A 72,089-nucleotide genomic window follows, 5' to 3' on the forward strand; every position below is an offset into this window, starting at 1 on the left:
TTTGCACGCCAACAATAGCATAATGTACAAGCGTGTTTGAGCTTGTACATCTTCTATTTCTGCCATGTGACACAAAGGGGTGATCAGGTGTGATCAATATTGGCTAATTTGGCCCCTGTCCAGAGCCTGGACAGCTATTGTGCTGGTTCTGGACAACGGGCTATCCGACAGACTCGACACAGGGCATTGCACTCCCTGTGGGGGTGTGGAACGCGTGTGTCGAATTTCAAGTGGGGCGAACGGTTCTCGAGTTACGTGGATTACAGACGTACGTACGTACATACAGTACGTACAGAGACTTGGTGCATTTATAGATGCACACAGTTATTATATTTTTTATTTATTGTCACAATTAAAGTCCTTCCTTTCTCAATTGTTTACAACATTCGTAGAGTTTTTTAATGGATTATTCTTTTTAATATATTTTGTATGGCTCATTGGCTCCCTCAATTAAAGGTTTAATGTCATAGCTAGGCTGCATGGTAAAGGCCACGGGCAATAAACCAATGTTACAGATGCAGAGGGGTGTGTGTGTGTGTGTGTGTGTGTGTGTGTGTGTGTGTGTGTGTGTGTGTGTGTGTGTGTGTGTGTGTGTGTGTGTGTGTGTGTGTGTGTGTGTGTGTGTGTGTGTGTGTGTGTGTGTGGGGAGAGACAATTTGCATACAGCTGAACGCACACTAAGCGTGCATGAGAGAGAGGGAGAAAGGCACGCGTCTCAACAATAGCAGACGATTGGGTGGGCTGTGGGCAGTGAGCAGCACACGCCACCACCACTTTCAAAGACACCCCACCCCCCCCCCCCCCCCCCCCCAAAAAAAAGGAAAAAAGCTGTGTGTAAGACACTGAACACAGGAGCCACTGTCCTTCATTTCAAGGACCCGTAAGCCATTACACATGTTTATCTTTGGGATCCCGATTTACACTGTATTTGTTAGGGTTTTTTTTGTTTTGTTTAGTGAAATGGCATTGTGTCATTGTTTGCGTGCATAATTAATTACACCTGTACGCAGGTGTAATTTATGTCTCTGCTCGACAGTACACCATCATACATGTGCAATAAAAGTGTAAAAGTTAAATGGTGCATTAACTGCATTTATACAACTTTTATCCAAAGCGCTTTACATAGATTGTGCATTACATTCACCCATTCACACACCAATGGCGGAGGAATCCAGCCTGCACATCGGGAGCAATAAGGGGTTCAGACTTCAGAGTCTTGCTCAAGGACACTTCGACACTAACTCAAGTCAATTGTACACAAATAAAACTTACAAGAGATGGTTTCAAGCCAAAAACAAAGAATGACAGTAGCAGCTTCTGTGTGTGTTTGCACCTAGGCTGCTGGAGAACAACTGACTTCTGCTGTCCTGCACACCTGAAGAATTACACATCAAAGCTAGACTTAAAGTACACACATTAATTGGCTCCTAATCACACATCAAAGCTAGGTTAAATGCACACACATCAGGGGGGTTTCAAACCTATCTAATAAACCGAATGACTGGGACAGCACAATGACTGATCAAGTTTGACATTCATTTGGGCAAAAATAAAACACAAGAAGGCACAAGACCTTTTGACTAGGCTACACCTAGAAAAACTGGATTGTAATCCAAAAAAATACTCCCTGCCAGCAAACAGGTGTTACTAACTTCCTTTAATTAATACTGCAGCATTGTGTTATTGGTCAGACACAAATTGGAAGGTCAAATTAATTGAACTATCAATGGCATCACACACTTCAAAGAACTGTGAGGTCAAATTAATTGAACCAGCAATGACATGACACACTTCAAAGAACTGCGAGGTCAAATTAATTGAACTTGCCATCACATATTCAAAGCACAGCAAATCTACAATAACTGAAGCCTTGCCTCCTACAAAAAACATGATTTTATTTAAATACATCAAAACTTCAGTGGTGGAAAAAGTATACTTTGTGCTAATTTTTTGTCAAGTGTCAATTCTGCAATGTAGAAATACTAGCTGTTACAAGTAAATGCACCGCTCAGAAATACCTCAAAATTGTACTTAAGTACTTGAGTAAATTATGTAGGCCTACTTAGTTACTGTACACCACTGTCTGTGTCTGTGCTTTTCTGTGACACACTGACACCACCACACCATGGAATAGCCGAGCGCAGGGAGGATAATTAAGCGTGCAATTGAGTGGAACCGTGAGGACAGAAAGGGGGGTGGGGTCATGGATTAAATGGATAGTAACTAATTGAATTCCTTCTTTTTTTGAATTCTGAAATGTAAGCTCAGTTTTATGCTCTTTTCTCCCCCAGCCTAAGGGGAGAATATGTTATGCACTCCGTCCGTCCGTCCGGTCGATGCCAAACTTTGCACACACACTCCCTGGATGAACCTCTGCCCCAAATTTTCCAGAACGGCCTGTTATAGCGCCAACATGAGGCAGCTTTTCATACTTTCATGCACACTCCCTATGCCAAGGAAAAACCTTTGACCTGCATTTTTCGTTTACCAGGAGGCAGACTTTTGTAAAACACATTACTCATCTAGATTCTCTCCAAAAGTTCGGTTTGTTGGTCACCCCATGCATGACCATTATTGTCATGCATTAGGATGAACATATGGAATGATCCATATATGGAGATCTAAGGGTTTGAGGTCAGATGTAGAGTTGCTGGCCGGCCGCTCGACATGCAGATCTAGGTGACGATCCAGTCTTCTCCATGTATCATGGTTATCCAGGGTTAGTGTCATGATCTTCATATATGGAGATGGCCATATATGGTGGCGTGACGTGACACGAGGTGTGATGTCAGAAGGTGTGACCCTATATGGTGGCGTGATGTCACAAGGCGTGACCAAATATGGAGGTGTGATGTCACGAGGTGTGACCATATATGGAGGCGTGGGGTGACTAACTGACGGACGGGAGATGCAGGTTTTCATAGTAAATGCAACCTACAGACGCAATTATGATTATTAGGCTATTATTTTTTCATCATTTTTATTTGATCCATTTGGGAACCAAATTAGTTAGGTAGTTCCATTCTTAGTAAAAATGGAACCACTTAAGGGTGCATTTGGTTCATTTGGTACACTCAGAGCTATAGCGGCTACAGTATTAATAATAACCATAATTATACCACTGAGAATTTAGATATCGGGTTCGATATAGTTCAACCGTTTTCATTTCAATGATCCCCCTATAGCACTTAGCAGTTTAACAAACCATTTAACAAATAGCCTATATTTATTTATCAACTTTGAGAGTGTAATAGCGAAATGGAACCAAAGAAAGGTTCCCATCATTTATACAGCATTTAGTATCTTACACCGTTCGGCGTTCGCACTCGACTCGACCCGTTAAACGTCCAAAATTTGATCCCCTGGGCGGTCCCCGCGCCTCACATTGAGAACCACGTTGGAATAATGTGAAAGGGGGGCGGGGTCACAGTCGACGTGAGTCTATATATGGAGGTGGAGACGCACCATAGTTTTCATTGAAGAGTGGAATTGAGGAGGAGAGAGAGGGAGACGGGTTGATCCATAACGCTAGACTTTACGCACCGATCCGAGCATCAAAACAAGCCCTCCTCTCTTACTAAAAAAACCCAAGCGACGATCTACCAGTACCATTTTGTGGAGTATACGATCCCCATGCACAGGGCACACGCCTGAGGACGCAGAAGGACAAGACTTGGATAATTTTGCTGTCACCCGTTTTGGATAACTTGGGAAGACCTTTTTTGGGAAACGCGCTGCTTGCGTTTTGTGGGGGTGTTTGGAGGGGCTCACGCACGCACACCACACACACACCTCAACGCAAGAGGAAATATTTGTGGTGGATTAAAAAAAAACGAACTCCTTGGGAGTGAAGAAGGATTTATATACGTTTTATTTATTTATTTTATTTTTAGGCGTCTGTTTTTTTTTGTTTTGGTGCGATTACTTTTGGAATAGAAAGGAGATTTTTTATTTTATTTTATTGTAAGTCTGTGTTGGCGCAGTGGCGACAGCGGTCGCGCTGCTGGAGCTAGGAGGATGGCAGCTCTGTTGACATTCACCGTGTTCAGCACCACATTGATAGCACAGGTATATGACAGCCCAGCGGCCCAGCCTTATCTGTCAGACTGTCACTTAAGGTGGGGTAGGGGGGCACAGTGGCAGGGACCCCCCTGGCACTGGGTGGGGGTCCCTGCCACTGTGCATCCCCCCTCCCCAACAATTAAGTGACAGAACCCCGAAAGAAGACTCCTATTTTATCGATTTTGACATTTTTATATCAAAATCGATAAAATAGGCCTACTGCATCTATAGTGTTAGCTTAATCTAAAGCCTCCTAAATTCCTTGTGTAATGTTAATAATAATAATAATAATAATAAAACAAACCATTATTATTTGAAGGTATTCGGATCGGGCATTTTTGAGCTGGACCTGCACGAGTTCAAGAACCACCGGGGTCTGCTGGCCAACGGGAACGCGTGCCGCCCGGGGCCGAGCTGCAGGACGTTTTTCCGGGTGTGCCTGAAGAACTACCAGGCGGTGGTGTCGCCCGGCGACTGCATCTTTGGGAGTACAATGACACCGGTGCTGGGCGCAAACTCTTTCAGCCCTGCGACCGGTGGAACCAGTGGCACGTTCAAGAGACCCATTCGGTTACCGTTCAACTTCGGCTGGCCGGTAAGATTCTTATTTTATCATTTTTTGCAATAAAATAACAAAATCCACAACTTCAGCTCGAGTGTTGGCGGTAGAGAGAGAGAGGACGCCCAATGTGCGTTTTTTGGGAGCGCACCGTTGCTTGCTCCCCATATGCCATGATGATAATCCATCATCATTAGATAACGCTTCTATTCTGTCAACAAACGCATTGGATAGCGAGGCAGTTCCAACCCGCACGCAGCACGACGTGCAACAAAACCACTCATTCTCGCAAACCTTCTTGTTCTTTGCATTTCAAAGGACCTATAGTGGAATATATCTTATAGGCTAATTAATATCATGCATGAGAGATCACGGATTTGATGCACATATGATATTTATCACTGGGAGTAGCTATAGGCCTACAGGCAGGGACCCCCAGTCTGCACTTAAACCTTCTATGACTTAAACCCTTTAGGATAAAACTTCGAGAGCGTCCAAAGAGTCAATTTAGTTGTATTTGTACGCTGCCCCCCCCCCCCCCCCCCCGTGAGGACCAGTGCAGTAAACATATTGTGCAATTTTGTGCACTGCAATAATTCACTATCTATTATGAATTGTCTATGACTAGCCTCTCCTATAGGCTACAGTGGACCAAAATAAATACCACGGCACACAACAATCAGAAAACACCTGAAACAAAATAATAATAATAATAAACCAGTAAAAATATCCATACTAATTCATAATGCAATGTGTTCTTTCTTCCTCAGGGCTCATTTTCTCTGATAATTGAAGCGTGGCATTCACCATATGAAAGTCTACCTGTGGGTAAGTGGGGGAAAACATTACGCCACAAGAGGGCGCCGTTTCTGTACATTTCACCTCTTGGGACTTGGGATTAATTTACTCTTGCACAATTTCAGCAAAAAAAGCAAACATTTGGGCTATCTAATGATACTTAATCACTCAACGTGGATACTTTATGGCTGCCAGGTGCTTCTTGTTCATAAATGCACACTTTTTCACGCCTTTCTGAGACCCTTTGTTGTGAGCCTCTCAGTACTTTTTTTCCCCTTTTTTTTTCTTTTTTCATTCTTATTCTCCAACACAATTGAACTTCCTTTGGTGTATTTTTGGCGTGGGAAAGACTCGCTGGACTTTGGTGAGAATGCTCGGAGCCTGCCAAAAGCCCTGACTACATTTTCCTGTATTTTACACCTTGCTCTGTTCCGCCCTTTGGAAGAGAAGGACCAGGGGCCTGGGAATGTTTTTGCTGACGGAAAAGAAAAGAGGAAATTTCAACCTTTAGTTTATCTTTCATCTGAGCTGTATGGGCTTTGATAAGGGATGCAGCTTTTCCTAGTTGGCAGATTTCTTTATATAAGTAATGACGGATGGCTTTTTAAATCACGCATCCGACTCTGGGTGAAGTCAAGACATGATATCGTTGCTGACTGTCGGTTACGTTATTCTGTTTTTCCCTCCTAAATTAACGTCCTATTTCGTCATACTACATACAGCGTCACACAAAACCGTCAAGCGATGCGTTTCAAGCTTGTGGATCTTCTACTTTTGCTACTTTTGAATTAAAATCCTGAAAAGTAACACTTTTGGACATTTTGAATGTGTTCACACATTTATAACAGTGAAGAGCTTGAGCTTGTAGATCTGCCATTTTTGCTGTTTTCTTATTTGAATCCTAAAAGAAACTGCTTTTGGTCACACAGTATGTCGTTTCCACCAGACTACAACGATATTGCGTATACCGGTATAGTCAAGCCTAGAATTGAAAGATATTAATCTTTATTTACATTTATTATTTACATAAACATTTCCCCCTTTCCATCTATCTCTCTCTCTCTCTCTCTCTCTCTCTCTCTCTGTCTCTCTCTCTCTCTCTCTTCAGACACCAACAACAACCCGGAGTTCCTGATCAGCTTCTTCGCCATCCAGAGGCAGCTGAGCGTGGGCACGGAGTGGTCGCAGGACACGCAGGCGGGCGCGCAGACGGAGCTGCGCTACGCATACCGATTCGTCTGCAACGACAACTACTACGGCGAGAGCTGCTCCAAGAAGTGCACGCCGCGGGACGACCGCTTCGGCCACTACACCTGCACCCGCGAGGGCCAACTGTCCTGTCTGCCCGGCTGGAAGGGCAAATACTGTGAAGAACGTAAGCAGCCAGCCACACACGACCCTTCTCCTCCCCCATTCCCAAGCCCCGATTTGTAGGCTACTTCCATCGGATGTAGGGTTTCCTGTACAGGGGAAGAAGAGAAAAAAAACATTAGTGCGCTGCTGGAGGGGATGCACGTCCCTGCTGCACTCATTTAGTTATATATCATATAACTGGCATGTAACTTATTATGACAAATATCTCAATTGTGATGCAATATCGTTGCTGTCGGGCAGAAACTTCCTATCTCCATATTCTAACTGTTTGTGTTCTAACGCCCTACTTGATCAAACTACAGCGACACAGAATCCACAAGCTCGAAACACTGCTTTTGAATTTGAATCATGAAAATGAACAGTTTGGGCCTTATAAATGAGGTTTCCACCTGACAGAGACGATATGTTTTAAGTGTAGCAACAGTGACAACTAAACATCCCCCCCCCCAAAAAAATAACCCCAGCATCAAGTATGCTCTTATATTTTTTAACGTTTAGAGTTTAGAGTGTCATCTTAGTCTCACTGTGGATCAGCTATTTTCGGCTTGCAACACAATCGTATGACTTAGGCGTCACGCGTTGCTTGGCCTGCATGGCTGACTGTGTGCCAGTGCCATTTTCTGTGGTTTCTGCATCTCTGCTGTATCGTCATGTTTGTTGTGTTCGGAGGCTGCTGTGACCTCGTGCTGGCCTTTGACACAAGGCTGGGCATCCGTGTTACAATAGGACACTTGATATCGTTGGATATGGTAGGCTATAATAAGTGTTGTCTTGCTCTAGTTTTAAAAGGCTGCTTTGCAGTAAAGTGACTGCTTTTCTATCATTTGCCTTTTCCCACTAATAGGCATTGATGATTATTTCTGAGAGCTGCTCTCACTGCAGTCTTTATTTTATTTTGTGCCGACCTCTGACTTTTGTGAGTGGCATCTAGAGGATGCACTGTCTCCTTTCCCGGTGTTTCAACCCAGGTGGACGTGGTTTTGAGGTTATAGGTTTAGGCATAGTTTCCATGAGGTTAGGGTTAGCTTAGGCATAGTTTCTGTGAAAAAGGTTAGGGTTCGGCATAGTGTTTATGAAGTTAGGGAAGAGGATGAGGAAGATGATGATGATGATGATGATGGTCCCATTGGTCCGCTCACTCAGCGCATTTGGATGTTTTGTTTCTGCAGAGAAGGGACATTGGAACCACACGGACCTCTAGCGTCCCTGTATCCTGGGGCATTTCATAACAATAGGCGAACATTTGGCAAAAGCAGCCGATCTACAAGCTCAGAACACGACATATTGTAAGCTTTTTTTAGATCGGAATAGAATTTGTGGCATACAGATTTGGCAGTGCATCCCTTTATACTATGGGATGACTTCTAGGTATTTCCTGATTAGAAGTCCCTCCGTCGAGAGAGAGAGAGAGAGAGAGAGAGCCTCGCAGCCTCAGGATGTTTAGTGCCGTGGCCAGACATGACAGCGCTATCTGGCAGGGCTGCCGTGTAATTGTGGCGTCACAGGGGTGTCATTTTCGGAGACCGTTGCATTTGGTAGAAATGATTGTATAATTGGAGGAGCATAATTTGGAGGAGCGAGCGGTCATTGAGTTTCCGGAGGTCGAGGGGGAAGACTGGGTTTAGCATGACAACGCAGACACAAACACAACCGGGCCAAATCCCCCCCCCCCCCCCCCCACACACACACACACACACACACACACACACACCATGTTCTGGATATGCTTTGAATGGGGCTCCTAAGCAGCGGTGGGAAGTAATTAAACTCTAGTACTGTACTTAAGTTGAATTTTGATGTGCTTTTACGTTACTTGATTATGTCCGTTTTTTATTTTCTATATAGCATATAATTCAACATATTGTACTTTGTGCGCTTGTAGATTTGCTATTTTCACTATTTGAAATAGCACTTAGCGACCTATACACTTTCTCTTCCTAGAACTTTAATGGAGTCAAAAGTAGCCTACAACTACTTTTGAAATAGTAGTGGCGTGGAAGTCAGAAGTATCCAAACATACACATTGTCTCTGTCGGGTGGAAACCTCATATGTCCAAAACTGTTACTTTTCAGGATTCAAATAAAAAAATAGGAAAAGTAACAGATCTAGGAGCTTGAATGCTACCTTTGATGCTTTTGCGTGACGCTGTGGTGTAATCAAGTAGGGCGCTGACTTATGAAAAAACACAACAAAGTTAGAATATGGAGATAAGAGGCTTCTGCCTCCGACAACGACGAAATACCCAAGTACAGATACTGGAGCAAATGCACTTGGTTACTGTCCACCGCTGCCCCTAAGTAACGGGGCGCGTTGCCATTTGGCTTCGACGAAACACCACGACGGGTCCCCAAATTCTCACCGGAAAAAAAATAAGATGAATGAAAGCCATAGATTGGAAGGAAGGGGACACCGTGAGTGTAATAGTTACCATGTGGCGAACGTGGACCGCACGAGACTATGGCGGATCTGTCATCAGTGTCAGGGCCGCGGGTGAATGACAAATTGGCACGTGCTATTTTGACCGTGGCGCCAAATTCTAACCAGATGGGCTCACGTGGTGCCGGGCAATTACAGGCGCATCAATCGTCGCCGACTACAGAAAAATATACACGATGCAAGATAAATGAGCATTCTCTCAGACACTGTAATTTCCTCTGAGTCTCACTCTGGCTGTGCCTTACTCTGGACTGTGTACCCCCCCCCCCCCCTCTCTCTGTCTCTCTCTCACACACACTCTCTCCTCCTCCCTGTCTACTACACATCAGGGTACAACCCAGTTAATTGAAACAATGTATTTTCTTTATACAAATGATTTGCTTAAAAAAGTAATTGATAGTCCAATCGCTTAGAAAATAATCAATTGTTGCCCCTCTTTCTATCTCTCTATCTACTACACATCAGGGTACAACAGTTAATCGACACAGTGTATTTTCTTTTTACAAATTATACCCTTAAAAAAGTAATTGATAGTCTAATCGTTTAGAAAATAATGGATATAGTTGCCCCTCTTTCTATCTATCTCTATCTTTCTCTCTCTCTCCCCACACACACACACACACACACACACACACACACACACACAAGCACAGCACACACAGAGCACACAAACACAAACAGCGCGTGCCTGGGTAATTTGATCCGGCTGGTGTGTGAGCGTGCATTCATAGGCGGGGCTCGTGCCAAGGTTAATCGCGGCATTATTACCGCGCCACGCGCCACCCATGTTTGTTATTAGAGTCCCCGCTCCATTGTCGCGGCGCTGCGGCATTAATAGCGGCAGCTGCGAACATGGTTTCTCCTCGCGGGCCCACCGAACAACAATGGCGACAGCTGTCTGCTATTGAGAGCGAGCATCTGTTGAGGGCTCAACCGGCCGCTTACCGTCAGTCGCCTCTCTGGTTTCCCCCGAATACAGTGTCACTGTCACAACAGCACCGCTCGCAGCTGCCATTAAGTGCTGCCCGTGTGTGTCCCCGGACGGGCGCGGGACAGTGGGCGACACACCTGAAGCTCAGGTGATCCAACGCAGTGGTTCTCAATGTAGGGTCTGTGGGGACTCGCCCTACTGGGGATTGCATGGGGTCCCCTTAGAAAAATGAGGAATAGTTTGAACACTTATTAGCCTTATTATTATTCATTTATTTATTCTCAATTTTGAAAATAGCAGATAAAGAAGCTCGTAAATCTGCTGTTTTCAACAATTTACAATTTACAATTTAGGCATTTAGCAGACGCTCTTAATCCAGAGCGACTTACATTTAAGCAAGAACAAAGCATGGGAATACATCACATAAAAAGCATTTATCATGAAACATGCGTAAGCTAAGAAAGTAACAGTGGAATATTTATATAGTGAAACTATACATACACTATACATATAAACTATACATCTTTACTACTATGCTATATATGTGTACTATGGCGTGCTATGACTACATACAATACAATTACAGTGCTGTCTACATAACATGCTATAAGTCTGTATCAAATGCTATATAATCCAACAGAAATGCTATCTAAGGGTTTAGGGTAAGTGCTAAGGGCCATGATGGAGTCTGAAAAGGTGGGTTTTCAGGCTACGGCGGAAGATTGGGAGTGATGCTGCAGTTCTGACTGCAATGGGAAGTGCATTCCACAGTTTTGGAGCCAGAAGGGAGAAGAGTTTGGGACGTGTGGAGCGTTGTCCCGGCGTTTTTAGTGAGGGTACTTCCAGCTTCCCTGCGTTGGCTGATCTGAGTGCGCGGGAGGGTTTGTAGGGTTCAATCATACTTGTAAGATATGGGGGAGCCATACCTTTGGTTGCTTTGAATGCCAGCATCAGAGTTTTGTATTCTGTGCGGGCAGCGACCGGGAGCCAGTGGAGGGAGCGGAGCAGGGGGGAGACATGTGAGAATTTTGGCTGGTTGAAGACCAAGCGAGCTGCTGCATTTTGGATCAGCTGGAGAGGCTTAAGTGCACATGCTGGTAGGCCAGTAAGGAGGGAGTTACAGTAGTCGAGTTTTGATAAGACTGTTGTCTGGATTAGGAGCTGGGCTGATTCCTGGGTGAGGAACGGTCTAATTCGTCGTATGTTATAGAGTGTGAACCTACAGGATCGAGTGACAGCTGTGATGTGAGGTTTGAACGAGAGCTGACTGTCCAGGACAACACCAAGATTCCTGGCTGTTGGGACAGACGTTACCAGGGCGTTGTCTACGGAAATAGTTAGCTCCCGCATAGGGCAGGACTTAGCTGGGAAGAAGAGAAGCTCAGTCTTGTCTGGGTTCAGCTTGAGATGGTTGGAGGACATCCACTGTGAGATGTCAGCCAGGCATGCAGTGATGCGCTCTTCCACCTGAGTGGTAGAGGGGGGGAAGGATAGGAACAGTTGTGTGTCATCGGCGTAGCAGTGATAGGATATATTGTGGGCAGAGATGATAGTGCCAAGGGATTTAGTGTACAGTGAGAAAAGGAGGGGACCAAGTACAGATCCCTGTGGGACCCCAGTTTGGAGGGTTCGGGGGGATGATAACAGACCTTTCCAGGAAACCTGGTAGGTCCGGTCGGTGAGGTAGGAGGAGAACCACTTTAGTGCCGTTCCACCGATGCCTAGCTCCGCTAGGGTGTCTAGGAGCAGCAACGTTCTTCTTATTGGTGTCCCTAGTGGCATGACATATTTTCAGAGGGGGTCCGTGATTAAATACACATCAGTTTGGGGGGTCTGCAACATGACCATGTGTGGGACTGGGAACCACTGACTGAATGCACGGTACTCTGTTGTGAATGTCCTGCATTCAACAATCCACCCGTGTAGGGAAAAAAGGTGCAGAAATATAGCCATCAAAATATACTTTCACAAGTATCATACGTAAAAGCAGCAACTCAATTGCATTGAGGATGTACAAATATTAGGCTCACAAGGAAGTGATGCGGAGGTGTGCTTTCAATGTGTTGCATTGTAGAAAAAAGTCCTTTTGCACGCCTACAGGGACAGGTGTGTCACTAACTATGAGACCCTGCAGATCATGTCTGTGTGTGTGTGTCTGTTTATGTGTCTGTCCCGCTGTGACACCACCCGCCCGCCACCAGAGGGCGCAGCTGTAGCACACACACACACACACACACACACAACCACACACACACACACACACACACACAGTAGAAAACTTTAAAAAATTACTAACTAAAAAGAAAGAAAAACGTACGTAATTTATTCTAATTGTTGTTATTGCAATTTACGAGCTGCGTTCGCTTCCCACGTTTGCGCGTCTTACTTGTATAGCAGTAGTTTATTAAGCTACTGAGTTATAATGTTTCGGTCTCATGACCTTCATGAGGTATCCCGGGATACTTGCTGAAGGTGATTTGATTGGCTGAGCACGGAATGTGATGATCTATCATCACGAATCACAAGTGTGATTTTTATTTTGTCATTCAAGATTGTGACCCAAAGCAGAACAAATCCCCATGAATTCAGTTCTCCTCTAATCCCAAGTGTGGCCATCATCAGTAGACCCTCTGCTAAAAGCGAACAATCACCTTTTCCCACATGGCAGCTGCTGTGGTGTGTTGGGTGGGTGTGACGGGTGGGCTGGGGCAGGTGTAGATCAAAGTATCCGTTTAGTGCTTCTGAGGAAAAGTTGAGACCCCGGACTGAAGGGCTTTCTGTGAATTTGACCTCATCCGGGGCCCACAGCAGCAGCAGCGGTGGTGCTTGGCTCTTAGAACAGGTGTAGGCTATTAATGGCAGAATGGATGTATTCTGTACGCTGCTTGTTTGGGCACTGACCGCCAACAGAAGCCTTACAGCGCAATTTCAATACAATGAAATATGAACCGTGTGTGTGTTTGTGTGTGTGTGCACGCATGCACGCATCCAACAGTTATGTTTATGAGACAGACTACGGGTGGAAAATGGAAGCAAATAGTCCCGAATCCAGTTATAAGTGAGAGTGTGCAAAATGGTTCAATTTGTACACTCTCTCAGGACTGTAGAGTGAAGGTTAACTGCATGATTACCGCCTTACAGTTGTGTGTCAGGGAAATAAGGAACTTTATGCAACAGAGATGTTGAGTTGAGTGTACCAACGGCATCTGGTGGCTGAGTGTTCTCTATTGCACCTTTAACTCTGAGAGTGACGCTTTTACTGCATTCAACTGCACTGTGTCTCTATTTGCTGCTATTATACACTGGCTGCTATTGTGTGTCTTTACAGTATATATACAGTGGAAACCTCATATGTCCAAAACTGTAACTTTTCAGGATTCAAAATTAAAAAAACTGCATAAGTAGCAGAAGTGCAAGAAAGTGTGGATGCAGGTTTCTGAACCCACCCACGAGATACAGCGAGTAGACAGGACTTGGGGCCTTATAATGCGCTTTAGTGAACGTACGAACGGGAGGTTCCCGGTTCGATCCCGGCTCCCTCTGAGTTTAACGTTGAAGTGTCCATGAGCAAGACAGTGAACCCCGGCCCTGACTGCTCCCGATGAGCAGGTTCACCCAGTACCATGTGAATGTAATGCACATTGTAAATCACTATCGATATAAATGACCACTTGCCAATTATATGAAGATACGATGGGAAATGTAGGAAGTTCTCCTTTAAATAACACTGTGTAGCGTATATAGAGGCCTGTGAAAAGTTACTTGACGTCTTGCATCACAGGTGCTTTATTTGCATCGTTTGTTTTTGTCTGTCACGCTCAGCCACGCGTGGTCCAAATGCACGGCATGGCCGTGAGAGCGCGAGGGTCCTGGAGAATGTTTAGAATGACCTCAGTGTTTCTGTGTGTTACAGCTATCTGTCTGGAAGGCTGCAGTGAGCGCAACGGGAACTGCTCCAAACCTGGCGAGTGTGTGTAAGTATATACATATATATAAAAAAAACTTACAAAAACAAACAGCCGCATGAAGCGATGAAATGGGTGTTGGTCGTGTGTCTGGGAACTGGCGGATGCAGAGAGACTGTGTGCGTGAGCGTGCGTGCGTTTGTGCGGGCACGCAGTGTAGATGTCCAGTGTAGTAAAATACAAGTAATGTGTGCTTGCCAGCCTGCCTGCATGCATGCATAGCATATACGTGTGAGTGAGACACATTTTGGAGCAGATCTCCAGTGTCCATGTCCGTTTTCATTGGGTTGTCAAGCGTGCTGCGCAGCGGGCGGATTGATTGAACACCAGCCATTCTCATGACCGGAGAGTGTGTGTTGTTCATCAAGGAGGGGTCAAAGGTCACCCCGGCCTCTCTCTCTCTCTCTCTGTATCACTCACTTCTCCACGTCTCGGGTTTCCTGCTGGCAGTACTGGAAAGTAACTAAGTACATTTGTTCAAGTACTGTTCTTAAGTACAATTAATTTTGAGGTACCTTTATTTGTTTAATTTAATTTTAACTTGTCCATTTTTCAATACTTTCAAATTCTACTCTGCTACAGGTCAGAGGCATTATTGTACTGTTTACTCCACTACAATAATTCTCACACTTTAGTTACGTTAGATTTAGATCATTAATACAACATATCCATTAACTATAATTAAGCCCTATTTTCTGCTTTGTCAGGTTTCCTGTTTATTGTTTTCCTGTCTCACTCTCAAAGTGGACAAATATTACTTCAACTACAATTGAAAGTTGCTGTCAAATTTGCATTTAACTTCAACCTAAGTATTCAAAACCGTAATTTATATGATGTATGTAGAAGATTTCAGACAAATTCTAAAATAGCGACGATATTGGATTTACATGCTCACAACGTGCTGCACCATGACACGTTGTGAGCTGTTTATTATTTTTGTGCACGTTTGTGTCCTCCCTTCCTAGAAATCTTTAAAATATGTTGGAGTGAAAGTCATAAGCAACCATTAATAGTTAATACACAAGTAAATTACAGATACTTAAGTAAAAATGTACTTAACTCAAGTAAATGTACTTGCTGCTCTCTCTCGCGCTCCCTCGCTCCCTCCCTCCCTCCCTCCAGCTAACTAGGAACGCTCGCTCCCTTCATCTCCGTGAGAAATCCCTCTCTCTTTTTTTTTTCACGAAAAAAGCGCAAATCCATCATTATCGCCGCCCTTAAATCCACCCCGAAAATGAGGTTAAGGCCTTTTTAGTGTTCCCCGACGCCCCAGAGCTGTCCCACACGTCGCTGCTCGTCTCCTGACACAAGACATGGGGACAACATCCTCCTCCTCCTCCCTGCCCATGGGTGACACCGCTAACCACCCCGCTGAGAGTTGGGTTTCATTGGGGGGGGGAAACGTGAGAACCCAGAACCATTTTGACAGATTCCTTTTACTGCACCGGTTCTCAAACTTTTTTATTTTTCGTGTCAACGATCGACCCCCATATCAAAGGATTTTGTGCCAGGGAGTCAGGGACCCCCTTTGCACCTTTCTAAACTAAATTAGTTGTATATTTGTGGAACATAGCCTACTGAAGTTGTTCACAAAAGTCCACCTAACTTTGTTACTACAAGGAAAACATGCACACACGTACATATGATACTCTTGTTTTACTCTCTGTTCGCTCTTTTTTTGCTCACTATATTCTATCCCTTTGTTTGCTGTATTTGCTGTTTACTGTGTTATATTTTATATATGCTGCTGCATTGTCTGAAGGAAGCCAAACAAAAATAAGTGTACCTGTCCTGTACACAAGATGTAACAGTAAAGTACAACCTTGAACCAGAAGCAAAGATTTGAGTTAAAATGATTGTGTGTTAACTAGATGCAAAATTTTTCAAGATGTCAAGATATACAAGCTCATAGTGTGTCACTTCGTACCACGCTATGAGCTTGTAGATTTGCTATTTTTGAATAGCTAAAGTATAAAATAATGCTAATTTAGCTGGGGACCCCTTGGAAACCCCCCGCCATGGACCCCTGTGGTTCCCCGGACCCCACTTTGAGAACCACTGCTTTACTGCCAAGAAAGCCTTAAAGAGAGATTCCAAACGGCACCTCACAGTGAGATGTTTTCGTTAGGATAAGTGTTAAATAGCTCTATTTTCCATAGTAATCTTCTTTGCTGTGGAGTGTTTGTTCAGTAACAGGAGTCTCCATGCATGTCTCCCCAGCACTGACACAGAAAATATGTCTTCAGGTTGGGATGGTTTAAAAAAAAGAAATGAGAACAAAATTTGAACTGGAACAGGAACACTATGATCTTTGTGGGGTTCTCTCTAAAATTGGTATCCCAACCTGAGATTTTATTTTCTGTTTACTAAACAGCTGGTGAGATGGAGGGACACCCTGTTAGGCTGTTACCGAACAAACGCTCTATAGCAATGATTGCTATCAGAATAACAAGCTTAACCTTTTAACAAAAAAGTTCATTCTTAAACAAAATCGAATCACTTACACCTCACTTCGTTTGGAATATATTTTCCATTTATACATTCTCTGAGTGAAAATAACACTTGCTTTATCCCCCCTCTGTATCATTTTTGCCCTCAAACCATTAAGCCATACATTGAACGGCTTGCGCAAACAGCACTAAACGCCGACACTGCAAATATCTTCTGTTCCCATGCCGTGGCCGCATTACTCTCAACAAGTCATTTTTAGCCAACAGAGGCTTTTGGGGGAGAAGAAACCCCCACCGGAACCCAAGATGACAGTTAAAGTGTGTGCTGCTTAAATGAAATATGGCCTCAAAGCCTGGCGGCTGGGCACACGGTCTGTAATAATTACCGGGGACTGGATGCGTGCGGGCACTGGGCATTCACTGCTCTGTTCCCGCGGCTGTACCAAGAGGCTACCAAAGCCGTGGTTAATTGATTGGCGACTGACGTGACATTCGAGGGGACTGTGGTCTTTGTGAGATCATAACGACGCCGTAAAAAAAAAAAGCTACAGACAACACGTCTGCCCCTTCCTCGCCGACCAATCGCACGGCGCGCTGACTTCACTCGTGCGGTTCGGTTTGCGGTGGTCTGGCGACATAGAAACGCCACGATGACGCTTTCAGTATAAACGCGACAAAGACTTCACTGTGTGACCGGTGATGATAAATAGCGGTTGTGTTTTTGTCGCCCCTTCAGGTGCAGGGAAGGCTGGCAGGGGACGTTCTGCGATGAGTGCAAGAAGTACCCGGCCTGTAAGCACGGCACATGCCAGCAGCCGTGGCAGTGCAACTGTCAGGAGGGCTGGGGAGGCCTCTTCTGTGACCAAGGTATACATCAGCAACAACAACTCCTCTAGGGCTGAGCCTGTCACCATTACAACATGTAACATGACCATTAGTTAGTCACACCAATCATTGTGATTGATGATTTAATTGTGTTGCTTGGCATTGGAACATAGAGTATAATTTATATTTCAGTTTGGTTTTTAGGCTTCGTAATCGCAAAATGAACAGGGCAGATATGGCAAATAACTTAAATATACAAATTAATCACTGACACGTTTAATAATTCTACACTGTAAAAATGTAAAGGCTTTAACAACCATAAGGTCGGACTGTAAAGTTTACTTAAGTACTTACTTACTACATACTACTTAATGTACTTCCCACCTCTGACTGACAGCAGCCTAGAGGTTATTGATTATCATTAGCTCACTATCAATAGTACAAGTAGCCATTATACCGTAATTGTACTAGCATAGTGCAATAGTGCTTGTGCAATGTTCCCTTGGGATGAAAAAAAGAAAAGTTCAATGTATCCAATGTCATTCATTTGAAACCACCAGTTTACAGGCATGGAGGAACTCTGCCTGATTGAAATGAAATGTTTAGACGCGGCCTCTCCGTCTGTGGTTTGGGATGTCGGCAGAAAGTTTGTATGTAAACAAACATAAACAAGCCATCTGGGTTCCAAATGGACCCTTATGGAACCAAATGGACCACTAAGGGTCCATTTGTTTCCAGTTATGTTATGTAGCGCTATATTGGATCAATCCAATATGATATATGCCAATGGAATGATCCAGTCGCTCACATAACTGTCGTTACCTACATCTTACATAACCATCGTTATTATGGGGGTCCTTGAAATTGAAAACGCGCCCTGTCCTCAGAATCAACGTTATTGTCACGTCGCAGGTTTATACTCTAAATTTGTTGTAAAGAAGTGGGCTGCAATTATCATTTTTCTCCCCTCCTCTTGTGCAGACCTCAACTTCTGCACGCACCATCGTCCGTGCGTGAACGGAGCCACGTGCATGAACACGGGCCAGGGCAGCTACACGTGCACGTGTCTGCCCGGCTTCACCGGCGTCAACTGTGAGCTGGAGATGCAGGAGTGCGACAGCAACCCCTGCAGGAACGGAGGACTGTGTACGGTGAGTACATAGCCGCATTTAGGGCTGATGGGTACATACATACTGTAGACACTAGTTACATTTAGGGGTGCATACATAGACACTAGTTACATTTAGGGGTACATACATAGACCATAGTTACATTCACGGCTGATGGGTACATAGACACATTTAGGGCTGATGGGTACATACCGTACTTTAGACACATTTAGGACTGATGGGTACACTACATACTACATAGACACTAGTCAAATATAGGGCTGATGGGACATTATTATGTTGATTAATTTTTCTTTTAAATGTTGGGGTAAAATGATTGTAAAAATTAAAATTGTATTTTTATTCAAATTGATTTATATTTTTTATAATCAATTAAATTGACCAATCAATTCACTGTCGCATCGCTAGACACATGCAGTGCTTGTCAACATGCTGATCTCCTCTCCATCCTCTCCTCTCCACAGAACCTGGACAGTGGCTACATGTGCTCGTGTGTGGACGGCTTCGAGGGCGCTCACTGCGAGCACAGCCTGCTGACGTGCGCCGACTCGCCATGCTTCCACGGCGGCCGGTGTCGGGAGAAGGACAACGGCCACAGCTACATGTGCGAGTGTCCGCGCGGCTACACCGGCCTCAACTGCGAAAAGAGAGTGGACAAGTGCACCTCGCTTCCCTGCGCCAACGGTGCGTAGAATCAGCCAGTGTTCTAAGAAGTACTCTGTCACTCAAGTATGAAGGCCTGGATTCAAATTATTACTTAAAAGTAAAACAAAGTACTCATTATTTTTTCTTTTTTTAATCTTCTTCTTTGTCAGATTTTTTGCCCCTGAGAAGTAGCGGAGTGGAAGTATAAACTAAAGTACAAACAAATGTTAAGTAAAAAAAAACAACCTCAGAATAGTACCTCGGTTCAGTACTTGAGTAAATGTACTTAGTTACTTTCCAAGACTGTACACAGCAGTCTTCCTCCTCCAGTTTCTCATCCTTCCCCCCCTTTTGAACTTCCTCTTCCTCCCCCAACTTCCTGCTGGAACTGGAAGTGGTGGAGGAACAACAGGAATTGGTGGGAACTGGGTGTCTATTGTCCTCCATGTAAACACACACTCACACACACACACACACACACACTTGCTTGTACCACGGCTTGTCACCGTGGTACCCTGTATGCTACGCAGAGTGAATACGAGACGGGGAACACATGAATTAAAGTTCTCAGTCACCACCATTTGTTTTCCATAGAAGAAAGATATGCATATCTTCTGTGGAAGCATGTTGCGCAGCAAACATAGCCAATCTACAAGCTCTACACATTGGCTATTTCCGGTTATTATTGTAAGATTCGAGCATTTCACGTGGTCAAGCTGGCAATTATGTTCAGAAGCGTCTTCCATGAAACCCTATTGGTCTAGAATATTTCATAAAAGCTAAGGTTAATGCCTCAGTCTTGTGATTTCTTCACCTGGTTAGCTGGTTGGCAGCATGTAGAACAGTAGAAACAATAAAACCTCCTAATTTTACATATTGTGTTAATTGTTTAGGAAACCAGGCTAGTGTGGGTGGGGGCTCCTTTCACAAATCGCACAAAGGACTTGGCCATACGTTTTTTCAGTTGTGAGATTTAGTTTTTGCTTGAATCCGTGAAAACTCATGGGAGATCTGAACCGGAGGAGATGTTTGTTGGAATGCTTTGTTTGTTTTGTTTAGTGGATGTTATTTCTCTGTTGTCCGACAGCGTTTGGCGGTTGATCTCGTTGCCTTTTTTTGTCTGTGAAACACCAAGGGCTGCAACTGTTTTCATACTTTGTTGTGCAACAGTGCTTCCGCATTGCGACGTGTTAGAGCTTGTAGATTGACTATTTAGTATTTAGGCCTTTGGATCTCAAAGTGGGGTCCGAGCCCCAGCAAAATGAGTTTATTTAGCGTCGGAATAACTTTAACAATATTTTTTTATATACATAATTTTTTTATACTATTAAAAAATCGTGACAATTGGTGCAATCTGCTCTTCCTCTGCGCATGCAGGTGGTCTGTGCGTGATCCACGGAGGGATGCGCGTGTGCAGCTGCCGGGCGGGCTTCACGGGCCAGCGCTGCGAGATCAACGTCAACGAGTGCGCCGGCGACCCCTGCCTCAACGCCGGCACCTGCCTGGACCGCATCAACGACTACACCTGCGTCTGCCCGCCCGGCTTCGCCGGCCGCAACTGCGACCGCGCCCTGGACGAGTGCTCGGCGCCCACGCCCTGCCTCAACGGCGGCGTCTGCACGGGCGGCGGTGGTCCCGGGAAGCCCCCGCCCGCCTGCGTCTGCCCCGCCGGGTTTGCGGGCCCGCGCTGCGAGTTCCTCGCCTCCGTGACCATCCCCGTGACGTCGCCCCGGGGCGAGGCCCGGGACGGCTTCCAGTGGGCGGCGGTGTCGCTGGCCGTGGGCCTGGTGGCGCTGATGGTCCTGCTCTGCATGGTGGGCCTGGCGCTACGGCACATCCAGCGGCAGCACGGCCGCCACCACCAGCACGCCGAGACCATGAACAATGTGTCGGACGTGCAGCGGGACAACCTGATCCCGGCCGCGCAGCTGAAGAACACCAACCACAAGGTGGGCCTGGAGGTGGACTGCACCGACTCGGAGAAGTCGAACTTTATCCACAAAAACTACCACTTGGACTCGTACAACTCCAAGCCCAAAGAGTTCACGACGGACGACAAGAAGTCGCAGGTGGATAAAAGTCTAATCTATGACAAGTGTTTAGAAGACAAAGTGCCCTTGAGTAGAATGTACAGGTGAGACAGAGTTTGTTTTCTTTGCCATACGTCAGACAAATAAATGTGCATTATATGACTTTAAACATCGTGTTCCTGTTTGCTGTGGAGGCAGGAAAGGGGGGTCTGTACATTTGTTCGCTCGTACAATGTATGGAGCGAACAAATTGTTTGAAGCACTTCCTTTTACTTCATATGTGCGCATGTGTGAGTGTGAGTGTGCGTATGCGACACACACTCACGTCACGCACTTTACACAATGAAGCATTCAGTAGCCCGTAGAAACACGACGTAATATCTTCCGTGGAAGAAATGCAAAAGAGGAGGGCTGAGGTTTGTTCTTCAAGTCTGTGAGAGATAAAGGCAGTGTTGTATAGGAAGGTGCTCTTTGGTTAGGAAGAAGCGGGGAGCCTTTAGAATGAAATAAGTTGAACAAAAAAGAAAAAAAGCAGAATTGGAGTTAGGTGGTGGAGGATTTATTGAAGTTAGATTAGGTTTAGTCAGAAGCGCTTTTCATATTTGTCCCATAAGTTGAAAGTCTTAGTTTGTACCCTATAAACAATGTTGACCCCCACATGGGTCTAAATTACCCACAGAATCAAATGGATTTAAACTTTAAATGTTTCAGCTGGCCAGCCAAATGGGGGTCAGAATATACAGTACATGACATTGCACTAAATGCGTATCTGTCACGTATTAGTCACAAGCTTTTGATTGATTGATTGATTGATTGAATACTTTATACTATAGTACTGTAATACTAGACCCACCTCACCTTTTCAACAAAACTCTTGCCATGCCAAGAACGGGGCCGTTTGGGTTCATGTGGTTTTTGAACGTTGCACACCCACTCTCCAAAGACATGTGTCTAACAAACGCCAGCCGCCCTCGTCTCAATGCGGGGACCCCTCGCATTGTTCCGCGCTGACCGACACAGTTTACATTTGAAAGTTGCCTTGTTATACATCGCCCCCCCACCCACACACACACGCACGCACGCCACACACATTTCTATACTTGGGAGGACATCAACCTTAGAGTGATAAACGAAAATAGTCGATCTTGCTTGTAGCCAAACCAAAATTACTTATGTAGGCTACCTGTACATAAGACAAGACGTAACAATAAAGTACAACCTTGAAAGTTGAGATCAGCTATTTCCGGTGCATGACACCGGCATGGGAAGTATAAACCAGCCATAAATCTGACCTCTCTAAACGTCTAATCCTAACCCCAACCTGAAACTTGTAAGCCTAAATGATTTGTTTTGCCATAAAACGACCTTTTCTCTTGTGAGGAGGACCAGGCAAATTGTCCTCCTAATGTGTATTTCTCAAATGATACTGTTCTTGTTGCGTACATTTTTGGCCCTCACTCACAAGTATAGCAATAGACTTGTGTGTGCACACACACACACACACACACACACACACACACACACACACACACACACACACACACACACACACACACATTGAGATCAAAATGCATAGCTCTGCCATGTGCTTCCAGTTTGGTGGAGGATGTTTTAACGCATTTAAGACTGTAGCGCATCTGTGTCACTTTAGCTTTTAATCATTATTTAAAACTTTAGCTGTTGAAAAATAGTAGATCTACAAGCTCATAGCACGGCAAAGATTGTGTGTGTGTGTGTGGGGGGGGGGGTCCCTGGAACAACATATTTTGAGATTGGGGTCTGCGGGCCAATTACATATAATTCTGGGACTCCTTGACATGAAATTGTTTGAGAACCACTGATATGGAAAACTGTCATGATTTTAATGCATACAGGGCCCGTTGTTGATTTGTGCTTTGCAGTGAAAAGCCTGAGTGTAGGATATCAACGATATGTTCCCCGAGGGACTCCGTCTACCAGTCGGTGTTTGTCATAGCGGAGGAGAGGAGGGAGTGCGTCATGGCGACCGAGGTGAGAACACACGTCATCGTCATCATCATCGTCTCTCATGTGTCTCTGATCTGAGGGAATGTCATGTAATCATCTGACAAGGGCGGTGATGTTGCTGTCGGGACAGAAACCTCTTATCTCCTTTTTTCTTTTTTTGTGAATTAACGTTCTACTTGATTATACTGTACAACAGCGTCACACAAAAGTGACCAAAAGTAGCAGATGTGCATGCTCGAAACGTGGCCGCAAAGTTTGTTTCCCTTTTTTTGCTGTGTTTGATTCTGAACAGTTTTGGACATATGACGTTTCCACCCGACAGAGACCATGTCTGAAACTGTCCAGAAAAAAGCACAGAACTTGTGTTCCAAATGTATCCAATGTAGTTATTTAGTCACAAGCTGTTGATTGTTTGAATACTTTATTAACAGTTTCCGGAAGAAATAAGAAGGCAGCACAGGTTTATACAAAATAATGTTAATGGCTTATCTACAAGCTTGTAGATCGGCATTGTGTTGGTGCAACACTCTTGTACGATGCTGTGTAGGGCATTAATTTGCACCCAAAACAAATCGTTGGAAAAATGGAGATACAAGGTTTCTGTATGACAGGGACGAGCTATTTGTTTATGGCAGGTGAAGTGTTTTGGAGACAGACTGGTTCCGCTGCGTCAGAGACCCGCAGAGCCCAAGAGATTTCTCTAAACTCATTTACCAAAAGAAAAAAAGAAGGGCATTTTGTGGCTATTCGTTATCTTGACAATTTGATGACCTGAACTTTGAACCAAAGTTGATTCTGTGCATATGTTTGGCTCCGTTGGGTCTCTGAGGTGCCGTGTTTTAAACCGAGTGGAATTTTGACTGGAATTTGGACCAAAAAAAGGTCTCCTCCAAGCTAAATAGAATAACGATAACGGCCGCGGCTATACGTCCTGAAATAACACTTTCCAAAAACCTTTCAACACCCTTAGCGACTAGAATAGTTTTTGAACTGCATAAGCCTGATTTTATACTTTGTCATTTGACGGTGTGAAATGCTCACCGATGCCAGGTTGAATGCTGTTTTACTGGGTTCTCAGGCTCATGACATTTCTGGGAAAAGTTATGAAATATAAAAGTTATTTCCAGGCCTTAAAATGGTTGTATAAAATATGTTCATAAAATCCCCAAAACATGTCTAATATGAATTTTTGCATCACTAATCACAAACATGGACTGATTCCATGAGTAATTATTTCCATTAAGTACATTGTAATGTTTTGCTTCCCTGCAGTCTGTCTATGAAGCTACTGTATCTACTGTATGAAATCTAAAAAAAAAAGTTAATCTGCAACACAATTTTCTACAATATGTGGTGGGCGTCCCTGCTTCATCTCTCTCTCAGCTAAGGGGTCCTTGGCCTGAAAAATGTTGAAGACCCCTGCTCTAAAAGACTTACTTCTACTTGCGAGTGCAGTTGTTCTTTATCAAACCCATTTTCTAATTCCATTCCAGGTATAGACCACGGTTCAGGCCCGACGACGGGGAGGAAGTAGCGAGAAGAGACACACAATCGAGGGACAGAATCTTTAGATTCTGGATTGTTTACAGACGCTGACAGACTGGAGGCGGGTTTTTAGACGTCCACTGCTGCTCTGGAACACTTGAGAACTGGACGGACAGATGGACAATCGCCGACCCGTCCCGCAGACGAAGCAGAAATTAAAACTTTATGCCGACCGGTATGTCAACTTTATGTTTGTATTCGCCATGTATACGCGTATACACACGGCGTATGTATGCAGGCGGCACAGTTGTCGACCTGTCAGTACAGTCGGTCGACTGTACTGACAGACAGACAGACGGACTGACGGAGCGTCAGTCAAGCAGTGAATCTTAAACTGGCTGTCCCTGGACATTGGACACTGGACAGAGGATGCTTTTTTACCCCCTTGATAGTTTGGCCTTGGCCTTTTGTGTGATAATCAATGCTGACACTGACAGCCAACCAATCAAAAACAACGAGGTGCCTGAATTTGAACCACCGAACCGATCCTGTCACTCCGTTCTAAACCCTCACACACACACACACACACACACACACACACAAACGCACACACACACACACGCACGCACACTACTCCCGCCAGCTTCATCAGCTATGCAAGAAGTTCGAGATGTCGAGACGAGCAAGCGAGTGACCACCCAAACGACAGACCCTCAAAGTGTCCGAAAATGTTCTGACTTTCGGTCGTGCAGGGAAAAACTAAACGGAACGGATGGATTCTGTGCGTTGGTGGAGACTGCATGGATACTGCATGCAGCTCGAATTCACTAGAAGCCTTAAAAAAAAAGAGGGGGAGAGAGATGCTGAACCACTGGTTCTTAATGTTGGCTTCTGGGGACCAACAGGAGGTCCAAATGTGACATTTAACGGACTGTAACTCTTACAATTAACACTGATTTTACAGTGTAGATTGGGGTCCCAGAGATTAAAACATCTGTATCATAACAGTGGCCTAATCGAATGTATGTATTTCATACTGGGGCAGTCCTTGAAATTTGAAAGGTTGAGAACCACTGGTTTAAGCGTTAGCCCTCATCTCTCCTCGGATCGTTTGCACTATGAGAAGAAGAAGAAAACAGAAAACAGTGCGCAGAAATAGTTCTAATTAACAGGGATTTGGAGAGAGCAACCACAGGACTGTAACAGCCAGCGTTGTGCCAGCAACCTCCAAGAGAGAGAGAGAGAGAGAGAGAGAGATCCGACCGACAAAGAAATACAAACAACAGTCCCAACTAGGGCTGGGTGATATATATCTATATCGATGTTATAATTATCGTGATATGAGACTAGACTAGCCCAAGAGTTCAAAACTTTTTAAAGATATTGTTTGATTAATCAAACGTATTATTTCTCATTGACATAATGTTTGCTGAGATAATTTCATGATCTCAGATCAGATATCAGAGTGATACCCAATCCTGTTTTTTTGTTTTTAACTACTCTTCGATACTTGCACAGAGTTTTTAGCGTGCAGTTTTTTATTATTATTATTCAGCCTCCAGCACCTCGTCTAAGTGTTTTATTAACGAATGAGCGGTGGTTTGGTTCACTTTTCGGATTTTGAACTACACAAAATCCAAACCCGATCCGCTCGAATAAGAATGACACGTTTTGAACTCTTGGGCCGTGGGGAAGTGTCCTAGTTTAACTTAAGCCCTAATTTATGCATTTGTTTTATAGTAGCCTATAAATACTAGCAGATTGTAGAGCTGTGATCATGTGGATCTGCTTTTGTTTTTGGGGCAAAAAACTAAAGACTAATTATCATCACAATACAATATTATCGTCCGAATATCGATATCGAGGTATTCGGTAGAAAAATGACAATAATTGATTTTGCTTTTATCACCCAGCCCTAAATGCCGGACTGTCACACCACTGCCTGCCTATAACAAGTTTAAAAACAGAAAACTACAGAACCAATAGTGTAATTCTTTTTTTGTTTTTTTTTAAATGATGATTATTTCCAGAGTTTTAATTTAAATATGACACACTGCTCTTTATATGTTTTATAATATTATTTTGTATATAATGCATATTTATAAGGACCAAAACTTCTGAAGAATAAAACTTTAATTCCTCCTAAAGCTGTTCTTAGTTTTGATGTTCGGTAAAACGGAAGGAAAAAAAAGAAACAAGGTTATTTTGTAGGTGTTTTTAAACAATGTAACAGAGTATAAATGATCACCCCATGTCTCTTATATTTATTCACGCCATCGAGGCTGGGTTTAACTGTACAATAGTGTTGCTCAATGGGGGCGTACAGGGAAGTTTGGGGGCACTGTTAAAGATGGAGTGCCGTGATTTTTTTCCACCCTAAAAACATGATCATCAGTTATTATTGTTATAAAAGGAGGTATCATTTTTTCAAAAAAGTGTACAGTATTTGTTAAAATGATGTTTTTATGTGGGCACACCCACCAGTTCATTAAGTATGCCTGGTGGGTGGTGATGGGTGGTGATCCACCTGAACTGAAGCCGCACCCACAGCTGTATGATAAAGGGGGAGGGGTTAGGGGAGGGGCTGATAGTGTGGTGTCACTATATTATTGTTTATTTCATTGGCCCGTTTGACTGTCAGGAAGAAACCCTAAATACAAAGTTAATACACATTGCACATAAAAACGACTCCAGGGTGTCTAATGAAGTACTGTCACCTCATAGACACATGAAAAACTGGAAAAATACAACAATTGTGGCACTCCATCGTTAAGATACTGCATGGCTATTAATGGACTATGATACAGGTCTAGGTTCTGCGCTTGGGTCCATAGCACCGTTTCTGGATTATTGGGCCCAATTGGACCCTCACAGGTCTGGGAGTGTAAGAATGCAGGCGGCCCATATTTTCCACTCTCAGATTTCAATTAAATGTGGGTGTGTGGAGGTGTTATTATTAAAGTGTACTGCAGTATTACAGTAATACAGTAAACTGTCAACAGGCTTATAGACATGAGATGCAAACCAGCTGCTCTCCTACTAAAACACAACATCATATATGTTACACACAGGCACACATAGAAGGACACGCACAGGCACACGCTCACACACACACACACACACACACACACACACACACACACACACTACAAACCATGCCACAGCATCAGTACTTGAAGTAATTCGTGAAAAAAGATGCCTCGGGTGGCCCCCTCCCTCTCTCTCTCTCTCTCTCTCTCTCTCTCTCTCTCTCTGGCTGTAAATTGGCTTGAAATTCAAATCCGTTTCCATGGATACCACCCCCTCAAGCTGGAAGTGGTGAAACAAAGCCAGACATGCCCCCACCACACGTGTACACATGCGCGTGGGCACACACACACACAAATGCACACGTTTCTATTACTATACTTGTGAGGATGTCAACATTTTAGGACAGTAGTTTTATAAATGAAATGTTTTACCATTCTCTTTGCCATGTTTTAACCCTAACTCTGAGTTTGATTGCATGCTGGTGTCACATACACCCATAATAGCCAATCTGCAAGCTCACAACATGTCACTCTGCGGTGCGTTGTGGGTTTGTAGATTGGCTATCTATATGTTGACAGCTTCATACAATGACATATACATTTAAACAAAATGTATATCCATGAAACATTTATTTTAAGGTAAATTATCCTCACAATGTCTATTTCTCATACTAGTATACTAGACTTTTGGTCCTCAAGTCACGAGTATAGTAATACACGAACGCACGCACACACGCACGCAAGCACGCACGCACGCCTGGGCCCAACCAAACAGATGCTATGGGGGAGCAAGGAGAGCTTTCTACACCACTATAAAAAACAGTGGCATATGCCAGGCCTCTCACCCCGCACGCGCACACACACACACACACACACACACACACACACACACACACACACACACACACACACACGTATACTTGTACAGACATCATCCCATAAGATACATACACACCGCAGGGCCCTAACTGCCTGATATTGCATGTCATTGGGCTATCCTTTCAATAAATTCTGAACATGTTCTGTTCAGTTTTGACTAGTTTTCAAAGTGGGTTTACATTATTATTATTTTTGTTAGTTTTAGACTTTTAGTTAACTACTTAAACCCTCTAGTCTCTATTTATTAATCTGGACCTGACATGGTAAATGGTGCATATATATTGCGCTTTTATCCAAGGTGCTTTACATAGTGTGCATTACATTCACCCACACATTCATACACCGATGGCGGAGGAAACCATGCAAGGCACGAACCTGCACATCGGGAGCAATTTGGGGTTCGCTCAAGGACACTTCAACGCTGACTCTGTGGGAGCCTGTGGCTCTGCCACCCTGCCCCTGAGCCACTGCCACCCCCACCACATGGCTCTGTACATGAGTATTTGAGTGAGTATTCTCTACTTTTGTTACTTCAAGTACATTTTTATTCCAATACGATTGGTATCTAAAGTATTTCTATATTGCAGTATTGATACTTTTACTTGTACTAAGTACAAGTATCAATACTGCAATATAGAAATACTTTTTAGTAATAGTATTAGCAGTAGAGAGAAAAACACATTAATACAGTGCCTGCATTTGTTATCTTTTAAAAAGAAAGGTGTAGGCTGAAGGCCTTAGCTTATTGTGCATACGCTTTTAGCATTTGAATAGCTTGCATAGGTAAGATAATACAACACATTAAGCAAAAACAGACAAGAAAACTAAAACACTGGAAACAAAAACTAAACTAAACAAAAGTACTACTATCAGAAGCTAACCTTGTTATTTAAGTATAAAATATTAGTCAAATATATTTTATGTCATAATAAAATGGTATAGTATTAAATGTATATAAATATATGAAACGTATTTCATATACCAATGTTCTGTATTTGTCTATAAGTTTAGATCTATACAGCTTTTTGAATGTGTTTATTGAGCCACAATTATTTAATTCGTCATCCAATCCATTCCACAACTTGTCCCCTCCTCAACATCTCTCTTCAGTATTTATTCTTGTATTAGTTTGTTTGAAAATGACAGTGCCTCTCAGGTTGTATGGGCTCTCTCTCTAGGCCAGAACAGCTCCTGCAGACAGCACGGGAGCAGGTGATTGTGTCCTTTATATATTACAAATTTACGATTGCAGTATTTAGGTCCACAATATCTTGACGTTTTAAGGTGTTTAGTTGAATGAATAATGGATTGGTTGGTGTGTAATAGTCAGATTGGGTGACAATTCTTATGGCTTTTATTTTCTCTCCCCACCACACGTCCCCCCTCCCCTCGGCAGAGGGCTGGCCTGCATGGCACAGTGGGAGGGGAGAGCAGATGGGAGAGCCAGTGACATAAACATCACTCTCACTGCTGCTGTGTCACTAAACTTTATTGACTTGTCAAAGCAGTCTGGACTCTCGTGCTGGTCCCGTGCTATTCACTTTGTGCCGGCTGCTCACCAGCGTGGCACACCGTGAGCTTGTATATCTGCTAGTGCTATTCTTGAGAACCACTGTTCTAAATATTAAATGACCACTACAACACTTTTCAACCTATATTCATATATAATTAGTCCTCACTAATGATCATGATAAAATACCACCATTCGTTTCAACTCGGTCTGTGTCTCATAGGAGGGCTGTGGGCAGTTCAGAAACCCGTCCACCAGTAGAAACTGCAGGCTTTCTATTCCTGAAAAGTTGCAATGTGAAAATGGAAGCCATCGTTCTCACGATAATAAGAATCTAAATATATCTTTTTGTAAATCTTGTTTAAAGAAATCTGCCTAATGATGATGTCACTGCATGGTGGACAGGTTTCTGAACTGCCCACAGCCCTCTAATGAGATAGAATAGACTAGACAGAGTAAAAAACAATCATGGTATTTTATCATGAACGTTAGTGAGGAATTAAAGATAGGTTGAAAAGGTTGATATATATGTATATGTATATGTATATATATATATATATATATATATATATATATATATATATATATAGGCTATATAGTGTCTAGCCCAGTGATTATTTCATGCCCTCTAATATTCTAATACATAAAGTCATTCTATAACAGTTGACTAAGTAAAAATGTATGCCTTTAATAAAAGGTTGTCTGTTATAAATAGATAAATAATTATAAATAAATAGGTTTTAGTACAGGACTTGTGTTTAAAACGATGCATGCCGTTCATGGCAGTTAAAGGGTAAAATGCATATGAGAGACTGTGGAAAAAACCCAATAATGATGTGCAATGTTAAACAGGTGTGTTCCACGGTTAATGGGTTTACTGAGCAAAGATTAAGGAGACAGTTAATAATACATACAATTTATATAGCGTTGTTCAAGGTACCCAAAGTCGCTTTATAAAACGGAAGTAAAAACAATTCTATTAGAAAAAAACTAGTTAAATGTTTGTGATGGCCCCTGTGCCTTTAACGTATGTGTATGCTGTTCTGTGTCAGGCATGCTTAATCCAATCCCTTTGCAGTGTTGGTTTGGGAGGGCGGAGCTGGCAATTTGCAGAAGGGGAGACACCTGGCCAGCGTCCACCCCAAACACTATAAAACACCTGCTGCACTAACATTCTGGACTCTCCAGTCCTCCTCATGCAGGCTGCAGGAGCTTTTGTTAGTTTGGCAGTAGTTCCTTGCCGGCCTTAGTTGGAACACAAAAACGTTAACTCAGTCTGGTCTACCCTGCCCCTGAGCCAGCCATAACCGGTTACAAACTAGAAATCAAAAGTGTGTGGGGGGAGGGGGTGTGATCAAGTGATGTGTTCTGATTGGGCATTTCTCAATTGGGAGAGTGAGAAGGTTGAGAGTGAATATTGAAGGAGTGGAAAATTACTGAACAGATTCACCAGATTCCATGTTCCTGCAGTCTGCTTGGCTTCATCACACCTCTTTTTTGCGACGGAATCTAAAGATTGTGAGAGTTGGGTTTTGATATTTTATTTGAAGCCAGTGTACTTTTTCAGTGTTAAGGTCATTTAGGGACTCTACATTAGGTAGTCTAATTTGATTTCACTGGTTTAAATTAAGGCTTATTCTAGCCTATTTGATTTCATAAAAGGCATTAGGCCTATTGGTTTATTCTGTAAAGGGTTTACCACTGTTATTGTATTGTGTACTGTATTGTCTATTTCATGTTTTATTATTTTCTTTACCATTTAAAAAGGGTTAAACACATTTTGTAAAAGCAAATAACCTAATAACCTTATGAGTGAATCTGATTTACATTTAAAGTGTGGTCTGATATATTCCTTTAAAATAGGTCTATTGAGCTTGTAGCTCTGCTAGTTTGGAGTCTACTGTCAAGTTATTCAGCCATACAGTAGTTAGGTTATCAATACGCTTATGCAGCTATATGTGTCTGAGTCAGGCAGCTGAGGCCGGAAACCATAACACTGCGTTGCTATATATATATATATATATATATGTATATATATATATATATATATATATATATATATATATATATATATATATATTGGGTACGTGTCACTATATACTGTACTAATTTCACCTATAGATACATTACACGGCATTGGGCTCATCTTTATTTTAAAGGTGCTTTATGTGAAAAGCACTTAAAAAAACAAAGTTACAAATTGCTTTACGGACAAAAAAACAATTATACAAGCTTGGGGGAGTGGGACAAGTAAGTATAAGTCATCAATGAAAATATTGATAATAGAGAGGGTTGGTTTGGTTGTAAAACTCTTTGGCTTTGACGCTATCTTAGTTAGATATTTTCTTTTAACAAACTGTCTCTTCTGCTGGTCCCGGCTGGCACAACACATTTTCAGGTGGGGGTCAGCGGCCAAATACATGTCAATTTGGGGGTCCTTGACTTGAAAACGTCTGAGAACCACTGCTATAATATAGCAGGGCACACGTTCTGAACGTTGTTGATGTCTGTGATGACTTTGAAGAGCCTCAGCGTGCAGACTGGAAGTGACGCTTAACTGCATCATCATCATCAACACACACATCCCATTCCCTGCAAGGCTTCCTCTACTGCCATCAATTAACAGAAGTCCTGCTACACAAAGTAAGTAATATGCACGCACGCACACACGCACGCGTAATTGTCGTTGTCTGGTCCAAACAGACTAACAGGATGTATGTGAAGCGATCTTCTGTCTGGTGTTGAGTGCGTGCGTGCGTGCGTGTGTGTGCGCGCGTGCGTGCGTGCGTGTGTGTGTGGGCCTACCAAACGTATCTACCAAATGGACATTGTCAGGACCATTTTCCTTCTATGGTTATACATCTCTGGGGAGTTATTGGCTTACAATGTGGAAAAGGTTCATATTGTGGTTATATGACTAGACATTGACATGTTTGACTTTAAGTTATCTCTCAAGACAGATTCTGCAAACAGTGAGAATCTTCCAGCACCACTGCCCTATGGTTGTTAGTAGGAATAAACACAGAAGCACCTGGGAGGAAGTGGACCAAGAAAGGGGAGGAGCTAAACCGAGTTCCTGTTTCTACACAAAAAAGGAGGTGGTGCACTAGAGATAAAAAGCACACACACACACGCACACGCATGCACAGAGAGTCCCGTGTTCACACACAGTCACAGTCACGGTGGCACACATACAGCAGGCTACTAGCGGTGGGACCCGTGGGTCCCCCGTAGCATTGCAGAGCGTTTTCATTGTGTTATAATCACAGCATCCTGTTTGTGACCCGGTGACATCATTTCCTGTTTCCTCCCTGATTAAAAAATGCAGAACATGCCGGCTCTAGCCAAATACCTTTCTCACGCATCTCTCTCTCTCTCTCTCTCTCTCTGCACCCACTCACACAGATGAGTCCGTTTCTCAGGAAAACGACTTGAAAACACAAAGCGCAGACGAGCCGCCCCAATCAACACTATTTACTCTCCCAGCCGGAAAACATGGAAAACTGTCAGCTGTCATATCACGCCTTCAGAGCCAGGAAGCCCAGAAGGGTTTCAATCTGAAATTCCGATCTTCTGTCTCTCCAGAACGTGGCAGTCGTTCTAAAACATGTTCAGCCATGATGGATGGCTTCCCAGTTTAGCCACTTTCAACCTGCGGGAACCCGGGGCGGATGAGGGAGGGCCCCTCCTTTACCCCCCCACCTCACCCTGGACCCCACACTATGCCCAGAAAAGGCAGACTTCAGATGCACTAATTGTGTGTGTGTGTGTGTGTGTGTGTGTGTGTGTGTGTGTGTGTGTGTGTGTGTGTGTGTGTGTGTGTGTGTGTGTGTGTGTGTGTGTGTGTGTGACTGTGTGTGTGTGTGTGTGTGTGTGTGTGTGTGTGTGTGTGTGATACTGTCGGTATCGGCCCCTATATCTGTCACATCGGGTCATATCGGTATCGGCGAATATGCCAGTCTAACCACCGATCTGTCACAGGGGTAAGGGGTTGACATTATGGCAAGTACATAAATGTTGGGGCATGTGGAGTTTGCTTTAGTTTGGAGTTGCCCAAATTGCAAGTGCACATTTGATCACAACACTGGTGTATCGGGAACGAAAAACATCGGGACATCCCTAGTACTAGTATATACTACAAGTATACTACCAGAAAAACCAGAGGCTTGATTCCATTGCGATTCATAAACATTTGAACACACTAGATTAACAACAGCACAACAAACGATAGACAAAGTTCCTGTTATTTTATAATTATAAAAACAATCGGAGTCGTCGGGGGCACTCGCTGATCAGCCTGCGTCGGGGCCCACTGGCATCTAGTTACGTGTCTGCAAAGGAAGACTGTGATGTTGCAGCTCAGTGAGTTAGGACATTGGCTGCTACGTACATGATCTGGAAGTTGTGGGTACAAACCACACTCAAGTCTTTACTTTCAAGACCGATTTTAGAAGAACAACTTCAAAACAAACAAAAAGCTGCATTAATTGACTGCTACCAATGGCGCTGTGGGCTAGTCAAACGGGACACCACAAGATACCTTGGCCGTTCAAACAACGTGTTGGGTTTGTAAATAATTTGAAACAAAAAACATTGATGTGTGAGCATTATTAGTGTGATTATTTGATGTGCCAAAATCCGCCATTGACCCCCATTCTGAATTTCTCAAATTTAAATGCACTATTTCTAAAACTACAAAATGTAAGATGAACCTAAATAGGTTTGAATGGGGTTTCTAGGTGTAAGTATGTAGGACTAGTAGCATGCCAACGTTTGTGCTATTGCCATTGAGAAGGCATTGGGCGTTACGTTAAATAACTCAGAAACTACAAAACATTTCAAAGTAAAAGGTTCCAGAATGTGTCTCCACAGTAAGCTGAATTATAAAAAGTGTGAATGGGGTTTTTGGTGCTTTTTTGACGTGCCACTATCTGCCATTATAAATTTCTAAAATTTGAAAGCACTATATTCCTAAAACTATGAAACATTTCAAAGATTCCTTTTCAGCCAAACATGTCCACTGTAAAATGAACCTAAATAGGTTTGAATGGGGTTTCTAGGTGTAAGTATGTAGGACTAGTAGCATGCCAAAGTGTGTGCTATTGCCATTGAGAATGCATTGGGCGTTTAAGTTAAATAACTCAGAAACTACAAAACATTTCAAAGTAAAAATTTCCAGCATGTGTCTCCACTAGTAAGCTGAATAATGAAAAGTGTGAATGGAGTTTCTAGGTGAAAGTGATTTTTTGACGTGCCAATGTCTGTCATTGAGCCCCATTGTAAATTTGAAAGCACTATATTTCTAAAAATATGAAACATTTCAAAGATTCCTTTTCAGGCAAACATGTCCACCGTAAGATGAACCTAAGTAGGCTAGAATGGGGTTGCTAGGTGTAAGTATGTAGGACTAGTAGAATGCCAAAGTTTGTGCTATTGCCATAGAGAATGCATTGGGCGTTTAAGTTAAATAACTCATAAACTACAAAACATTTAAAAATAAAAAAGTTCCAGCATGTGTCTCCACAGTAAGCCATAGCCCATTGCCTTTAATTGATCTTTTATTTTTTATTTTCCATGTCCTCACTGTACGGCATTACTGCTTGTTTTTTAATGTCGTTGCCTTGCTTTTCTTTTATTATCCATTGTTCTGTAAAGCACTTTGAGCTGCATTTCATGTCATGAAAGGTGCTATACAAATAAAGTTGTATTATTATTATTATTATTATAGAGAATGCATTGGGCGTTTAAGTTAAATAACTCAGAAACTATAAAACATTTCAAAGTAAAAAGTTCCAGCATGTGTCTCCACAGTAAGCCATAGCCCATTGCCTTTAATTGATCTTTTATTTTTTATTTTTCATGTCCTCACTGTACGGCATTACTGCTTGTTTTTTAATGTCGTTGCCTTGCTTTTCTTTTATTATCCATTGTTCTGTAAAGCACTTTGATTTCATGTCATGAAAGGTGCTATACAAATAAAGTTTTATTATTATTATTATTATTATTATAGAGAATGCATTGGGCGTTTAAGTTAAATAACTCAGAAACTATAAAACATTTCAAAGTAAAACTTTCCAGCATGTGTCTCCACAGTAAGCTGAATAATAAAAAGTGTGAATGGAGTTTCTAGGTGAAAGTAATTTTTGACGTGCCAATGTCTGCCATTGAGCCCCATTGTAAATTTGAAAGCACTATATTTCTAAAACTATGAAGCATTTCAAAGATTCCTTTTCAGGCAAACATGTCCACCATAAGATGAACCTAAGTAGGCTAGAATGGGGTTGGTAGGTTTAAGTATGTAGGACTATAGTAGCATGCCAACGTTTGTGCTATTGCCATAGAGAATGCATTGGGCGTTTAAGTTAAATAACTCATAAACTACAAAATGTTTATATGCCAGTGCTTTCTGATCGTTGCTTCGAATTGTCTACCTAATGGAGAATACTGTGTATAACAGTTAATTTGTTGGGCTTTATCAGTCTTCTCCTTTGTTTTAAGACAATCTAATTGGGTACATTCACTGAATTTGTCTATGGCAGGTTTGATCCATTCATCTGGGTACCCACGTTGTTCAAAACGATTTTGGAGGTCATTTGCATGTGTAGTGAATGATTGATCTGAGCTGTAGATCCTACGTACCCGTTTGAACTGACCCATAGGGATGCCCTTCTTCAATGGGGTCGGATGATAACTTTCACCATGCAACAGGGCATTTCGGTCTGTCGGTTTCCTATACAGATCCATGTTTAGTCTGTTATTTTCTTTAATGACAAGAATGTCAAGAAAATTCATTTGGCAACGATCAGAGGCCATGGTGAACCTTAAAGAATGACTGCTGTCATTTAAAAAGTTGTGGAAGGCTGTCAACTCTGTAGAAGAACCAGTCCAGATAAGGAAGATATCATCTATATAACGTTTCCACAATTGAATGTGTTGTAGAAACGGATTGTGACTGGAATAAAAAATAAACTCAGTTTCAAGGAGCCCAACAAAAAGGTTAGCGTAATTGGGTGCCATCTTACTACCCATAGCTGTACCACAAGTTTATATACGAACATCCCACACCAAGGTGGTTTAGAGGGAATTGAACACTTTCTCAATCAGAGGGTTGAAGTTATCCCCAGCACTAAATGTTTGAAAGATCTCACTGAAATAGTGCTTACTAAAAACTTTTTCTTGTTTGAAAATGACTTTTACTTACAAAAATGTGGTACAGCTATGGGTAGTAAGATGGCACCCAATTACGCTAAACTTTTTGTTGGGCTCCTTGAAACTGAGTTTATTTTCGATTCCACTCACAATCCGTTTCTACAACACATTTAATTGTGGAAACGTTATATAGATGATATCTTCCTTATCTGGACTGGTTCTTCTACAGAGTTGACAGCCTTCCACAACGTTTTAAATGACAGCAGTCATTCTTTAAGGTTCACCATGGCCTCTGATCGTTGCCGAATTAATTTTCTTGACACTCTTGTCATTAAAGAAAATAACAGACTAAACATGGATCTGTATAGGAAACCGACAGACCGAAATGCCCTGTTGCATGGTGAAAGTTATCATCCGACCCCATTGAAGAAGGGCATCCCTATGGGTCAGTTCAAACGGGTACGTAGGATCTGCAGCTCAGATCAATCATTCACTACACATGCAAATGACCTCCAAAATCGTTTTGAACAACGTGGGTACCCAGATGAATGGATCAAACCTGCCATAGACAAATTCAGTGAATGTACCCAATTAGATTGTCTTAAAACAAAGGAGAAGACTGATAAAGCCCAACAAATTAACTGTTATACACAGTATTCTCCATTAGGGTAGACAATTCGAAGCAACAATCAGAAAGCACTGGCATATCTTGAGGTCAGATCCCACCCTAGGAAGAACCTTCTCTGCCCCTCCTCGCATAGTCTACAAAAGACCACCTAATCTTAAGAACCTCTTGGTTAGGTCACATTTACGTCAGGAGACACCCACACATTTTTTGTCTGATATTCCAGATGGCAATTACAAGTGTGGCAGATGTGCACAATGTGGTTTCACATCTAAATGTCATACATTTAATCACCCCACTACAGGCAAGACTTTCATAGTCAAGGGCATTATCAGCTGTACGACAAATAATGTGGTCTATATGCTTAAGTGTGTATGTGGACTTGCCTACATAGGCAAAACTCTAAGACCCCTTAAAACCAGAATTTCAGAACATAGGAGTGACATAAGAAACAAAAATAAAAAAAATCCTGTAGCCCTACTTTTCCACCAAGCCCAACATTGTATTTCCTCCTTGAGGTATATTGGTATTGAAAGGGTCCAACTGCCACCTAGGGGTGGAGACATTGATGTTCTACTCCTTCAGCGTGAAACTTTTTGGATGTCAAAACTGTTAATATGGGCTTGAATGAGTCTTTCGACATCAGACCATTCCTATAATTGTACATTTATTATGAGTCTCTCAATCCAGTATACCTTTGAGTACATTTGTGGTGAATTTATCCCCCTTTTTACTTGAAGGTTTTTAACATGATTTTAACTCTTGCAGTAGTACAGTGTGCATGCCCCACACTTTATTATGTTTAGGCACTCACCTGTTGTACTATTTGTATCTCACATGTTCTCTTCCTTATCTGTAGGTTGTCGGATGATGTACTCTGATGGAGTGCCCCTCCTGAAGAACTACTAGTCCTCATCCTCATTTGTTCTCAGCATCGGACACAATTGGTGATAATTAAAGTAATGGTCTCAGCTTCCTCACTAGGAGCTGGGACTTTATCATCTTTTATATTTTCAACACCAAACAATTAATAAATGAGTCATCTGGAATTTCAAATTAGATTTTTGTTATCCATGACAATCTTTTTGTGTCCTATCCTGAAATCAATGTGTATTATTGTGCTTAAATATTGCATATTGTGTACACATTCTGTACCTGTTGTATTTTTGTATTTGTGTATATTTAAACCTGTCATGTTTATGATTATTATTGTGACACTGGAAACTGGCTAATTGGTTTGGGCTTAGGTGGCATGAGTCACCACCCATCGTTAGAGCCAATCAGTTGTACCCCTTCCTGTATATAGGTACACACCCATTCCCTGTCACATTATTCCTGAAGAAGATCCTAAGGGATCGAAACGTTGAATCAAATAAACCAGTGGAGCTGAGTTTTTCATACCAGTGTTGCAGACTCTATTTTTCCTCAAAGTTTGTGCTTTTGCCATAGAGAATGCATTGGGCTTTTATGTTAAATAACTCAGAAACTATAAAACATTTCAAAGTAAAACTTTCCAGCATGTGTCTCCACAGTAAGCTGAATAATAAAAAGTGTGAATGGAGTTTCTAGGTGAAAGTAACTTTTGACGTGCCAATGTCTGCCATTGAGCCCCATTGTAAATTTGAAAGCACTATATTTCTAAAACTATGAAACATTTCAAAGATTCCTTTTCAGGCAAACATGTCCACCGTAAGATGAACCTAAGTAGACTAGAATTGGGTTGGTAGGTTTAAGTATGTAGGACTAGTAGCATGCCAAAGTTTGTGCTATTACCATAGAGAATGCATTGGGCGTTTAAGTTAAATAACTCAGAAACTATAAAACATTTCAAAGTAAAAAGTTCCAGCATGTGTCTCCACAGTAAGCTGAATAATAAAAAGTGTGAATGGAGTTCCTAGGTGAACGTGATTTTTGACGTGCCAATGTCTGCCATTGAGCACCTTTGTAAATTTGAAAGCACTATATTTCTATGAAACATTTCAAATATTCCTTTTCAGGCAAACATGTCCACCGTAAGATGAACCTAAGTAGGCTAGAATGGGGTTGCTAGGTGTAAGTATGTAGGCTTCTCTGTTAGCAAAACATGCTAATGTTTCTCATCCTCCGCAACACCCATTCTCATACACCGCTATACTTTTAAGTATGTTGCGGTAGAGAGAACGTCATCATTTTGGACCATGGGCTATAGGCCCTACCGTACGGCATACTATAGCACGCCGTTTTTCATCATTTTTGAGGATTTGAAAAAAAAAATCAAAAATTCAAAAAAACATGGGTTATAGCCCATCGTTTTTTGAATTTTTGAAAAAAAAGAATTACCTAGTTTTTCATCATTTTTGAACATGGGCTATAGCCCCTACCGTACGGCATACTATAGCACGCCGTTTTTCATCATTTTTGAGGATTTAAAAAAAAATAAAAAATTCAAAAACATGGGTTATAGCCCATCGTTTCTTGATTTTTTGATTTTTTTTTAATCCTCGTTTTTCATCATTTTTGACCATCCCACTGAGCAATAGCCTGCTGTTAGACGTACGTCTAAAAATGGGATAAAAAACGTCTAAAAATAGATGTCTAAAAAACGTCTAAAAATAGACGTCTAAAACACGTCTATTTTTATACGTGTTTTAGACGTCTATTTTTAGAAGTTTTTTATCCCATTTTTAGACGCTCGTCTAATAGCCCATATCGTACGGCATACTGTAGCACGCCGTTTTTCATCATTTTTGAGGATTTGAAAAAAAAGAGAAAAAAGAAAACATGGGTTATAGCCCATCGTTTTTAGAATTTTTGATTTTTTTTTTAACCTCGTTTTTTATCATTTTTGAACATGGGCTATAGCCCCTACCGTACGGCATACTATAGCACGCAGTTTTTCATCATTTTTGAGGATTTGAAAAAAAATCTAAAATTCAAAAAACATGGGTTATAGCCCATCGTTTTTTGAATTTTTGAATTTTTTTTTTAACCTCATTTTTTATCATTTTTGAACATGGGCTGTAGCTCCTACCGTACGGCATACTATAGCATGCCGTTTTTCCTCATTTTTGAGGATTTGAAAAAAATTCAAAAATTCAAAAACATGGGTTATAGGCCATCGTTTTTTGATTTTTTGATTTTTTTGAATCCTCGTTTTTAGATTTTTTGGTCCCACTGAGCAATAGCCGGCTGTTAGACGTACGTCTAAAAATGGGATAAAAAACATCTAAAAATAGATGTCTAAAAAACGTCTAAAAATAGACGTCTGAAACACGTCTATTTTTAGACGTGTTTTACACGTCTATTTTTAGACGTTTTTTATCCCATTTTTAGACGCTCGTCTAATAGCCCATATCGTACGTCATACTGTAGCACGCCGTTTTTCATCATTTTTGAGGATTTGAAAAAAAAGAGAGAAAAAAAAAACATGGGTTATAGCCCATCGTTTTTTGAATTTTGGAGAAAAAAAATTACCTAGTTTTTCATCATTTTTGAACATGGGCTATAGCCCCTACCGTACTGCATACTATATCATGCGGTTTTTCAAAATTTTTGAGGATTTGAAAAAAAATCAAAAATTCAAAAAACATGGGTTATAGCCCATCGTTTTTTCAATTTTCAATTTTTTTTAACCTCGTTTTTTATCATTTTTGAACATGGGCTATAGCCCCTACCGTACGGCATACTATAGCACGCCGTTTTTCATCATTTTTGAGGATTTGAAAAAAAAAATCAAATTTTCAAAAAACATGGGTTATAGCCCATCGTTTTTTGAAAATTTGAAAAAAAGATTTAACCTCGTTTTTCATCATTTTTGAACATGGGCTATAGCCCCTACCGTACGGCATACTATAGCACGCCGTTTTTCATCATTTTTGAGGATTTGAAAAAAATTAAAATTTTAAAAAAACATGGGTTATAGCCCATCGTTTTTTGAAATTTTGAAAAAAGAAATAACCTCGTTTTTCATCATTTTTGAACATGGGCTATAGCCCCTACCGTACGGCATACTATAGCACGCTGTTTTTCATCATTTTTGAGGATTTGAAAAAAATTCAAAATTTCAAAAAACATGGGTTATAGCCCATCGTTTTTTGAAATTTTGAAGAAAAAAAAAACCTCGTTTTTCATCATTTTTGAACATGGGCTATAGCCCCTACCATACGGCATACTATAGCACGCTGTTTTTCATCATTTTTGAGGATTTGAAAAAAAATCAAAATTTCAAAAAACATGGGTTATAGCCCATCGTTTTTTGAATTTTGGAAAAAAGAATTACCTAGTTTTTCATCATTTTTGAACATGGGCTATAGCCCCTACCGTACGGCATACTATAGCACGCCGTTTTTCATCATTTTTGAGGATTTGAAAAAAAAAATCAAATTTTCAAAAAACATGGGTTATAGCCCATCGTTTTTTGAAAATTTGAAAAAAAGATTTAACCTCGTTTTTCATCATTTTTGAACATGGGCTATAGCCCCTACCGTACGGCATACTATAGCACGCCGTTTTTCATCATTTTTGAGGATTTGAAAAAAAAATCAAATTTCAAAAAACATGGGTTATAGCCCATCGTTTTTTGAAATTTTGAAAAAAGAAATAACCTCGTTTTTCATCATTTTTGAACATGGGCTATAGCCCCTACCGTACGGCATACTATAGCACGCTGTTTTTCATCATTTTTGAGGATTTGAAAAAAATTCAAAATTTCAAAAAACATGGGTTATAGCCCATCGTTTTTTGAAATTTTGAAAAAAAAAAAAAACTCGTTTTTCATCATTTTTGAACATGGGCTATAGCCCCTACCATACGGCATACTATAGCACGCTGTTTTTCATCATTTTTGAGGATTTGAAAAAAAATCAAAATTTCAAAAAACATGGGTTATAGCCCATTGTTTTTTGAAATTTTGACAAAAGAAATAACCTAGTTTTTCATCATTTTTGAACATGGACTATAGCCCCTACCGTACGGCATACTATAGCACGCCGTTTTTCATCATTTTTGAGGATTTGAAAAAAATTCAAAATTTCAAAAACATGGGTTATAGCCCATCGTTTTTTGATTTTTTGAATTTTTTTTAATCCTCGTTTTTCATCATTTTTGACCATCCCACTGAGCAATAGCCTGCTGTTAGACGTACGTCTAAAAATGGGATAAAAAACGTCTAAAAATAGATGTCTAAAAAACGTCTAAAAATAGACGTCTAAAACACGTCTATTTTTATACGTGTTTTAGACGTCTATTTTTAGAAGTTTTTTATCCCATTTTTAGACGCTCGTCTAATAGCCCATATCGTACGGCATACTGTAGCACGCCGTTTTTCATCATTTTTGAGGATTTGAAAAAAAAGAGAAAAAAGAAAACATGGGTTATAGCCCATCGTTTTTTGAATTTTGGAAAAAAGAATTACCTAGTTTTTCATCATTTTTGAACATGGGCTATAGCCCCTACCGTACGGCATACTATATCATGCGGTTTTTCATCATTTTTGAGGATTTGAAAAAAAAAGCAAAAATTAAAAAAATGGGTTATAGCCCATCGTTTTTAGAATTTTTGATTTTTTTTTTAACCTCGTTTTTTATCATTTTTGAACATGGGCTATAGCCCCTACCGTACGGCATACTATAGCACGCAGTTTTTCATCATTTTTGAGGATTTGAAAAAAAAAAAAACATGGGTTATAGCCCATCGTTTTTTGAAATGTTGAAAAAAAAATGACCTCGTTTTTCATCATTTTTGAACATGGGCTATAGCCCCTACCGTACGGCATACTATAGCACGCCGTTTTTCATCATTTTTGAGGATTTGAAAAAAAATCTAAATTTCAAAAAACATGGGTTATAGCCCATCGTTTTTTGAAGTTTTGAAAAAAAAATAACCTTGTTTTTCATCATTTTTTAACATGGGCTATAGCCCCTACCTACGGCATACTATAGCACGCCGTTTTTCATCATTTTTGAGGATTTGAAAAAATTTCAAAATTTCAAAAAACATGGGTTATAGCCCATCGTTTTTTGAAAATTTGAAAAAATAAATAACCTCGTTTTTCATCATTTTTGAACATGGGCTATAGCCCCTACCGTACGGCATACTATAGCACGCCGTTTTTCATCATTTTTGAGGATTTGAAAAAAAATCAAAATTTCAAAAAACATGGGTTATAGCCCATTGTTTTTTGAAATTTTGACAAAAAACATAACCTCGTTTTTCATCATTTTTGAACATGGACTATAGCCCCTACCGTACGGCATACTATAGCACGCCGTTTTTCATCATTTTTGAGGATTTGAAAAAAAAATCAAAATTTCAAAAAACATGGGTTATAGCCCATCGTTTTTGAAATTTTGGAAAAAAAATTACCTCGTTTTTCATCATTTTTGAACATGGGCTATAGCCCCTACCGTACGGTATACTATAGCACGCTGTTTTTCATCATTTTTGAGGATTTGAAAAAAAATCAAAATTTCAAAAAACATGGGTTATAGCCCATCGTTTTTTGAAATTTTGAAAAAAAAAATAACCTCGTTTTTCATCATTTTTGAACATGGGCTATAGCCCCTACCGTACGGCATACTATAGTACGCCATTTTTCATCATTTTTGAGGATTTGAAAAAAAATCTAAATTTCAAAAAACATGCGTTATAGCCCATAGTTTTTTGAAATTTTGAAAAAAAAATAACCTCGTTTTTCATCATTTTTGAACATGGGCTTTAGCCCCTACCGTACGGCATACTATAGCACGCAGTTTTTCATCATTTTTGAGGATTTGAAAAAAAATCAAAATTTCAAAAAACATGGGTTATAGCCCATTGTTTTTTGAAATTTTGACAAAAAGAATAACCTCGTTTTTCATCATTTTTGAACATGGGCTTTAGCCCCTACCGTACGGCATACTATAGCACGCAGTTTTTCATCATTTTTGAGGATTTGAAAAAAATTCAAAATTTCAAAAAACATGGGTTATAGCCCATCGTTTTTGAAATTTTGGAAAAAAAGATAACCTCGTTTTTCATCATTTTTGAACATGGGCTATAGCCCCTACCGTACGGCATACTATAGCACACTGTTTTTCATCATTTTTGAGGATTTGAAAAAAATTCAAAAATTCAAAAAACATGGGTTATAGCCCATTGTTTTTTGAAATTTTGAAAAAAAAAATAACCTCGTTTTTCATCATTTTTTAACATGGGCTATAGCCCCTACCGTACGGCATACTATAGCACGCCGTTTTTCATCATTTTTGAGGATTTGAAAAAATTTCAAAATTTCAAAAAACATGGGTTATAGCCCATCGTTTTTTGAAAATTTGAAGAAAAAAAATAACCTCGTTTTTCATCATTTTTGAACATGGGCTATAGCCCCTACCGTACGGCATACTATAGCACGCCGTTTTTCATCATTTTTGAGGATTTGAAAAAAAATTTTTTTTTCAAAAAACATGGGTTATAGCCCATTGTTTTTTGAAATTTTGACAAAAAGAATAACCTCGTTTTTCATCATTTTTGAACATGGACTATAGCCCCTACCGTACGGCATACTATAGCACGCCGTTTTTCATCATTTTTGAGGATTTGAAAATAATTCAAAATTTCAAAAAACATGGGTTATAGCCCATTGTTTTTTGAAATTTTGACAAAAAGAATAACCTCGTTTTTCATCATTTTTGAACATGGACTATAGCCCCTACCGTACGGCATACTATAGCACGCCGTTTTTCATCATTTTTGAGGATTTGAAAATAATTCAAAATTTCAAAAAACATGGGTTATAGCCCATCGTTTTTTGAAAATTTGAAGAAAAAAAATAACCTCGTTTTTCATCATTTTTGAACATGGGCTATAGCCCCTACCGTACGGCATACTATAGCACGCCGTTTTTCATCATTTTTGAGGATTTAAAAAAAAATCAAAATTTCAAAAAACATGGGTTATAGCCCATCGTTTTTGAAATTTTGGAAAAAAAAATAACCTCGTTTTTCATCATTTTTGAACATGGGCTATAGCCCCTACCGTACGGCATACTATAGCACGCTGTTTTTCATCATTTTTGAGGATTTGAAAAAATTTCAAATTTTCAAAAACATGGGTTATAGCCCATCGTTTTTTGAAATTTTGGGAAAAAAAATAACCTCGTTTTTCATAATTTTTGAACATGTGCTATAGCCCCTACCGTACGGCATACTATAGCACGCCGTTTTTCATCATTTTTGAGGATTTAAAAAAAATTCAAAATTTCAAAAAACATGGGTTATAGCCCATCGTTTTTTGAAAATTTGAAGAAAAAAAATAACCTCGTTTTTCATCATTTTTGAACATGGGCTATAGCCCCTACCGTACGGCATACTATAGCACGCCGTTTTTCATCATTTTTGAGGATTTGAAAAAAAAACAAATTTTCAAAAAACATGGGTTATAGCCCATCGTTTTTGAAATTTTGAAAAAAAACATAACCTCGTTTTTCATCATTTTTGAACATGGGCTATAGCCCCTACCGTACGGTATACTATAGCACGCTGTTTTTCATCATTTTTGAGGATTTGAAAAAAAATATAAATTTCAAAAAACATGCGTTATAGCCCATCGTTTTTTGAAATTTTGGAAAAAAAAATAACCTCGTTTTTCATCATTTTTGAACATGGGCTTTAGCCCCTACCGTACGGCATACTATAGCACGCCGTTTTTCATCATTTTTGAGGATTTGAAAAAAATTTAAAATTTCAAAAAACATGGGTTATAGCCCATCGTTTTTTGAAATTTTGAAAAAAGAAATAACCTCGTTTTTCATCATTTTTGAACATGGGCTATAGCCCCTACCGTACGGCATACTATAGCACGCCGTTTTTCATCATTTTTGAGGATTTGAAAAAACTTCAAAATTTCAAAAACATGGGTTATAGCCCATCGTTTTTTGATTTTTTGAATTTTTTTTAATCCTCGTTTTTCATCATTTTTGACCATCCCACTGAGCAATAGCCTGCTGTTAGACGTACGTCTAAAAATGGGATAAAAAACGTCTAAAAATAGATGTCTAAAAAACGTCTAAAAATAGACGTCTAAAACACGTCTATTTTTATACATGTTTTAGACGTCTATTTTTAGAAGTTTTTTATCCCATTTTTAGACGATCGTCTAATAGCCCATATCGTACGGCATACTGTAGCACGCCGTTTTTCATCATTTTTGAGGATTTGAAAAAAAAGAGAAAAAAGAAAACATGGGTTATAGCCCATCGTTTTTTGAATTTTGGAAAAAAGAATTACCTAGTTTTTCATCATTTTTGAACATGGGCTATAGCCCCTACCGTACGGCATACTATATCATGCGGTTTTTCATCATTTTTGAGGATTTGAAAAAAAAATCAAAAATTAAAAAAATGGGTTATAGCCCATCGTTTTTAGAATTTTTGATTTTTTTTTTAACCTCGTTTTTTATCATTTTTGAACATGGGCTATAGCCCCTACCGTACGGCATACTATAGCACGCCGTTTTTCATCATTTTTGAGGATTTGAAAAAAAATCTAAATTTCAAAAAACATGGGTTATAGCCCATCGTTTTTTGAAGTTTTGAAAAAAAAATAACCTCGTTTTTCATCATTTTTTAACATGGGCTATAGCCCCTACCGTACGGCATACTATAGCACGCCGTTTTTCATCATTTTTGAGGATTTGAAAAAATTTCAAAATTTCAAAAAACATGGGTTATAGCCCATCGTTTTTTGAAAATTTGAAAAAATAAATAACCTCGTTTTTCATCATTTTTGAACATGGGCTATAGCCCCTACCGTACGGCATACTATAGCACGCCGTTTTTCATCATTTTTGAGGATTTGAAAAAAAATCAAAATTTCAAAAAACATGGGTTATAGCCCATTGTTTTTTGAAATTTTGACAAAAAGAATAACCTCGTTTTTCATCATTTTTGAACATGGACTATAGCCCCTACCGTACGGCATACTATAGCACGCCGTTTTTCATCATTTTTGAGGATTTGAAAATAATTCAAATTTTCAAAAAACATGGGTTATAGCCCATCGTTTTTTGAAAATTTGAAGAAAAAAAATAACCTCGTTTTTCATCATTTTTGAACATGGGCTATAGCCCCTACCGTACGGCATACTATAGCACGCCGTTTTTCATCATTTTTGAGGATTTGAAAAAAAATCAAAATTTCAAAAAACATGGGTTATAGCCCATCGTTTTTGAAATTTTGGAAAAAAAAATAACCTCGTTTTTCATCATTTTTGAACATGGGCTATAGCCCCTACCGTACGGCATACTATAGCACGCCGTTTTTCATCATTTTTGAGGATTTGAAAAAAATTCAAAATTTCAAAAAACATGGGTTATAGCCCATCGTTTTTTGAAAATTTGAAGAAAAAAAATAACCTCGTTTTTCATCATTTTTGAACATGGGCTATATCCCCTACCGTACGGCATACTATAGCACGCCGTTTTTCATCATTTTTGAGGATTTGAAAAAAAAACAAATTTTCAAAAAACATGGGTTATAGCCCATCGTTTTTGAAATTTTGAAAAAAAACATAACCTCGTTTTTCATCATTTTTGAACATGGGCTTTAGCCCCTACCGTACGGCATACTATAGCACGCAGTTTTTCATCATTTTTGAGGATTTGAAAAAAATTCAAAATTTCAAAAAACATGGGTTATAGCCCATCGTTTTTGAAATTTTGGAAAAAAAGATAACCTCGTTTTTCATCATTTTTGAACATGGGCTATAGCCCCTACCGTACGGCATACTATAGCACACTGTTTTTCATCATTTTTGAGGATTTGAAAAAAATTCAAAAATTCAAAAAACATGGGTTATAGCCCATTGTTTTTTGAAATTTTGAAAAAAAAAATAACCTCGTTTTTCATCATTTTTGAACATGGGCTATAGCCCCTACCGTACGGCATACTATAGCACGCCGTTTTTCATCATTTTTGAGGATTTGAAAAAATTTCAAAATTTCAAAAAACATGGGTTATAGCCCATCGTTTTTTGAAAATTTGAAGAAAAAAAATAACCTCGTTTTTCATCATTTTTGAACATGGGCTATAGCCCCTACCGTACGGCATACTATAGCACGCCGTTTTTCATCATTTTTGAGGATTTGAAAAAAAAAAAAAAATTCAAAAAACATGGGTTATAGCCCATTGTTTTTTGAAATTTTGACAAAAAGAATAACCTCGTTTTTCATCATTTTTGAACATGGACTATAGCCCCTACCGTACGGCATACTATAGCACGCCGTTTTTCATCATTTTTGAGGATTTGAAAATAATTCAAAATTTCAAAAAACATGGGTTATAGCCCATCGTTTTTGAAATTTTGGAAAAAAGAATAACCTCGTTTTTCATCATTTTTGAACATGGGCTATAGCCCCTACCGTACGGCATACTATAGCACGCTGTTTTTCATCATTTTTGAGGATTTGAAAAAAATTCAAATTTTCAAAAACATGGGTTATAGCCCATCGTTTTTTGAAATTTTGGGAAAAAAAATAACCTCGTTTTTCATAATTTTTGAACATGGGCTATAGCCCCTACCGTACGGCATACTATAGCACGCCGTTTTTCATCATTTTTGAGGATTTAAAAAAAATTCAAAATTTCAAAAAACATGGGTTATAGCCCATCGTTTTTTGAAAATTTGAAGAAAAAAAATAACCTCGTTTTTCATCATTTTTGAACATGGGCTATAGCCCCTACCGTACGGCATACTATAGCACGCCGTTTTTCATCATTTTTGAGGATTTGAAAAAAAAACAAATTTTCAAAAAACATGGGTTATAGCCCATCGTTTTTGAAATTTTGAAAAAAAACATAACCTCCTTTTTCATCATTTTTGAACATGGGCTTTAGCCCCTACCGTACGGCATACTATAGCACGCAGTTTTTCATCATTTTTGAGGATTTGAAAAAAATTCAAAATTTCAAAAAACATGGGTTATAGCCCATCGTTTTTGAAATTTTGGAAAAAAAGATAACCTCGTTTTTCATCATTTTTGAACATGGGCTATAGCCCCTACCGTACGGCATACTATAGCACACTGTTTTTCATCATTTTTGAGGATTTGAAAAAATATATAAATTTCAAAAAACATGCGTTATAGCCCATCGTTTTTTGAAATTTTGGAAAAAAAAATAACCTCGTTTTTCATCATTTTTGAACATGGGCTTTAGCCCCTACCGTACGGCATACTATAGCACGCCGTTTTTCATCATTTTTGAGGATTTGAAAAAAATTTAAAATTTCAAAAAACATGGGTTATAGCCCATCGTTTTTTGAAAATTTGAAGAAAAAAAATAACCTCGTTTTTCATCATTTTTGAACATGGGCTATAGCCCCTACCGTACGGCATACTATAGCACGCCGTTTTTCATCATTTTTGAGGATTTAAAAAAAAAATCAAAATTTCAAAAAACATGGGTTATAGCCCATCGTTTTTGAAATTTTGGAAAAAAAAATAACCTCGTTTTTCATCATTTTTGAACATGGGCTATAGCCCCTACCGTACGGCATACTATAGCACGCTGTTTTTCATCATTTTTGAGGATTTGAAAAAAATTCAAATTTTCAAAAACATGGGTTATAGCCCATCGTTTTTTGAAATTTTGGGAAAAAAAATAACCTCGTTTTTCATAATTTTTGAACATGGGCTATAGCCCCTACCGTACGGCATACTATAGCACGCCGTTTTTCATCATTTTTGAGGATTTAAAAAAAATTCAAAATTTCAAAAAACATGGGTTATAGCCCATCGTTTTTTGAAAGTTTGAAGAAAAAAAATAACCTCGTTTTTCATCATTTTTGAACATGGGCTATAGCCCCTACCGTACGGCATACTATAGCACGCCGTTTTTCATCATTTTTGAGGATTTGAAAAAAAAACAAATTTTCAAAAAACATGGGTTATAGCCCATCGTTTTTGAAATTTTGAAAAAAAACATAACCTCGTTTTTCATCATTTTTGAACATGGGCTTTAGCCCCTACCGTACGGCATACTATAGCACGCAGTTTTTCATCATTTTTGAGGATTTGAAAAAAATTCAAAATTTCAAAAAACATGGGTTATAGCCCATCGTTTTTGAAATTTTGGAAAAAAAGATAACCTCGTTTTTCATCATTTTTGAACATGGGCTATAGCCCCTACCGTACGGCATACTATAGCACACTGTTTTTCATCATTTTTGAGGATTTGAAAAAATATATAAATTTCAAAAAACATGCGTTATAGCCCATCGTTTTTTGAAATTTTGGAAAAAAAAATAACCTCGTTTTTCATCATTTTTGAACATGGGCTTTAGCCCCTACCGTACGGCATACTATAGCACGCCGTTTTTCATCATTTTTGAGGATTTGAAAAAAATTTAAAATTTCAAAAAACATGGGTTATAGCCCATCGTTTTTTGAAATTTTGAAAAAAGAAATAACCTCGTTTTTCATCATTTTTGAACATGGGCTATAGCCCCTACCGTACGGCATACTATAGCACGCCGTTTTTCATCATTTTTGAGGATTTGAAAAAACTTCAAAATTTCAAAAACATGGGTTATAGCCCATCGTTTTTTGATTTTTTGAATTTTTTTTAATCCTCGTTTTTCATCATTTTTGACCATCCCACTGAGCAATAGCCTGCTGTTAGACGTACGTCTAAAAATGGGATAAAAAACGTCTAAAAATAGATGTCTAAAAAACGTCTAAAAATAGACGTCTAAAACACGTCTATTTTTATACATGTTTTAGACGTCTATTTTTAGAAGTTTTTTATCCCATTTTTAGACGCTCGTCTAATAGCCCATATCGTACAGCATACTGTAGCACGCCGTTTTTCATCATTTTTGAGGATTTGAAAAAAAAGAGAAAAAAGAAAACATGGGTTATAGCCCATCGTTTTTTGAATTTTGGAAAAAAGAATTACCTAGTTTTTCATCATTTTTGAACATGGGCTATAGCCCCTACCGTACGGCATACTATATCATGCGGTTTTTCATCATTTTTGAGGATTTGAAAAAAAAATCAAAAATTAAAAAAATGGGTTATAGCCCATCGTTTTTAGAATTTTTGATTTTTTTTTAACCTCGTTTTTTATCATTTTTGAACATGGGCTATAGCCCCTACCGTACGGCATACTATAGCACGCCGTTTTTCATCATTTTTGAGGATTTGAAAAAAAATCTAAATTTCAAAAAACATGGGTTATAGCCCATCGTTTTTTGAAGTTTTGAAAAAAAAAATAACCTCGTTTTTCATCATTTTTTAACATGGGCTATAGCCCCTACCGTACGGCATACTATAGCACGCCGTTTTTCATCATTTTTGAGGATTTGAAAAAATTTCAAAATTTCAAAAAACATGGGTTATAGCCCATCGTTTTTTGAAAATTTGAAAAAATAAATAACCTCGTTTTTCATCATTTTTGAACATGGGCTATAGCCCCTACCGTACGGCATACTATAGCACGCCGTTTTTCATCATTTTTGAGGATTTGAAAAAAAATCAAAATTTCAAAAAACATGGGTTATAGCCCATTGTTTTTTGAAATTTTGACAAAAAGAATAACCTCGTTTTTCATAATTTTTGAACATGGACTATAGCCCCTACCGTACGGCATACTATAGCACGCCGTTTTTCATCATTTTTGAGGATTTGAAAATAATTCAAATTTTCAAAAAACATGGGTTATAGCCCATCGTTTTTTGAAAATTTGAAGAAAAAAAATAACCTCGTTTTTCATCATTTTTGAACATGGGCTATAGCCCCTACCGTACGGCATACTATAGCACGCCGTTTTTCATCATTTTTGAGGATTTGAAAAAAAATCAAAATTTCAAAAAACATGGGTTATAGCCCATCGTTTTTGAAATTTTGGAAAAAAAAATAACCTCGTTTTTCATCATTTTTGAACATGGGCTATAGCCCCTACCGTACGGCATACTATAGCACGCCGTTTTTCATCATTTTTGAGGATTTGAAAAAAATTCAAAATTTCAAAAAACATGGGTTATAGCCCATCGTTTTTTGAAAATTTGAAGAAAAAAAATAACCTCGTTTTTCATCATTTTTGAACATGGGCTATAGCCCCTACCGTACGGCATACTATAGCACGCCGTTTTTCATCATTTTTGAGGATTTGAAAAAAAAACAAATTTTCAAAAAACATGGGTTATAGCCCATCGTTTTTGAAATTTTGAAAAAAAACATAACCTCGTTTTTCATCATTTTTGAACATGGGCTATAGCCCCTACCGTACGGTATACTATAGCACGCTGTTTTTCATCATTTTTGAGGATTTGAAAAAAAATCTAAATTTCAAAAAACATGCGTTATAGCCCATCGTTTTTTGAAATTTTGGAAAAAACAATAACCTCGTTTTTCATCATTTTTGAACATGGGCTTTAGCCCCTACCGTACGGCATACTATAGCACGCCGTTTTTCATCATTTTTGAGGATTTAAAAAAAAATCAAAATTTCAAAAAACATGGGTTATAGCCCATTGTTTTTTGAAATTTTGACAAAAAGAATAACCTCGTTTTTCATCATTTTTGAACATGGGCTTTAGCCCCTACCGTACGGCATACTATAGCACGCCGTTTTTCATCATTTTTGAGGATTTGAAAAAAATTCAAATTTTCAAAAAACATGGGTTATAGCCCATCGTTTTTGAAATTTTGGAGAAAAAAAATAACCTCGTTTTTCATCATTTTTGAACATGGGCTATAGCCCCTACCGTACGGCATACTATAGCACACTGTTTTTCATCATTTTTGAGGATTTGAAAAAAATTCAAAATTTCAAAAAACATGGGTTATAGCCCATTGTTTTTTGAAATTTTGAAAAAAAAAAGAACCTCGTTTTTCATCATTTTTGAACATGGGCTATAGCCCCTACCGTACGGTATACTATAGCACGCTGTTTTTCATCATTTTGAGGATTTGAAAAAAAATCCAAATTTAAAAAAACATGCGTTATAGCCCATCGTTTTTTGAAATTTTGAAAAAAAAAATAACCTCGTTTTTCATCATTTTTGAACATGGGCTTTAGCCCCTACCGTACGGCATACTATAGCACGCCGTTTTTCATCATTTTTGAGGATTTGAAAAAAAATCAAAATTTCAAAAAACATGGGTTATAGCCCATTGTTTTTTGAAATTTTGACAAAAAGAATAACCTCGTTTTTCATCATTTTTGAACATGGACTATAGCCCCTACCGTACGGCATACTATAGCACGCCGTTTTTCATCATTTTTGAGGATTTGAAAATAATTCAAAATTTCAAAAAACATGGGTTATAGCCCATCGTTTTTTGAAAATTTGAAGAAAAAAAATAACCTCGTTTTTCATCATTTTTGAACATGGGCTATAGCCCCTACCGTACGGCATACTATAGCACGCCGTTTTTTCATCATTTTTGAGGATTTGAAAAAAAAATCAAAATTTCAAAAAACATGGGTTATAGCCCATCGTTTTTGAAATTTTGGAAAAAAAAATAACCTCGTTTTTCATCATTTTTGAACATGGGCTATAGCCCCTACCGTACGGCATACTATAGCACGCTGTTTTTCATCATTTTTGAGGATTTGAAAAAATGTCAAAATTTCAAAAACATGGGTTATAGCCCATCGTTTTTTGAAATTTTGGAAAAAAAAAATAACCTCGTTTTTCATCATTTTTGAACATGGGCTATAGCCCCTACCGTACGGCATACTATAGCACGCCGTTTTTCATCATTTTTGAGGATTTGAAAAAAATTCAAAATTTCAAAAAACATGGGTTATAGCCCATCGTTTTTTGAAAATTTGAAGAAAACAAATAACCTCGTTTTTCATCATTTTTGAACATGGGCTATAGCCCCTACCGTACGGCATACTATAGCACGCCGTTTTTCATCATTTTTGAGGATTTGAAAAAAAATTAAAAAAACATGGGTTATAGCCCATTGTTTTTTGAAATTTTGACAAAAAGAATAACCTTGTTTTTCTACATTTTTGAACATGGACTATAGCCCCTACCGTACGGCATACTATAGCACGCCGTTTTTCATCATTTTTGAGGATTTGAAAATAATTCAAAATTTCAAAAAACATGGGTTATAGCCCATCGTTTTTTCAAAATTTGAAGAAAAAAATAACCTCGTTTTTCATCATTTTTGAACATGGGCTATAGCCCCTACCGTACGGCATACTATAGCACGCCGTTTTTCATCATTTTTGAGGATTTGAAAAAAAATCAAAATTTCAAAAAACATGGGTTATAGCCCATCGTTTTTTGAAGTTTTGAAAAAAAAATAACCTTGTTTTTCATCATTTTTGAACATGGGCTATAGCCCCTACCGTACGGCATACTATAGCACGCCGTTTTTCATCATTTTTGAGGATTTGAAAAAAAATCAAAATTTCAAAAAACATGGGTTATAGCCCATAGTTTTTTGAAATATTGAAAAAAAAATTACCTCGTTTTTCATCATTTTTGAACATGGACTATAGCCCCTACCGTACGGCATACTATAGCACGCCGTTTTTCATCATTTTTGAGGATTTGAAAAAAAATCAAAATTTCAAAAAACATGGGTTATAGCCCATCGTTTTTGAAATTTTGGAAAAAAAAATAACCTTGTTTTTCATCATTTTTGAACATGGGCTATAGCCCCTACCGTACGGCATACTATAGCACACTGTTTTTCATCATTTTTGAGGATTTGAAAAAAATTAAAAATTTCAAAAAACATGGGTTATAGCCCATCGTTTTTTGAAATTTTGGGAAAAAAAATGACCTCGTTTTTCATCATTTTTGAACATGGGCTATAGCCCCTACCGTACGGCATACTATAGCACGCCGTTTTTCATCATTTTTGAAGATTTAAAAAAAAATCAAAATTTCAAAAAACATGGGTTATAGCCCATCGTTTTTTGAAGTTTTGAAAAAAAGAATAACCTCGTTTTTCATCATTTTTGAACATGGGCTATAGCCCCTACCGTACGGCATACTATAGCACGCCGTTTTTCTTCATTTTTGAGGATTTGAAAAAAATTCAAAATTTCAAAAAACATGGGTTATAGCCCATCGTTTTTTTTTAATTTTGACAAAAAAAATAACCTCGTTTCTCATCATTTTTGAACATGGACTATAGCCCCTACCGTACGGCATACTATAGCACGCCGTTTTTCATAATTTTTGAGGATTTGAAAAAAATTCAAAATTTCAAAAAACATGGGTTATAGCCCATCGTTTTTTGAAATTTTGAAAAAAAAATAACCTCGTTTTTCATCATTTTTGAACATGGGCTATAGCCCCTACCGTACGGCATACTATAGCACGCCGTTTTTCATCATTTTTGAGGATTTGAAAAAAAATCAAAATTTCAAAAAACATGGGTTATAGCCCATCGTTTTTTGAAATTTTGGAAAAAAAATAACCTCGTTTTTCATCATTTTTGAACATGGGCTATAGCCCCTACCGTACGGCATACTATAGCACGCCGTTTTTCATCATTTTTGAGGATTTGAAAAAAATTCAAAATTTCAAAAAACATGGGTTATAGCCCATCGTTTTTTGAAATTTTGAAAAAAAAAATAACCTCGTTTTTCATCATTTTTGAACATTGGCTATAGCCCCTACCGTATGGCATACTATAGCACGCCGTTTTTCATAATTTTTGAGGATTTAAAAAAAAAAAAAAAAAAAAAAAACATGGGTTATAGCCCATCGTTTTTTGAAGTTTTGAAAAAAAAATAACCTCGTTTTTCATCATTTTTGAACATGGGCTATAGCCCCTACCGTACGGCATACTATAGCACGCCGTTTTTCATCATTTTTGAGGATTTGAAAAAAAAATCAAAATTTCAAAAAACATGGGTTATAGCCCATCGTTTTTTGAAATTTTGGAAAAAAAATAACCTCGTTTTTCATCATTTTTGAACATGGGCTATAGCCCCTACCGTACGGCATACTATAGCACGCCGTTTTTCATCATTTTTGAGGATTTGAAAATAATTCAAAATTTCAAAAAACATGGGTTATAGCCCATCGTTTTTTGAAAATTTGAAGAAAAAAAATTACCTCGTTTTTCATCATTTTTGAACATGGGCTATAGCCCCTACCGTACGGCATACTATAGCACGCCGTTTTTCATCATTTTTGAGGATTTGAAAAAAAATCAAAATTTCAAAAAACATGGGTTATAGCCCATCGTTTTTGAAATTTTGGAAAAAAAAATAACCTTGTTTTTCATCATTTTTGAACATGGGCTATAGCCCCTACCGTACGGCATACTATAGCACACGGTTTTTCATCATTTTTGAGGATTTGAAAATAATTCAAAATTTCAAAAAACATGGGTTATAGCCCATCGTTTTTTGAAAATTTGAAGAAAAAAAATAACCTCGTTTTTCATCATTTTTGAACATGGGCTATAGCCCCTACCGTACGGCATACTATAGCACGCCGTTTTTCATCATTTTTGAGGATTTGAAAAAAAATCAAAATTTCAAAAAACATGGGTTATAGCCCATCGTTTTTGAAATTTTGGGAAAAAAAATAACCTTGTTTTTCATCATTTTTGAACATGGGCTATAGCCCCTACCGTACGGCATACTATAGCACGCCGTTTTTCATCATTTTTGAGGATTTGAAAAAAAATCAAAATTTCAAAAAACATGGGTTATAGCCCATCGTTTTTGAAATTTTGGGAAAAAAATAACCTTGTTTTTCATCATTTTTGAACATGGGCTATAGCCCCTACCGTACGGCATACTATAGGACGCTGTTTTTCATCATTTTTGAGGATTTGAAAAAAATTCAAATTTCAAAAAAACATGGGTTATAGCCCATCGTTTTTTGAAAAAAAAAAAAAAAAGATAACCTTGTTTTTCATCATTTTTGAACATGGGCTATAGCCCCTACCGTACGGCATACTATAGCACGCCGTTTTTCATCATTTTTGAGGATTTGAAAAAAAATCAAAATTTCAAAAAACATGGGTTATAGCCCATCGTTTTTTGAAAATTTGGAAAAAAAATAACCTCGTTTTTCATCATTTTTGAACATGGGCTATAGCCCCTACCGTACAGCATACTATAGCATGCCGTTTTTCATCATTTTTGAGGATTTGAAAATAATTCAAAATTTCAAAAAACATGGGTTATAGCCCATCGTTTTTTGAAAATTTGAAGAAAAAAAATAACCTCGTTTTTCATCATTTTTGAACATGGGCTATAGCCCCTACCGTACGGCATACTATAGCACGCCGTTTTTCATCATTTTTGAGGATTTGAAAAAAAATCAAAATTTCAAAAAACATGGGTTATAGCCCATCGTTTTTGAAATTTTGGAAAAAAAGAAATAACCTCGTTTTTCATCATTTTTGAACATGGGCTATAGCCCCTACCGTACGGCATACTATAGCACACGGTTTTTCATCATTTTTGAGGATTTGAAAATAATTCAAAATTTCAAAAACATGGGTTATAGCCCATCGTTTTTTGAAAATTTGAAGAAAAAAAATAACCTCGTTTTTCATCATTTTTGAACATGGGCTATAGCCCCTACCGTACGGCATACTATAGCACGCCGTTTTTCATCATTTTTGAGGATTTAAAAAAAAATCAAAATTTCAAAAAACATGGGTTATAGCCCATCGTTTTTTGAAAATTTGAAGAAAAAAAAAACCCTCGTTTTTCATCATTTTTTAACATGGGCTATAGCCCCTACCGTACGGCATACTATAGCACGCCGTTTTTCATCATTTTTGAGGATTTGAAAAAAAATCAAAATTTCAAAAAACATGGGTTATAGCCCATCGTTTTTTGAAATGTTGAAAAAAAAAATAACCTCGTTTTTCATCATTTTTGAACATGGGCTATAGCCCCTACCGTACGGCATACTATAGCACGCCGTTTTTCATCATTTTTGAGGATTTAAAAAAAAATCAAAATTTCAAAAAACATGGGTTATAGCCCATCGTTTTTTGAAGTTTTGAAAAAAAGGATAACCTCGTTTTTCATCATTTTTGAACATGGGCTATAGCCCCTACCGTACGGCATACTATAGCACGCCGTTTTTCTTCATTTTTGAGGATTTGAAAAAAATTCTAAATTTCAAAAAACATGGGTTATAGCCCATCGTTTTTTTTAATTTTGACAAAAAAAATAACCTCGTTTCTCATCATTTTTGAACATGGACTATAGCCCCTACCGTACGGCATACTATAACACGCCGTTTTTCATCATTTTTGAGGATTTGAAAAAAATTCAAAAATTCAAAAAACATGGGTTATAGCCCATCGTTTTTTCAAATTTTGAAAAAAAAAATAACCTCGTTTTTCATCATTTTTGAACATTGGCTATAGCCCCTACCGTACGGCATACTATAGCACGCCGTTTTTCATAATTTTTGAGGATTTGAAAAAAAAAAAAAAAAAAAAAAAAAACATGGGTTATAGCCCATCGTTTTTTGAAGTTTTGAAAAAAAAAATAACCTCGTTTTTCATCATTTTTGAACATGGGCTATAGCCCCTACCGTACGGCATACTATAGCACGCCGTTTTTCATCATTTTTGAGGATTTGAAAAAAATTCAAAATTTCAAAAAACATGGGTTATAGCCCATCGTTTTTTGAAATTTTGAAAAAGAAAATTACCTCGTTTTTCATCATTTTTGAACATGGGCTATAGCCCCTACCGTACGGCATACTATAGCACGCCGTTTTTCATCATTTTTGAGGATTTAAAAAAAAATCAAAATTTCAAAAAACATGGGTTATAGCCCATCGTTTTTTGAAAATTTGAAGAAAAAAAAAACCCTCGTTTTTCATCATTTTTTAACATGGGCTATAGCCCCTACCGTACGGCATACTATAGCACGCCGTTTTTCATCATTTTTGAGGATTTGAAAAAAAATCAAAATTTCAAAAAACATGGGTTATAGCCCATCGTTTTTTGAAATGTTGAAAAAAAAAATAACCTCGTTTTTCATCATTTTTGAACATGGGCTATAGCCCCTACCGTACGGCATACTATAGCACGCCGTTTTTCATCATTTTTGAGGATTTAAAAAAAAATCAAAATTTCAAAAAACATGGGTTATAGCCCATCGTTTTTTGAAGTTTTGAAAAAAAGGATAACCTCGTTTTTCATCATTTTTGAACATGGGCTATAGCCCCTACCGTACGGCATACTATAGCACGCCGTTTTTCTTCATTTTTGAGGATTTGAAAAAAATTCTAAATTTCAAAAAACATGGGTTATAGCCCATCGTTTTTTTTAATTTTGACAAAAAAAATAACCTCGTTTCTCATCATTTTTGAACATGGACTATAGCCCCTACCGTACGGCATACTATAACACGCCGTTTTTCATCATTTTTGAGGATTTGAAAAAAATTCAAAATTTCAAAAAACATGGGTTATAGCCCATCGTTTTTTCAAATTTTGAAAAAAAAAATAACCTCGTTTTTCATCATTTTTGAACATTGGCTATAGCCCCTACCGTACGGCATACTATAGCACGCCGTTTTTCATAATTTTTGAGGATTTGAAAAAAAAAAAAAAAAAAAAAAAAAACATGGGTTATAGCCCATCGTTTTTTGAAGTTTTGAAAAAAAAATAACCTCGTTTTTCATCATTTTTGAACATGGGCTATAGCCCCTACCGTACGGCATACTATAGCACGCCGTTTTTCATCATTTTTGAGGATTTGAAAAAAATTCAAAATTTCAAAAAACATGGGTTATAGCCCATCGTTTTTTGAAATTTTGAAAAAGAAAATTACCTCGTTTTTCATCATTTTTGAACATGGGCTATAGCCCCTACCGTACGGCATACTATAGGACGCTGTTTTTCATCATTTTTGAGGATTTGAAAAAAATTCAAAATTAAAAAAAAACATGGGTTATAGCCCATCGTTTTTTTGAATAAAAAAAAAAAATAACCTAGTTTTTCATCATTTTTGAACATGGGCTATAGCCCCTACCGTACGGCATACTATAGCACGCCGTTTTTCATCATTTTTGAGGATTTGAAAAAAAATCAAAATTTCAAAAAACATGGGTTATAGCCCATCGTTTTTTGAATAAAAAAAAATAAATAACCTCGTTTTTCATCATTTTTGAACATGGGCTATAGCCCCTACCGTACGGCATACTATAGCACGCCGTTTTTCATCATTTTTGAGGATTTGAAAACAATTCAAAAATTCAAAAAACATGGGTTATAGCCCATCGTTTTTTGAAATTTTGAAAAAAGAAATAACCTCGTTTTTCATCATTTTTGAACATGGGCTATAGCCCCTACCGTACGGCATACTATAGCACGCTGTTTTTCATCATTTTTGAGGATTTGAAAAAAATTCAAAATTTAAAAAAACATGGGTTATAGCCCATCGTTTTTTGAAAATTTGAAAAAATAAATAACCTCGTTTTTCATCATTTTTGAACATGGGCTATAGCCCCTACCGTACGGCATACTATAGCACGCTGTTTTTCATCATTTTTGAGGATTTGAAAAAATTTCAAAATTTCAAAAAACATGGGTTATAGCCCATCGTTTTTTGAAAATTTGAAAAAAGAAATAACCTTGTTTTTCATCATTTTTGAACATGGGCTATAGCCCCTACCGTACGGCATACTATAGCACGCCGTTTTTCATCATTTTTGAGGATTTGAAAAAAAATCAAAATTTCAAAAAACATGGGTTATAGCCCATCGTTTTTTGAAATTTTGAAAAAAGAAATAACCTCGTTTTTCATCATTTTTGAACATGGGCTATAGCCCCTACCGTACGGCATACTATAGCACACGGTTTTTCATCATTTTTGAGGATTTGAAAAAATTTCAAAATTTCAAAAAACATGGGTTATAGCCCATCGTTTTTTGAAATTTTGAAGAAAAAAAAAAAACTCGTTTTTCATCATTTTTGAACATGGGCTATAGCCCCTACCGTACGGCATACTATAGCACGCCGTTTTTCATCATTTTTGAGGATTTGAAAAAAATTCAAAATTTCAAAAAACATGGGTTATAGCCCATCGTTTTTTGAAATTTTGAGAAAAAAAAATAACCTCGTTTTTCATCATTTTTGAACATGGGCTATAGCCCCTACCGTACGGCATACTATAGCACGCCGTTTTTCATCATTTTTGAGGATTTGAAAACAATTCAAAAATTCAAAAAACATGGGTTATAGCCCATCGTTTTTTGAAATTTTGAAAAAAGAAATAACCTCGTTTTTCCACATTTTTGAACATGGGCTATAGCCCCTACCGTACGGCATACTATAGCACGCTGTTTTTCATCATTTTTGAGGATTTGAAAAAATTTCAAAATTTCAAAAAACATGGGTTATAGCCCATCGTTTTTTGAAAATTTGAAAAAATAAATAACCTCGTTTTTCATCATTTTTGAACATGGGCTATAGCCCCTACCGTACGGCATACTATAGCACGCTGTTTTTCATCATTTTTGAGGATTTGAAAAAAATTCAAAAATTCAAAAAACATGGGTTATAGCCCATCGTTTTTTGAAAATTTGAAAAAAGAAATAACCTTGTTTTTCATCATTTTTGAACATGGGCTATAGCCCCTACCGTACGGCATACTATAGCACGCCGTTTTTCATCATTTTTGAGGATTTGAAAAAAAATCAAAATTTCAAAAAACATGGGTTATAGCCCATCGTTTTTTGAAATTTTGAAAAAAGAAATAACCTCGTTTTTCATCATTTTTGAACATGGGCTATAGCCCCTACCGTACGGCATACTATAGCACACGGTTTTTCATCATTTTTGAGGATTTGAAAACATTTCAAAATTTCAAAAAACATGGGTTATAGCCCATCGTTTTTTGAAATTTTGAAAAAAGAAATAACCTCGTTTTTCATCATTTTTTAACATGGGCTATAGCCCCTACCGTACGGCATACTATAGCACGCTGTTTTTCATCATTTTTGAGGATTTGAGAACATTTCAAAATTTCAAAAAACATGGGTTATAGCCCATCGTTTTTTGAAAATTTGAAAAAAGAAATAACCTCGTTTTTCATCATTTTTGAACATGGGCTATAGCCCCTACCGTACGGCATACTATAGCACGCTGTTTTTCATCATTTTTGAGGATTTGAAAAAAATTCAAAATTTCAAAAAACATGGGTTATAGCCCATCGTTTTTTGAAAATTTGAAAAAATTAATAACCTCGTTTTTCATCATTTTTTAACATGGGCTATAGCCCCTACCGTACGGCATACTATAGCACGCCGTTTTTCATCATTTTTGAGGATTTGAAAAAAATTCAAAATTTCAAAAAACATGGGTTATAGCCCATCGTTTTTTGAAATTTTGAGAAAAAAAAATAACCTCGTTTTTCATCATTTTTGAACATGGGCTATAGCCCCTACCGTACGGCATACTATAGCACGCCGTTTTTCATCATTTTTGAGGATTTGAAAACAATTCAAAAATTCAAAAAACATGGGTTATAGCCCATCGTTTTTTGAAATTTTGAAAAAAGAAATAACCTCGTTTTTCATCATTTTTGAACATGGGCTATAGCCCCTACCGTACGGCATACTATAGCACGCTGTTTTTCATCATTTTTGAGGATTTGAAAAAATTTCAAAATTTCAAAAAACATGGGTTATAGCCCATCGTTTTTTGAAAATTTGAAAAAATAAATAACCTCGTTTTTCATCATTTTTGAACATGGGCTATAGCCCCTACCGTACGGCATACTATAGCACGCTGTTTTTCATCATTTTTGAGGATTTGAAAAAAATTCAAAAATTCAAAAAACATGGGTTATAGCCCATCGTTTTTTGAAAATTTGAAAAAAGAAATAACCTTGTTTTTCATAATTTTTGAACATGGGCTATAGCCCCTACCGTACGGCATACTATAGCACGCCGTTTTTCATCATTTTTGAGGATTTGAAAAAAAATCAAAATTTCAAAAAACATGGGTTATAGCCCATCGTTTTTTGAAATTTTGAAAAAAGAAATAACCTCGTTTTTCATCATTTTTGAACATGGGCTATAGCCCCTACCGTACGGCATACTATAGCACACGGTTTTTCATCATTTTTGAGGATTTGAAAAAATTTCAAAATTTCAAAAAACATGGGTTATAGCCCATCGTTTTTTGAAATTTTGAAAAAAGAAATAACCTCGTTTTTCATCATTTTTTAACATGGGCTATAGCCCCTACCGTACGGCATACTATAGCACGCTGTTTTTCATCATTTTTGAGGATTTGAGAACATTTCAAAATTTCAAAAAACATGGGTTATAGCCCATCGTTTTTTGAAAATTTGAAAAAAGAAATAACCTCGTTTTTCATCATTTTTGAACATGGGCTATAGCCCCTACCGTACGGCATACTATAGCACGCTGTTTTTCATCATTTTTGAGGATTTGAAAAAAATTCAAAATTTCAAAAAACATGGGTTATAGCCCATCGTTTTTTGAAAATTTGAAAAAATTAATAACCTCGTTTTTCATCATTTTTTAACATGGGCTATAGCCCCTACCGTACGGCATACTATAGCACGCCGTTTTTCATCATTTTTGAGGATTTGAAAAAAAATCAAAATTTCAAAAAACATGGGTTATAGCCCATCGTTTTTTGAAATTTTGAAAGAAAAAATAACCTCGTTTTTCATCATCTTTGAACATGGGCTATAGCCCCTACCGTACGGCATACTATAGCACGCTGTTTTTCATCATTTTTGAGGATTTGAAAAAAATTCAAAATTTCAAAAAACATGGGTTATAGCCCATCGTTTTTAGAAATTTTGAAAAAAAAAATAACCTCGTTTTTCATCATTTTTTAACATGGGCTATAGCCCCTACCGTACGGCATACTATAGCACGCCGTTTTTCATCATTTTTGAGGATTTGAAAAAAAATCAAAATTTCAAAAAACATGGGTTATAGCCCATCGTTTTTTGAAATTTGGAAAAAAAATAACCTCGTTTTTCATCATTTTTGAACATGGGCTATAGCCCCTACCGTACGGCATACTATAGCACGCCGTTTTTCATCATTTTTGAGGATTTGAAAAAAAATCAAAATTTCAAAAAACATGGGTTATAGCCCATCGTTTTTTGAAATTTTGAAAGAAAAAATAACCTCGTTTTTCATCATTTTTGAACATGGGCTATAGCCCCTACCGTACGACATACTATAGCACGCTGTTTTTCATCATTTTTGAGGATTTGAAAAAAATTCAAAATTTCAAAAAACATGGGTTATAGCCCATCGTTTTTAGAAATTTTGAAAAAAAAAATAACCTCGTTTTTCATCATTTTTGAACATGGGCTATAGCCCCTACCGTACGGCATACTATAGCACGCCGTTTTTCATCATTTTTGAGGATTTGAAAAAAAATCAAAATTTCAAAAAACATGGGTTATAGCCCATCGTTTTTTGAAATTTTGAAAAAATAAATAACCTCGTTTTTCATCATTTTTGAACATGGGCTATAGCCCCTACCGTACGGCATACTATAGCACTCCGTTTTTCATCATTTTTGAGGATTTGAAAAAATTTCAAAATTTCAAAAAACATGGGTTATAGCCCATCGTTTTTTGAAATTTTGAAAAACAAATAACCTCGTTGTTCATCATTTTTGAACATGGGCTATAGCCCCTACCGTACGGCATACTATAGCACTCCGTTTTTCATCATTTTTGAGGATTTGAAAACAATTCAAAATTTCAAAAAACATGGGTTATAGCCCATCGTTTTTTGAAATTTTGAAAAAAGAAATAACCTCGTTTTTCATCATTTTTGAACATGGGCTATAGCCCCTACCGTACGGCATACTATAGCACACGGTTTTTCATCATTTTTGAGGATTTGAAAAAATTAAAAAATTTAAAAAAACATAGGTTATAGCCCATCGTTTTTTGAAATTTTGAAAAAAGAAATAACCTCGTTTTTCATCATTTTTGAACATGGGCTATAGCCCCTACCGTACGGCATACTATAGCACGCTGTTTTTCATCATTTTTGAGGATTTGAGAAAATTTCAAAATTTCAAAAAACATGGGTTATAGCCCATCGTTTTTTGAAAATTTGAAAAAAGAAATAACCTCGTTTTTCATCATTTTTGAACATGGGCTATAGCCCCTACCGTACGGCATACTATAGCACGCCGTTTTTCATCATTTTTGAGGATTTGAAAAAAAATCAAAATTTCAAAAAACATGGGTTATAGCCCATCGTTTTTTGAAAATTTGAAAAAATAAATAACCTCGTTTTTCATCATTTTTGAACATGGGCTATAGCCCCTACCGTACGGCATACTATAGCACGCTGTTTTTCATCATTTTTGAGGATTTGAAAAAAATTCAAAATTTCAAAAAACATGGGTTATAGCCCATCGTTTTTTGAAAATTTGAAAAAAGAAATAACCTCGTTTTTCATCATTTTTGAACATGGGCTATAGCCCCTACCGTACGGCATACTATAGCACGCCGTTTTTCATCATTTTTGAGGATTTGAAAAAAAATCAAAATTTCAAAAAACATGGGTTATAGCCCATCGTTTTTTTTAAATTTGAAAAAATAAATAACCTCGTTTTTCATCATTTTTGAACATGGGCTATAGCCCCTACCGTACGGCATACTATAGCACGCTGTTTTTCATCATTTTTGAGGATTTGAAAAAAATTCAAAATTTCAAAAAACATGGGTTATAGCCCATCGTTTTTTGAAATTTTGAGAAAAAAAAATAACCTCGTTTTTCATCATTTTTGAACATGGGCTATAGCCCCTACCGTACGGCATACTATAGCACTCCGTTTTTCATCATTTTTGAGGATTTGAAAACAATTCAAAAATTCAAAAAACATGGGTTATAACCCATCGTTTTTTGAAATTTTGAAAAAAGAAATAACCTCGTTTTTCATCATTTTTGAACATGGGCTATAGCCCCTACCGTACGGCATACTATAGCACACGGTTTTTCATCATTTTTGAGGATTTGAAAAAATTTCAAAATTTCAAAAAACATGGGTTATAGCCCATCGTTTTTTGAAATTTTGAAAAAAGAAATAACCTCGTTTTTCATCATTTTTGAACATGGGCTATAGCCCCTACCGTACGGCATACTATAGCACGCTGTTTTTCATCATTTTTGAGGATTTGAGAAAATTTCAAAATTTCAAAAAACATGGGTTATAGCCCATCGTTTTTTGAAAATTTGAAAAAAGAAATAACCTCGTTTTTCATCATTTTTGAACATGGGCTATAGCCCCTACCGTACGGCATACTATAGCACGCTGTTTTTCATCATTTTTGAGGATTTGAGAAAATTTCAAAATTTCAAAAAACATGGGTTATAGCCCATCGTTTTTTTTAAATTTGAAAAAATAAATAACCTCGTTTTTCATCATTTTTGAACATGGGCTATAGCCCCTACCGTACGGCATACTATAGCACTCCGTTTTTCATCATTTTTGAGGATTTGAAAACAATTCAAAAATTCAAAAAACATGGGTTATAACCCATCGTTTTTTGAAATTTTGAAAAAATAAATAACCTCATTTTTCATCATTTTTGAACATGGGCTATAGCCCCTACCGTACGGCATACTATAGCACACGGTTTTTCATCATTTTTGAGGATTTGAAAAAATTTCAAAATTTCAAAAAACATGGGTTATAGCCCATCGTTTTTTGAAATTTTGAAAAAAGAAATAACCTCGTTTTTCATCATTTTTGAACATGGGCTATAGCCCCTACCGTACGGCATACTATAGCACGCTGTTTTTCATCATTTTTGAGGATTTGAGAAAATTTCAAAATTTCAAAAAACATGGGTTATAGCCCATCGTTTTTTGAAAATTTGAAAAAAGAAATAACCTCGTTTTTCATCATTTTTGAACATGGGCTATAGCCCCTACCGTACGGCATACTATAGCACGCTGTTTTTCATCATTTTTGAGGATTTGAGAAAATTTCAAAATTTCAAAAAACATGGGTTATAGCCCATCGTTTTTTTTAAATTTGAAAAAATAAATAACCTCGTTTTTCATCATTTTTGAACATGGGCTATAGCCCCTACCGTACGGCATACTATAGCACGCCGTTTTTCATCATTTTTGAGGATTTGAAAAAAAATCAAAATTTCAAAAAACATGGGTTATAGCCCATCGTTTTTAGAAATTTTGAAAAAAGAAAACCTCGTTTTTCATCATTTTTGAACATGGGCTATAGCCCCTACCGTACGGCATACTATAGCACGCCGTTTTTCATCATTTTTGAGGATTTGAAAAAAAATCAAAATTTCAAAAAACATGGGTTATAGCCCATCGTTTTTAGAAATTTTGAAAAAAGAAATAACCTCGTTTTTCATCATTTTTGAACATGGGCTATAGCCCCTACCGTACGGCATACTATAGCACGCCGTTTTTCATCATTTTTGAGGATTTGAAAAAAAATCAAAATTTCAAAAAACATGGGTTATAGCCCATCGTTTTTTTAAATTTTGAAAAAATAAATAACCTCGTTTTTCATCATTTTTGAACATGGGCTATAGCCCCTACCGTACGGCATACTATAGCACTCCGTTTTTCATCATTTTTGAGGATTTGAAAAAATTTCAAAATTTCAAAAAACATGGGTTATAGCCCATCGTTTTTTGAAATTTTGAGAAAAACAAATAACCTCGTTGTTCATCATTTTTGAACATGGGCTATAGCCCCTACCGTACGGCATACTATAGCACTCCGTTTTTCATCATTTTTGAGGATTTGAAAACAATTCAAAATTTCAAAAAACATGGGTTATAGCCCATCGTTTTTTGAAATTTTGAAAAAAGAAATAACCTCGTTTTTCATCATTTTTGAACATGGGCTATAGCCCCTACCGTACGGCATACTATAGCACGCTGTTTTTCATCATTTTTGAGGATTTGAGAAAATTTCAAAATTTCAAAAAACATGGGTTATAGCCCATCGTTTTTTGAAAATTTGAAAAAAGAAATAACCTCGTTTTTCATCATTTTTGAACATGGGCTATAGCCCCTACCGTACGGCATACTATAGCACGCCGTTTTTCATCATTTTTGAGGATTTGAAAAAAAATCAAAATTTCAAAAAACATGGGTTATAGCCCATCGTTTTTTGAAAATTTGAAAAAATAAATAACCTCGTTTTTCATCATTTTTGAACATGGGCTATAGCCCCTACCGTACGGCATACTATAGCACGCTGTTTTTCATCATTTTTGAGGATTTGAAAAAAAAATCAAAATTTCAAAAAACATGGGTTATAGCCCATCGTTTTTTGAAAATTTGAAAAAAGAAATAACCTCGTTTTTCATCATTTTTGAACATGGGCTATAGCCCCTACCGTACGGCATACTATAACACGCCGTTTTTCATCATTTTTGAGGATTTGAAAAAAATTCAAAATTTCAAAAAACATGGGTTATAGCCCATCGTTTTTTGAAATTAAAAAAAAAAAAAAAAAAAAAACGTTTTTCATCATTTTTGAACATGGGCTATAGCCCCTACCGTACGGCATACTATAGCACGCTGTTTTTCATCATTTTTGAGGATTTGAAAAAAATTCAAAAATTCAAGAAACATGGGTTATAGCCCATCGTTTTTTGAAATTTTGAAAAAAGAAATAACCTCGTTTTTCATCATTTTTGAACATGGGCTATAGCCCCTACCGTACGGCATACTATAGCACGCCGTTTTTCATCATTTTTGAGGATTTGAAAAAAAATCAAAATTTCAAAAAACATGGGTTATAGCCCATCGTTTTTTGAAATTTTGAAAAAAGAAATAACCTCGTTTTTCATCATTTTTGAACATGGGCTATAGCCCCTACCGTACGGCATACTATAGCACGCTGTTTTTCATCATTTTTGAGGATTTGAAAAAAATTCAAAATTTCAAAAAACATGGGTTATAGCCCATCGTTTTTTGAAAATTTGAAAAAAGAAACAACCTCGTTTTTCATCATTTTTGAACATGGGCTATAGCCCCTACCGTACGGCATACTATAGCACACGGTTTTTCATCATTTTTGAGGATTTGAAAAAAATTCTAAATTTCAAAAAACATGGGTTATAGCCCATCGTTTTTTGAAAATTTGAAAAAAGAAATAACCTCGTTTTTCATCATTTTTGAACATGGGCTATAGCCCCTACCGTACGGCATACTATAGCACGCTGTTTTTCATCATTTTTGAGGATTTGAAAAAAATTCAAAATTTCAAAAAACATGGGGTATAGCCCATCGTTTTTTGAAAATTTGGAAAAAAAATAACCTCGTTGTTCATCATTTTTGAACATGGGCTATAGCCCCTACCGTACGGCATACTATAGCACTCCGTTTTTCATCATTTTTGAGGATTTGAAAACAATTCAAAATTTCAAAAAACATGGGTTATAGCCCATCGTTTTTTGAAATTTTGAAAAACAAATAACCTCGTTGTTCATCATTTTTGAACATGGGCTATAGCCCCTACCGTACGGCATACTATAGCACTCCGTTTTTCATCATTTTTGAGGATTTGAAAACAATTCAAAAATTCAAAAAACATGGGTTATAGCCCATCGTTTTTTGAAATTTTGAAAAAAGAAATAACCTCGTTTTTCATCATTTTTTAACATGGGCTATAGCCCCTACCGTACGGCATACTATAGCACTCCGTTTTTCATCATTTTTGAGGATTTGAAAAAATTTCAAAATTTCAAAAAACATGGGTTATAGCCCATCGTTTTTTGAAATTTTGAAAAACAAATAACCTCGTTGTTCATCATTTTTGAACATGGGCTATAGCCCCTACCGTACGGCATACTATAGCACGCTGTTTTTCATCATTTTTGAGGATTTGAGAAAATTTCAAAATTTCAAAAAACATGGGTTATAGCCCATCGTTTTTTGAAAATTTGAAAAAAGAAATAACCTCGTTTTTCATCATTTTTGAACATGGGCTATAGCCCCTACCGTACGGCATACTATAGCACGCTGTTTTTCATCATTTTTGAGGATTTGAGAAAATTTCAAAATTTCAAAAAACATGGGTTATAGCCCATCGTTTTTTTTAAATTTGAAAAAATAAATAACCTCGTTTTTCATCATTTTTGAACATGGGCTATAGCCCCTACCGTACGGCATACTATAGCACGCTGTTTTTCATCATTTTTGAGGATTTGAAAAAATTTCAACATTTCAAAAAACATGGGTTATAGCCCATCGTTTTTTTAAAATTTGAAAAAAGAAATAACCTCGTTTTTCATCATTTTTGAACATGGGCTATAGCCCCTACCGTACGGCATACTATAGCACGCCGTTTTTCATCATTTTTGAGGATTTGAAAAAAAATCAAAATTTAAAAAAACATGGGTTATAGCCCATCGTTTTTTTTTAATTTGAAAAAATAAATAACCTCGTTTTTCATCATTTTTGAACATGGGCTATAGCCCCTACCGTACGGCATACTATAGCACGCTGTTTTTCATCATTTTTGAGGATTTGAAAAAAATTCAAAATTTCAAAAAACATGGGTTATAGCCCATCGTTTTTTTAAATTTTGAAAAAATAAATAACCTAGTTTTTCATCATTTTTGAACATGGGCTATAGCCCCTACCGTACGGCATACTATAGCACGCTGTTTTTCATCATTTTTGAGGATTTGAAAAAAATTCAAAATTTCAAAAAACATGGGTTATAGCCCATCGTTTTTTTAAATGTTGGAAGAAAAAAATAACCTCGTTTTTCATCATTTTTGAACATGGGCTATAGCCCCTACCGTACGGCATACTATAGCACACGGTTTTTCATCATTTTTGAGGAATTGAAAAAAATTCAAAATTTCAAAAAACATGGGTTATAGCCCATCGTTTTTTGAAATTTTGAAAAAAAAAATTACCTCGTTTTTCATCATTTTTGAACATGGGCTATAGCCCCTACCGTACGGCATACTATAGCACGCCGTTTTTCATCATTTTTGAGGATTTTAAAAAAATTCAAAATTTCAAAAAACATGGGTTATAGCCCATCGTTTTTTGAAAATTTGGAAAAAAAATAAACTCGTTTTTCATCATTTTTGAACATGGGCTATAGCCCCTACCGTACGGCATACTATAGCACGCTGTTTTTCATCATTTTTGAGGATTTGAAAAAATTCAAATTTTCAAAAAACATGGGTTATAGCCCATCGTTTTTAGAAATTTTGAAAAAAAAAATAACCTCGTTTTTCATCATTTTTGAACATGGGCTATAGCCC

General features: G+C 38.1%; 1 protein-coding gene across 1 annotated transcript; it reads left to right on the forward strand.

The window, feature by feature from the left end:
- Positions 1-3,495: 3,495 nt before the first annotated feature.
- On the forward strand, positions 3,496-26,818 carry dll4 (delta-like 4). The gene is made up of 11 exons (XM_083791105.1): positions 3,496-4,068; positions 4,382-4,657; positions 5,392-5,449; positions 6,528-6,794; positions 14,075-14,135; positions 17,313-17,443; positions 18,383-18,552; positions 18,996-19,215; positions 20,554-21,310; positions 23,108-23,216; positions 24,686-26,818. Exons 1-11 carry the CDS (start codon positions 4,018-4,020, stop codon positions 24,689-24,691), a joined length of 2,106 nt encoding a protein of 701 aa, XP_083647231.1. The 5' UTR covers positions 3,496-4,017; the 3' UTR covers positions 24,692-26,818.
- The last annotated feature ends 45,271 nt before the right edge of the window (positions 26,819-72,089 follow it).

The sequence above is a fragment of the Protomyctophum parallelum genome, assembly GCF_964188405.1.
Source record: "Protomyctophum parallelum genome assembly, chromosome: 19".
NCBI lineage: Eukaryota > Metazoa > Chordata > Actinopteri > Myctophiformes > Myctophidae > Protomyctophum > Protomyctophum parallelum.

What these genes read in the sequence shown, in the direction of transcription:
- dll4 (XM_083791105.1), top strand. Translation starts at nt 4,018, where the DNA reads ATGGCAGCTCTGTTGACATTCACCGTGTTCAGCACCACATTGATAGCA. An exon ending in GGGCAAATACTGTGAAGAAC is followed by an intron (nt 6,795 to 14,074) that starts GTAAGCAGCCAG and finishes TGTGTGTTACAG; the next exon opens with CTATCTGTCTGGAAGGCTGC. An exon ending in CTCGCTTCCCTGCGCCAACG is followed by an intron (nt 19,216 to 20,553) that starts GTGCGTAGAATC and finishes CTGCGCATGCAG; the next exon opens with GTGGTCTGTGCGTGATCCAC.